The 71,633-nt window shown below is 42.6% G+C and overlaps 2 protein-coding genes across 2 annotated transcripts; one reads left to right on the top strand and one right to left on the bottom strand.

Annotated features, from left to right (window-relative positions):
- The first annotated feature begins 12,680 nt into the window (after nucleotides 1–12,680).
- Zdhhc9 (zinc finger DHHC-type palmitoyltransferase 9) lies at nucleotides 12,681–40,002 on the top strand. Its single transcript, XM_027940054.2, has 9 exons — nucleotides 12,681–12,916; nucleotides 24,783–24,943; nucleotides 28,933–29,091; nucleotides 31,212–31,349; nucleotides 32,385–32,433; nucleotides 33,140–33,242; nucleotides 34,142–34,245; nucleotides 34,630–34,726; nucleotides 38,415–40,002. Exons 1-9 carry the CDS (start codon nucleotides 12,750–12,752, stop codon nucleotides 38,529–38,531), a joined length of 1,095 nt encoding a protein of 364 aa, XP_027795855.1. The 5' UTR covers nucleotides 12,681–12,749; the 3' UTR covers nucleotides 38,532–40,002.
- Nucleotides 40,003–48,661: 8,659 nt separating this feature from the next.
- On the bottom strand, nucleotides 48,662–63,295 carry Sash3 (SAM and SH3 domain containing 3). The gene is made up of 8 exons (XM_027940042.2): nucleotides 63,066–63,295; nucleotides 56,083–56,178; nucleotides 55,436–55,582; nucleotides 53,235–53,376; nucleotides 52,119–52,267; nucleotides 51,749–51,958; nucleotides 51,452–51,602; nucleotides 48,662–50,916 (listed from the first exon to the last, which is right to left on the bottom strand). The coding sequence occupies exons 1-8, from the start codon at nucleotides 63,120–63,122 to the stop codon at nucleotides 50,726–50,728; spliced, it is 1,143 nt and encodes a 380-aa protein (XP_027795843.1). The 5' UTR covers nucleotides 63,123–63,295; the 3' UTR covers nucleotides 48,662–50,725.
- Nucleotides 63,296–71,633: the final 8,338 nt, after the last annotated feature.

Raw genomic sequence — 71,633 nt, 5'->3', positions numbered from 1 at the left:
TTTTACCAAGTTTTAAATTTCAAAACAGTGAAGCAGCTAAAAGAGGCTGTAACAACCTAAGGTCCTCAAGCACCCTTCACTGTAAGCATGGTCGAATCCATTAACAACTTGAACATGATGCCAGCAGATTGGGCTAATATGTGTAAAGCTGTGCTAAATGGAGGACAATACCTGTTATGGAAGGTTGCCAATGAGGAATTTTGCAAGGAGACGGCCTAGCGAAATGCAGCAGCTGGTTATCCTCAGAGAAATCTAGATATGTTGTTAGGAAAGGGACCTTATGAGGATCAGCAGCAACAAATTGCATATGATCCTGGCGTATACGCACAAATTGCTGCAGATGCAATTAAGGCATGGAAGACTTTACAAGGACATGGAGGTTTACAAGGTCAATTATCTAAGGTAATACAAGGAGCTAATGAACCTTATGCTGAATTTGTAGATAGGCTTATTCAAACAGCTACCAGAGTTTTTGGGAATACAGAACAAGCAATGCCATTACTAAAACACCTGGCTTATGAGCAAGCGAATCGTTGGTGCAGAGATATCATTAGACCATGGAAACATGAAGATTTAAACACATATATTAAATTATGTAGAGACATTAATGAACAAGAGCAAGTTGTGGCAGCTGCAGTAAAACAGGCTTTAGATGCCAGAGACATTAATGAACAAGGGCAAATTGTGGCAGCTGCAGTAAAACAGGCTTTAGATGGCAGGCCAAGAACATGCTACAATTGTGAACAAACAGGACATTTTAAAAGGAATTGCCCCATTGGAGGAGGGTTTAACAAAACTAGGTATCAAAGGAGTAGAATACCAGGTATTTGCCCACGATACCGTAGAGGGAGACATTGGGCTAATGAATGCCGTTCTCAAACCACCATAGAGGGTACTCCATTATCAAAAAACGAACAAGGACCAGGTGTTTATCCACGATATCGTGGAGAAAGGCATCGGGCTCCATTGCCAAAAAATGGACAGGGGGGCCCAATGCTCCGGGGCCCAAAACCACAAATATACGGAGCACTGGAGGAACCCAGCAACCCCATCAGGGTAGTGCCCAGGACACATTGTCCATCAGATCCCTCATCAGACAAACCAGAGGGAGCGCAGGGTTGGACATCTGCGCCTCCGCCAGAGCAGTACTAACTCCAGAGATGGGAGTTCAAATCATTCCCACAGGGGTGAAAGGACCTCTTCCCAAAGGAACAGTAGGCTTATTATTGGGACGCAGCTCTTCTACTCTAAAAGGACTTATGATAAGTCCTGGGGTAATTGATCCCGATTATGAAGGTGAAATAAAAATTATAGCCAATTCTCCAAAGGGTATATCAGTAATTTCACCAGGAGATAGAATAGCACAGTTACTAATAATACCCAGCCTACATGATAAATTTTCCAGTCGTACTGTAGAAAGAGGTTCCAAGGGATTAGGCTCCACAGGTGTAGATTGGGCTATGCTTTCTTTAAATTTAGATTCTCGCCCCATGCTAAAACTAAATATTCAAGGACATGAATTTAATGGGCTACTGGATACAGGTGCAGACCTTAGCATCATCTCTCGTCAAGAATGGCCAAAACATTGGCCATTACAACAAGCCACTCAAACGCTTCAAGGCCTAGGAGTGGCGACTAATCCCCATAGAAGTGCAATGGTATTAGATTGGAAGGATCCTGAAGGATGTGAAGGAACTATACAGCCATATGTATTGGATCATCTTCCCGTAAATTTATGGGGACGAGATGTCCTAGATCAATTAGGTTTGACATTAACAAATAACATCAACCAAAATGCACCCACTATTATGACTAGACAAGGTTTTAGGAAAGGAAAAAGATTAGAAAAACAAGAACAAGGTATAGCAGCACCAATACAAATAGATCAAGGAACAGAAAGACATGGGTTGGATTTTCAGAAAGGGCCACTGAGACAATAAAAATTACTTGGAAATCAGAAAGACCAGTATGGGTTCCTCAGTGGCCCCTGACTAAAGAAAAGATACAAGCAGCCCATGACCTGGTCAAACAACAATTAGCGGAAGGACATATACAACCTTCTGTATCTCCCCATAATACTCCCATTTTTGTCATCAAAAAGAAATCTGGTAAATGGAGATTATTGCAAGATTTAAGAGCCATTAATAATGAGATGGTTATTATGGGACCTGCTCAATCAGGGATTCCTCAGTTGTCTGCTTTGCCAAAAACCTGGTATGTTTTAGTTATAGATATTAAAGATTGTTTTTTTTCAATTCCAATTCATCCTGAGGATAGTCCACGTTTTGCATTTACTATCCCTGCACTGAATCATGAAGGTCCTGATCAGAGATATGAATGGAAAGTACTCCCTCAAGGGATGGCTAACAGCCCAACTATGTGTCAAATTTATGTTAACAAAGTAATCCAGCCACTTAGAAATCAAAATCCTGAACTACAAATATTTCACTATATGGATGATGTATTATTAGCACACAAAGATAAAAACACATTGCTAGAATGTTATGCCACACTTACAAACTTATTAAAAAATTATAATCTAGAGATAGCAATAGATAAAGTACAATTAAATTTTCCAATTAATTATTTAGGAGTTCTATTATCCTCAACCATGGTCCGTCCACCAAAAATTCAAATACGAGTAGATCAACTCAAATCACTTAATGACTTTCAAAAGTTATTAGGAGACATAAATTGGATAAGGCCTTATTTAGGTATACCAACAGGAGAGTTGGGACCTTTATTTGATATCCTAAAAGGTCCATCAGATCCAAATTCACCCCGAATGTTAACGCCTGAAGCAAGAAAGGCATTAAAAATCATTGAAACATATATGGAAAATATGCATTTGGATAGAATTGATATAAGTTTGCCTTTATTATTTATTGTACTACCAACAAAAAATATTCCTACAGGAGTATTTTGGCAAGAAGGTCCATTATTATGGATACATTTATCTTATTCTCCTAACACTATTCTTACTAGGTATCCTGAGGCTGTAGGACAATTAATACTCAAAGGAATAAAAGCAGCAAAGGGAGTGTTTGGAATTTCTCCCAATAAAATTATTACTCCATATACTATGAATCAAATTGATGAGTTAGCTAATGAATTAAATACTTGGGCAATAATCATGTGCAAATCTAATGTTTCATTTGATAACCACTTACCATCTAATCCTTTATTGTCTTTTTGGTCATTGCATCCTGTAATTTTTCCAAAAATGACAAGAAAAACACCTATCATGAATGCTCCAAATATATTCACTGATGGGTCAAATAATGGTACAGCAGCAGTAGTTACCCCTGATCAAACTTTTACATTTTTAGTACCCAAACAATCAGCTCAAAAGGTAGAGCTTAATGCAGTTTTACAAGCTTTTGTGATGTTTAAAGATTCTGTATTTAATTTATTTTCTGATAGTCAGTATGTAGTTAATGCTATAGTATCTCTTGAAGATGCTGGTAGGATTTCCCCTTCTTCTACTGTTTTCTCTTTGCTTTCCACTATACAAAGTCTAATCTGGGACAGAAAAGATCCATTCTTTATAGGACATATCAGGGCACATACAAGATTGCCTGGAGCCCTTAGTTTGGGCAATGATTTAGCAGATAAAACTACACATGACATACATATTTTCTCTACACTAGAAGAAGCTATAAATTTTCATAAAAAGTTCCATGTCAATGCTAATACTTTACAAAAGCGTTTTAAAATAACTAAGGAACAAGCTAGACAAATAATAAAACAATGTCAAAATTGTGTGACCTTTTTACCACAAGTTAATCTTGGAGTCAATCCTAGAGGATTGATACCTAACCATATTTGGCAGATGGACGTCACACACTTGCCAGAATTTGGAAAATTAAAATATTTGCATGTTACAGTTGATACTTCTTCTGGATTTTTGATGGGCTCCCTTCATGCCGGAGAAAAAACTAAAGATGTTATAGCTCATTGCTTACAAAATTTTGCCACTGTGGGTGTTCCAAAACAGTTAAAAACAGATAATGCCCCTGGTTATACTTCTACCTCTTTTAAACAATTTTGCTCAACATTTGGCATTACTCATATAACAGGAATCCCATACAATCCACAGGGACAAGGCATACTTGAAAGAGCTCATCAAACTATTAAAATGTACTTATTAAAGCAAAAAGAAGGAATTGGGAAGGGGTATATATTCCCCAAAGATAAACTTAAAATAACCCTTTTTACTCTAAACTTTTAAAATTTGGATTCATCAGGACTTAGTGCTGCGGAAAGGCATATGTGTCCAAAAAATGTGCATAAGCCCAAGGTACTTTGGAAGGATATTCTAACAGGACAATGGAAAGGTCCTGACCCAGTAATTGTCTGGAGTCGAGGATCTGTTTGTGTGTTTCCACAGGGAGAACAGCAGCCGATTTGGATTCCAGAGAGATTAACCAAGGTCCTGACCCAGTGATTGTCTGGAGTCGGGGGTCTGTTTATGTGTTTCCACAGGGAGAACAGCAGCCGATTTGGATTCCAGAAAGATTAACTAAAGCGATTTCTACAGACCAAAAAAGAAGATGATTTGGCTCAAATCCATAACAACTGATATCCAAAACTCCAGTTTGGCTATTCTTATATCTGCAACAGAACCAGGATGCTTTTTTCAATATCTATTTTATTATTGCCCTTTGCCATATCATGAAGTTCTATTTTGTTTTTTGAGCTCATACAGACCTAGGTTAATGTTTTGCTGATCAGTTCTATTTTTTGACTATAGAGTTTTTAAACATTGCAATGGAGATTTCACCTGTAAAAAGTTATAAGGCCTTTACTATAATGTTATGTGTTGTATGTATTATATTATGTGTGCACACTTGTGTTTTATGTTATATGTTTGAATGTATGTATGTCCATATATCATATATGATGAGCGCTCATGATAAAATGGATCCAAATATTTTTTTTTCACGTGATTTATATGGTTTAATTTAAATTGGGTAAACAACTGTTGAGGATTGTTTTAATATGTAAACAAAAAAGAAGGTTAACAGATCTGTTTGTTTACTTTCACCTTTCCTTTTCATTATATTTAATAATTCTCTTAAAGATAATGTAAATTGTTAAGAAAATTGTTTGCTTTTAGTGCCCTCTGTAATGTTACATAATTTTTTCTTTAGCCATTATTGCCAGAATTCCTATCTTCATCCCAGTGCCGGTGAAGACAATGTAAATTGTTAAGAAAATTGTTTTCTTTTAGTGCCTTCTGTAATGTTACATAATTTTTTCTTTAGCCATTATTGCCAGAATTCCTATCTTCATCCCAGTGCTGGTGAAGTCAAAGATAAAACCAATCTACAGCTTCTACAATAGCCATCACTGAACTGCTTGCAGAACTTGCCTGGACACATTGTGAGCTCACCTGTATGCATTGTGAACTATCTGTTGGTGCAGTGACTTGTGGTAGTGTTGGGGTATTTTTGCTGATGATGTCACCGGTGGTACAATTTTTCAAAGGAGCCCTCAATTGGCTTAATGTCATGGCATTTTGCATCCTCCTCTACTAGTGATGGTCTAAAATTTGGGGGCCAACAGAGGTGAGGCAAAGAACCTCACCCCCCCACTGGTGCAAAGTCCTATCCACAAGTATAGCTGTATGCTGGACAGGTAGTCAGTGACGGGTATGATCCAATTGCAGTGGTACCAACCTAAGACAGGAGGCTGACGCCTAGAGGTCAGTTCATCCGATGACGGGTAAGGACCATATGTTGAATTGGACTGCCTAACAGACACGGTCCCTAAACCACATGCTTGTTGTTTAAACAGAGAGGGGGAGATGTTGAGAGCCACAGCCGAAGGGGCCCCAGCAAACTTCCAGCTGCCAGCAAACTTCCAGCTGCCGGCTGATGATTGGCTCACAGCGGCCCCAGCAACATCTAGCTGATTGGCTCCTCGGCCCCAGCAACATCTAGCTGATTGGCTCCTCTGCGGTGATGCTCATTGGACTGTTTCCCTGCCCTTTCAGACCACGGAGCTGCTCATTGGGGGACTTTTTTGGCTCCACCCACGTGACCCAGCCAATCGGCCTCAAGAGCAGGAGGATTGTGGGAGGTGGGGAGAAGCTTGTGTGGGAGAGAGAGGCTTGTGGAAAGCCTGTGGTGGCAGTTGAGGCTCTGAGGATTTTTCCTGAGAGGCTGTTTTGTTTGGCGTGTGTGGTTCTAAAAATAAAGTTAGTTTCTTTTGACAAGTGGCTCCTGATTGTGCCCAGCCAGACTGCGGCACTTAGGTCAACAGTTATATGATGTAAAAACATTAAGAGGTACTGCCAAATAGCCTTACTGAAAGATTTTTTTTTATTAATTTACTCTTCTACCAACAATATTTGAGAGAGTACAACCACTTTAAAAAAATTGCAGTTCTAGAGACTGAACCCAAGGCCTTGCACATGCAAGGTAAGTACTCTATCATTGAACTACACTCCCAGCCCAAAAGGGTACAATCTTTTGAGGCAAGCTCTCCTTAAGAAGATAGACTCTCTATGCTATGCATAGTTGAGAATTTTACTCCAAACTGTTTTGTATTTATCTTTAATGATAGCACACGTTCTTTTTTCCCTTAGAGTATTTTAATTTCCTTGGAGGCTAGGATCATGTCATATACTCCTTTGGTATTTCCCACAGTGCCTAGTACAGGCTGGGCAACTGTGGGTGCTCAATACGTACTTGATGATTGACTGATAAACCGGTTTATATTTTTGGACTACACAATGTTTTGAGGTCAGCTTCTGGAATGAGAGGGCTAGGCGGAGTCAGACGAGGGATGTGCCAAGAAAGTATCAAATGCTCTCACTTGGCCATCATGTTTACACCATAATCTGGGAACCTTATCTGTACCAACAAAGCACTTAGCACAATCCCTGGTTCAGAGAAGGTCCTGAATAGATGGCCTCTATTGCTGTTATGATTTTTGTTTAGTGGGAGGATTGTCTTAGGGCTAGTATTGAGGGTTTAAGCATAACACCTAAAACTCTTCTGAGTGGAGTTAGAAATCCACAGATAAATCCAAATTGGGCACAAGCAGGAGAAACCAGGAGTCAGAGAGAGAGAGAGAAATAGGGGCTTGGTTTCTGACACCTGAAACAGAGTCTCAGTTGGACTGTGATGGACACTTTCCCTGCCACCCCAGATAGTTTTTATTGGCTTTTTTTCTACATTTGGCTTTCATGTCCTGGCATCTTAAAGATACTACTTAGTCTCAGAGAAGAGCCAACAATCCCAGAATAGTGCTATGAACACAGGAAGTGCTTAATGAGAGCTGTTCTATTTATCTCCCCCCTGTTGATACAGATAGTGTGGCAGCAGTGTGGAGGGTTCACTTGAGAAGATGGTGCTAAAGAACAGCCATTGCCTAGAAGTAGTTTACTGCCCAAGCTTTCTCCAATCACAGGGTGAGGTGAGGGACTGGGAAACCAAGCAGCCAGTCAGAGCATTTGATACTTTCTTGGCACATCCCTCGTCCGACTCTGCCCTCTAAATTCAACGATGAATTTAAAGGCTTTGAAAACATGGTGGAATATGGACAGCACAGGCTCTATGAAATAAGTAATGGCTCTCATTCTTCTTACATCTTTATCTCCATTTGGCAGTGTGGCTGAAGGAGGGAAATGAGAGATGGCCATTGCATAGATGCCATTATAATATTCATTGATTGTGTTTCTCCTACATGCCAGACATTTATCCCCTTTATAACTCTAACTCTATGTGGTAGGTACAACTGTCTCTTGGTATCTGCATGGGGTTGGTTCCAGGACCCCTATGAATTCAAAAATCCACCAATGCTCAAGTCTCTCATATAAAATGGTGTAGTATTTTTATATAACCTACATACTTCTTCCCATATACTTTAAATAATCTCCAGATTATGTATAATACCAAATACAATGGAAATGCTGTGTAAATAGGTGCTATGATGCATCATTTAGGGAATAATGATAAGAAAAGAAAGTCTGTACATGTCTAGTACAGGTGTAATTTTCTTCAAAATATTTTTGATCTGCAGTTGATTGATACAAAGGGCCATCTGTATTAGCTTTGTTTGACAGATGGGGAAATAGGCTCAGAATGGATAAATTGTTTGCTGAAGGTTACACAAGGTATTAAGTTGCAAATCTAGGATTTGAAGCTAGGTCTGTATGGCCATAAGACTTGTGCTCTTCCTATGCTACATACCATCCTGCCTCTTCTATGCCATCAATAGTAGCTCAGGTCTCACAGAAAGAGATGTCGCTTAAGAATACTGGGCTGGTCATATATGGGCAGGGCATATTGTGGGTCTTTCTTTTGCTCATCAATTCATTCTACAAACGCATACTTTTTGTCTAGTTAGAAAGTAGGAAGAAGAGTATAAGGCAGGTAGGTGGGATGGGAAGGGGCACGGGTGTGGAGAGGAAGGCAAGGAGACATAGGAAATTTTGGGCTAAAGAAAATAGAGGAAAAGTCGCCATCAAGAACTCAAAATCAGGGTGGAGAATGATTTTGTGTGTCTCTCCAGGGCTGTAGCACTGAATGGTCTCTGGAGCAACACTTACAGGCAAGCTTCAGCCCACTGGTGGCACTCAGGATCTGAGGCCTTCAACAGCATTTTATACCTACACACACACACACACACACACACACACACACACACACAAATGAACCATAAATATGGAGCCAGATTTTTAAACAAGCACTTCAGAATATATGCTGCCATACCATGAAGAATCTTATAAAATGGAGGGTTATACCTTGATTTTAGTGGTGTTGCTAGTGCTCATTGTATGATTATAACTCCCCTTCAAAAGAACCAACACTGATTTGGATGCATATAATGGGAAGTTTGTTAAAAAGAGAAAAGAAACGAAAAAAAGAAATAAAAATCTCAGTTTATAGTCACAATTTAGTTATGTATATCTATTAAGACTTTAAGGATTACATAAATGATGTAATTATATAGAAGGAAGTGCTATGGAATGTTTTCCACATAAAATTTCCTTAATTTTCTTTTAGTCGTGAGCATGATTAAAAAGATTGTAATAAACCAAGCCTGATTTACATAGCCATTTAATCCCAGAGGGAATGTGACCTAGAGCAGGGAGGGGCAGAGCTCAGGAATGTGTTGCTGTGACACATAGATTCCAAGACTTCCCAGGCTTCGCTTGTACCTGAGCTATGGGCAAAGTATGTTTGAGTAGCTGCAGAGGCTTAGTTTTGACTGTTCCACAGTCAGAAGGATGGCAGCTGGGATGACCATGTTATTTCTAAGGGCATCTGATATACAGAGGCTTGGGAATCCAGAGAGCTGATGGGGCTGAGGGAAGTTCCTCTCCCTCCCATACCAAGTGTGTACAATCCCAGAACCCTCCAGAATTCAAAGGGGTGGAATGGGAAGCAATAATACTGATCATATGCTTCATAAGGAATAAACCAATGATTATAATCAGCATGAGTGCTCAGGAATAATAGAAGCTTTATAACGAAATAATTTCCTCTATAAATTAATTATAGCACATCTCTCATAAGAGAATTACCTAGTGATTTTTTGCTCCTTTAAATTTTTTTATTGAAAGGTGTCACAAAAGTGTCAAATATAATTATTGTCATGTAGCTTTTTGCTTCATACTGTATGGGATCCAAATACTGTAAAGGAGAAATAGTTCTTGACCATGTATGTGGTCTTTCATTAAAATCAACAACAAAAAAAAAACTTTGGCAGTATTTTCTGTACTAATTCCAAGTACTATAACTCTACAGAAACTTTTGTAAAGCTCAGGAAAACCTAGGCTGGTGATATAGGCACTCTCAACAGTGTGGCAGATAAGGAGAGGCCACCTTGACTCTTTTCTTATATTGCCTCTTACATTTGGAAGGCAAGAACCATCCTTGTGGAAAGAGACCTGATGCTTTGTAAAGTCTACACTATAAATATTGTGGTTCTCAACTCTTTTCCCCACTCCAATCTCAAACTTCTTAAGGATGTGACTCACTAGGATTGGTAGCAGTCACTCATGGTGGCAGTAACTGCAGATGGGGGTGGCAGAAGGAAAGGATCAATCTGGTTGGTTGGGTAGAAATTCTGCCTTGGATTCCACCTTAATTATCATAAGCTCTTCAAATCTAATAGAAATTTACAACATTTTTGGCAACCTTCATTATTCACCTGGAAGAATTTGTCATCTTAGTGGAATTTCTCTTAAGTCCCTTAATGTCAGTGAATTGTTTTTTGGTACTGTCAAAATGATTCTGTGGTCTTGAAGACAGTTATCCCTTTCAACTTCATTTTTATATTTATTTGTTTTGTTCTGAAAGCCTTAGAAATGCAGGCCACGGTGCCTGAGACAGAGGTGGGGTCACTGACTACTGAATGGGACTTGGGAGGAAGAAGACTCATCTTTATGCTGACGAAGAGTAAAACCCGGAGTTATGGTTGATTTTAATGTGAATAGGACTGGAGAGGCCCAGGGCGGACCTAGTTTGGGGTGAGCATCCGGATCTGTGAGCTAGTGTTGGCTTCAGTATCTCACCATGCGTATAAGTAGGGGGAGATTGGTATCCGCCTCTCTGTCTCATCAGCACTATCCTTCCCCTACGTCTTTGCGTAACTATATTAATAGAAGTCAACACTTCACATACTGGCGCTGGGACCCCAAAGAAGCAGGCAGCGACTTGGCAGGTGGGCAAGTAGCAGGGAGATGGGTGGGGGAGTGGGCGGAGACATTGTCGAGTGGCGTCAGGAGTGGCCAATGGCAGTTCTGAGAAGGGGCGCCAGGGGCGGAGGCGCTGAGGCTGTTTAGCCAATGGAGAGCGAGCAACTACTGGAGCGACCTGGTGACGTGAGGAGCGTTCCATTCGGCCAGCGGTGGGCGGTTGCCACAGCTGGTTTAGGGCCCCGACTATTGGGGCCCCTTGTCAGGAGGAGGTAGCCTCCCGTCCGGGGAGAAAAACTCCCTGCCACCTTTGGCGGCCGACGCGGTCCCTTGGGACAGTGCACTTCCTGCCCTCAGTAGCTGGCCGAGTTCGGTCTCTCTCGTTCAGGTAACAAGGGGTGGGGGTGGGGGTCTCCTGGACTCGGCTTGCGTGGTGGGCTGCCTCCCCTTCAGATGCACCCGGGCGCGGGGACATTGGCACCGCCCTTCTCAACTCGACAGCCACCAAGCCCCTGGCCCGGGTGACTACACGTGGCGGGGCGTGTGTGAGTGTGTACGAGTGTGTGGACGCGTGTGCGTGTGGATGTGGCGCGCGTCCCAACCTGCCTGGGGCGGTGGTCCGCTGCGTGGCAGAGGCAGGGCGGGCCTCCCGAGGCCGCGCCCGCGGCCCGGCCCAGGACTCGGGCCTCAGACGCTCGACTAGTGGGTTGGTCGCTGCTTCCCGACGGATTTTGATCTTTGTTCTCACAGGCCGGGTTCCCCTTCCTGGTCTCTCTCCTCCTGCTGGGCCAGTTTATCAGGAGGAGATTGTTTTCCAGGTTAGTTTTACACAAAGGAAGTGTTCTGTGCACCTCTGGTGCCTCCTCCCCTTTCTCAAGCCTTCACCTTCTCATTTCCTGGCTCAGCTCCTGGTCCCTCTTGGACCTTTGCCCTCTCCTGTCCGGGAATGATCTCGAGTTGGTTGTTTCTTTCAGTCAGTCGGACTGCAGGCTTCCACCTCATTCTTGCGTGTTGTGTCAGTAAATAGAGGCCACAGCCCCACACCTGAGAGGGGGAGGATGGCAGTGGCTGAGAAAGGGTAGGCCTGGGAATTCAGGATGCTGAGCAGAGATTGTACTTAAGAAATGTCCCAGAAAGCGTCCTTATGACTTGTCTCAGCTGCCTGCCCCCACAACCACCCATCTCAGTTACCAACCATTCTAGAATCTCTTCTGCTTAAGTCAGGCTTTCACCTATAGGTCTGTAATGTGGTTTCATTAAGATTCCCACAAATGTTAGGCTAGACCAGCAAGATTATTTCATTTCCCGGACTCAGGAAGTTGTAGAGGGTTTGATGAGGGGAAATCTGTTTTGTGTAAATACAATATGTTGTATGTGTACAGAGTGTCCAGAACCTCCTACCCCTGCCAGAGGGCGAGTTATTCCCTGGTGTGATTCATATTTGAGTGGCTAACTGAAGAAGGTGAAGAAGTGGAGGAGGGAAGGGAACAGCTCCTTAAGGACAGTAACTCTACTATCATTTTTAGAGTCCTCTTAATGAATATTAAAGAACACTGTGGTATGGTAGAAAGTGTCCTGGACTGGAAGTCATCGCCTTTTTTCTTTTTTGAGCTTTGCTTCTGTGATCCTGGATAAGTTGTTCCCTCTTTATGGTCTTCAGTTTACTCATTTACAAATAATGAGGATTATCACCTGTAAAATCCTTTTTGTTCCAAAGTTCTGTGATTGTCAATTCATCAATATTAGTTTGGAAGCATACAGTTTAAGAAATGGTGGCCCACTTCTTTTTTGGAGAACTTTTAGTTGTTTCTCCTTTTAGATGACAGACTGGAAATTAACTTCCCCCATTTCCCCATTCCCATTCCTTTGGGCAGTGATCTTTTCTGCCTCTGGGAAAGGAAAGTTGATCTGCATTTTCTTATTATTACCTCATTTTTTTCCTTTTTGTGCTTTTCCTTAGGGCTAGAAATTGGACTTTTGATGATGTTTGACCCAGCAGCATCAATAGCAGGCAACGTGATTTTGAAGCTGGTCTCAGCCTCTGTTTCTTCTCTCGTGTAATCACAAAGCCCACTTTGGACCTGGAATTCCAATCATGTCTGTGATGGTGGTGAGAAAGAAGGTGACACGGAAATGGGAGAAACTCCCGGGCAGGAACACCTTTTGCTGTGATGGCCGTGTCATGATGGCCCGGCAAAAGGGGATCTTCTACTTGACTCTCTTCCTCATCCTGGGGACCTGCACACTCTTCTTTGCCTTCGAGTAAGTTTCCATTGAGTTGCCTAATTATGATTGCTCTGGATCCAGGGGGAAGAGCCTTCTTTCTGGGGAGTTTGCTGCTAGTCCTCGGATGACTTAAACAGTGTCTGTAGTTGACACTAACTGAATTCATTGCTTTGTGATTATAGTATGTGCTTCCTACAAAGACTAAGACCTTTGATACCAATTTTATAGCACTGATTTGGGGCTACCCCTGACAAATTTGGGAATAAGGGAGATACCTCCCCCTTTCAGTGGCAAGAGATTAGGGACAAATGGCCTCCTTTCCATCCTTCCCAAGTCTAGGGGTACTCCTTGTTATTATAATACCACCCAACAATACTTAATCTGTTATTCTAGTCCCATTTCCTAGTCTCTAGCTCTCAGATAGCTGGTAAATTGAAAAGCCAATGGAATTGGGATCTCCAATTCACTGCATATTGGTTTCAGGCTCAGTAGTACCACAAACAAGCTGAGGGCATGGCACATAGGTGCTTCCTAAAAGTGAGTTACTCTTTCTTTCCCTCAAAATCACTCAATGTGCACTCTCTATTCTTTGTATGCCTGACACCAGCCTTGGAGTTATTTTTTTTTCTGTGTTGTAACAGCTAGTACTAGAGCTACTGTTTGAAGTCTGTGTAGGTCACTTCTCTAGGGAGGTGGCCAGTTGGATTCTAGGGCACTGTGGCATGACTAGTGGGTGTGCTGAGAATGCTCTACACTCTAGGGATGAGAGCAGTGTTAATTGTTTTGGGATTACTGTAAGGAAGGCCTTGAGGAACTGGAGGTGTATGTATAGGCTGAGAGCCATACCTGATGGAAGCCTGCTCTGGTTCATTGTACATGGGTGACCTGGAAATGGAGCTCCCATGTTGGGGTGTGGTCAGGGTATATAGGAAGGGGGCTCCTTGGCCAGGCTTTGTGAGTAATTAAAATGAGTTCTGGTCCCTTGGGGCTCATTTTGTCCCTCTCTATGGGCTATAGGCTTTCCTAGTGCATGCAGAGTATTTGGGGACTGTTTTGCCAGACTTTTTAATGATTACATCTGGCTTGAGTAATAGCAGGGGGGAGAGAGGCCCCAGTTTACACAGGGCTAGCAAAGTAAGGTCACAGGAACTCTTTGTTAAAGGTCCTTTTGGTGTTGCTGCTGCTGCTATTGCTGCCGACTTTGTAGAGTATTTGGTGAGATCAGGCAGGTTGCTGAGGGCTTTTAGCTGCTTTCCAGTCTGAGTTTCATGGCTGAGTGTGTGTGTGCCCATGTGCATGCACCACGTGCTTGTGTATGGTGTAAGTGAGCATGTGCAGCTGGGCAGGCATATGCATGACACAAAACAATTTGTTTTCATTCTTCTCGTCATTCTCTCAAGTTTCTTTTGCTTATTCCTGCCTTGCTTCTTGTTGGAAGGGCAAAACTGAACTCTGTGGTCATTCTCTCTCTTTTTGTCCACCCTACCTCTGTAGCTAAATTCTTTTTTTTTTTTAAGAGAATTTTTTTTTTAATATTTATTTTTTAGTTTTCGGTGGACACAACATCTTTGTTTGTATGTGGTGCTGAGGATCGAACCCGGGCCGCACGCACGCCAGGCGAGCGCGCTACCGCTTGAGCCACATCCCCAGCCCCTGTAGCTAAATTCTTATGAGTGAAATCATTCATGAAATTGATGAGACCTGCTTCCAGGCTCTGAATGAATTGGTAGCCCTGGGTTTAGGAAACCTCTGGTTTGACTGTCCAGGGGAACTTGGAATTTGAAGCTATTGCTCTTTGGCCCGTTTTGTATCTGGGAACCAGTGAGAGACTCTGACTTGCATCTCTTCCACTTAGGCCCCTGCAGGCCTCTGAAGAAAACTGCTATGGGATGAAGCTTATAATTAGCCAAGTTACTGTTTGACAGAGGCTGGTTGAATTTTCTTCCAAAACAACTTTCATCTGCAAATTATTTCTTTCATTTTTTTGGGTACTGGGGATTGAACTCAAAAGTGCTTTACCACTGGGGCTGGGGCTGTTGCTCAGTGACAGAGTGCTTGCCTAGTATGTGAGAGTCACTGGGTTTGATCCTTAGCATCACAAAAAAATAAAAATAAACAAAAATAAAGGCATGCTGTCCACCTGCAACTATAATTTTTTTTAAAAAGTGCTTTACCACTGAATTAGATCCCCAGTCCTTTTTATTTTTTATTTTCAGTCAGGGTCTCACTAAGTTGCTGAGGATGGTTTTGAACTTATGATCCTCCTGTCAGCTACTTGAGTTGCTGGGATTATAGGCATGCGCCGCTGCGCCTGACTGCTTGCAAGTTATTTCTTGTGTTTTTCCTATACATGTGAAGGGTGTGGTTTTTTGTAAGACTGTCCTGAGTTCCAGCTGTCTACATGAAAGAGTAAATATTTTGAAGGTAGGGCTGGGAGAGGGAGGAGAGAAGGAAGTTAATATATTAGCTGAGAAGGGGAATGGGGAAGTATAAATCTGACCAAATTTGAGAGGATCCTGATGATAAATTCTTTTAACTGAGAATGTAGAATCTGTGTTTGAATATGTGTGTGTGTGTGTGTGTGTGTGTGTGTCGTATCCTGACAAACAGATGTTTTAGATGGTGGCTGACTTTTGCTTAGCCAGTGACAGGCTGTACAGGCACACTAGCATGCTTCTGAGAAATGAAGTGTCTCTTTCTGGTTGACCTTTTCCTTTGAGTTTATAATTTACTATTAGCCACTTAGTAGAGGGTAGGGTTTTGGGGATAGAATATGGATTTCATTGTCAGTATTAGAACTCAGTGAGATCCCAGGAAATCAGCTGAATTAGTCTCCTGCTTTCAGGCAGGTGAGGGTATTTGAATAGATGAATGGCTGTCTGTTTTCATTCTTAAATTGTCCAGGAGCATAGACTCCATATCCTCTAGCTGCTGCATTCTTGGCTTCTGGGAAGATAGTCCAAGTCTTGAAACATATCTGAATGTGCATTTTAGTTACAAGGTCCTGCTTATAAGCAGGTGCTTAGGAAAAAGTGTGAGTTGATTTATGGCTGCCTGAGGTACAACTCTGGATCAGCCAGGTGGCTTGAGAAGTCTGGTTATGCACCTGGGTGCCCTTCAATGAAAAAAGTTCAGTATTGGTTAGTAATTCCAGTAAATAGCCTCAAAGTTTTAGTTTAAAAAAATTTAGTTGTAAATGGACACATACTTTTATTTAATTTATTTATTTTTATGTGGTGCTGAGGATTGAACCCAGTGCCTCACATGTGGGAGCAAGTGCTCTACCATTGAACTACAACCCCAGTCCTATATTTTTAGGTTTTGCTTGTATGAATGTTGACTTTTCAAAGGAGAGAGCTGTAATTTTCAATGGAAAGACAGAAGGTTGAATACATAAAACAAAACAGAAAAAAAGGCTGGTCACCTGGGAGCCAGTGAGCTCTGTATTGTTAGAAGTATTTCTGAAGAAACTAGATGGCCATTCCTCAGGGAAATTGGGCTGCATAATCACTAACCCTCTTGCAACTCCGAGAACCTGAAATTGTGTATAACTTGGAGACTAGAAGATTCAAATACACACAAAGTAGAGTGTAGATTACCAGTAGGTAGCTGTATTAAAATGTAGTTGTATTCCTGGTAAATGTATTTAAATTTAAAAGCAGAGTGAAAATTGTACAATGCTTGAAGAAGATGGATTTGCTAATTAATTCTCAAGGGATGAGGTATTGAGGAATTGTGAGTGTGTGTGCCAGTTTCAGCTTTAAGCATAGGAACCATTTTTAGTCCTTTCTCTTCAAACTTTGTCTAGCTTGTGTGGTGAACACATAGCCATTAATTTGGCCTAGAGTATCAGGACACTGTAGTGGAATGATACCAACAACTTGTGAGCTGTTCAGCTACTGAAAAATTATTGTAGTATTTGGTCATACTTTACTTTCTGATAAAGTATGATCCTTGGGCCAGGCATGGTGGTGCATGCCTGTAATCCTAGACTCCGGAGGCTGAGGTAGGAGGATCACAAGTTCAAGGCCAGCCTCAGCAACTTAGTGAGGCCCTAAGCAACTTAGCAAGACTCTGTCTCAAAAAAAAAAAATAAATAAATAAATAAACAAGGACTGGAGATATAGCTCAGAGGTTAAGTGCCCCTGGGTTCAATCCCTGGTATTTAATAAAAAAGAAGAAGTGTAATCCTAGGGAAAGGACCAAGCACAGTCTTCCAGAATTAGCTGCCTGGCTTTCTCTTTGAACTTTGTAACCAGACATCTAATATAGCCAGGGTCCCCAGAATTTTTTTTTGTGGCAAGAATGACTATATGATTCTTGACCCCAGAACTAGAAGCAGTTGGCTGCTATGATCAGTGTTGATGCTCTCATATATGGAGGAAATCATAATAAGGTGCCATCAGACCAGTTTCTGTTGGACTGGTCCCCATTAATGCTTATGATGTGTACTTATTGGCAGAGGAGTCAGTCACTGAGTTGGATGAACCGAAAAAAGCTTTGTAACACTGCTTAGTAATCATCCCACTTCTTCTAGCCCATTCAAATTCTACTCCTTTTTCAAGCTCTTTTAATTATAACAAATGATCACATGGCATTTCTTATATTTCTGAATTCTGTGGTGATTATACTTTTTCCTTGTCCCCCAAAGCTGGAGGGGATTTTTTTCAGGGTCAGGAACTATCTCCTATGTCTGTGTATCCCCCACAGTGTCCTCCACTAGGCTTTCCATAGAGTAGATGGTCAGTAAATGTTGTTGAATGTATACATTCTGGATGCACTTAGAATTTAACAAAATTAACAGAATTTAACAGAATTACAGGGTGGTAGAGTTGGAAAGGGCTTTGGAGAGACTCTGCATTCTTTTGTGAGGAAACCAGGCCCACAAAAGTGAGGTTGCTTCATTAGGATCAGTTGACCAACCAGTGTCTCTGTAGGGTACCATCTTTCAACTCATGGCCCCCCTTTGGCTATGGGATGCTAAAGGTATTCACATTACTAAAGCTGTGCATGGTGCCAAATGTTAGATCAGCATATTCTGGGTTCTTGCTAGCTAGTGTGTGTGTTACCTAGGTTATTTGGGCCACCCAAGTTTATGCTCCTAGAAAATGGAAGCATCTTTGTGGAAAACTGACAGCATTCCAGCATGGCCTTCTGGTAGTCTTGCAGGAGCCAGTGGCCCATCTCTAAATGGGAACTTAGAATATAAGGAGCTTTGTGAGTTAATGAGGGATCATCACCTCTGTGGCTGTTTCTAGGTCCTGCTGCTCCCTGAGGAAGGGTTGGTTTAGATCTCCTGAGCAGTTTGCTTTCCTTTAAAATTCTTTATGGTTCCTTCATTCAAGAGTTCCTGTGTTAAAAAAAAAAAAAAAGAGTTCCTGTGTATATTTTCAGCCTCTTCTACCTTTGTGGTAATAAGTTTCATACTGTCAATCTCCATTGAATGCCTCTCTCATCTTTTGAGAATGAGTCTTAATTGAGTATAGTGAATCTCTATTTTGGGAAAAGGAAGCACAAAGAACAGGGATGTCCCCGAGCATGCTAACATCAGTTGAGCTGTTTATTGAAGGAAGGAAGAGACATTCTAAATCTTCCTCCTCAGATATGCCAGAGCCAGCATTCTATTTAAGAACAAATGAGGCACCTCATGTCTCTTGCAATAGCAAGAAGCTAGCTGATTCAGGGTAATTAGTGGGATGTTTTTGGAATGGAGCAATGAGAAGTAGAGGTCTTATGATAATGATTAGAGAAGGCCAGTTAATGGATGACCTTAGAATACTGGCCTGTGGAGTTTGGGGCTTAATATTGTTGGCAGCAAGGAAGAAATTGTTCTTAGTTCTTAAGCAGGGGTATAATATAATTAAAAATTGAAATGTGTTATTATAACTGAAATTTGGCAACTACTGAGTAGATTTGTTTGGATACAGATTTAAAACCTCCTCTGTGAAGAACATAGCTTGTCACCTCAAAAGTAAAAATGCCTGTTTGGTTAATTTTCTCCATTGCTACCAGAGCAAAAGAGGGTTATGCCTTTTCCTCTGGCCTTCACATAGCATTACATAATAAGGCTGATTTCAAGTTTTGTTTTTAGTGCTAAAGTAAACTTTTTTCTTCTCAGTAGACTCTGTCATAAGAAGAACTTTGAAACTGTCTTCTAGGGGTTCTACATGTTTATTATGCTCTCGAGGTAGAGTCTTAATCTGTGTTGGGCCATTGTCACAAACTACCATAGACTGAATGGTTTGTAAGCAACAGAAAATTATGTCTCATAGTTCTGGAGGTTGCAGAGTTCTAAATCAAAATGCTGGTAGATTTGGTGTCTGGTAAGGGTCCGATTCCTGGTTCATAGATGGCTGTCCTCTTGTTGTGTCCTCACATTGCAGAAAGGGTAGAAGGGTCCTCCAGGGTCTCTTTATTTTTTATAAAGGACACTGATCCCAATTGTAAGGGTGGAGCCTTAGGTGACTGAATCATCTACCAAAGGCCCACCCCACCTCTAAATACCATTACATTGGGAGTTAAGGTTTCAACAGGAAATTTGTGGGGATATGAACATTCAGTCTAGAGCAGGTACATTGTAAGTAAGAAAACAGCCCTCTATTCATATCAGGGAGGACTTAAGCAAAGGCTTATCCCTATCATGTTGGACCAAAGGGCATCATGGGGCTCTGATCTTGGGTCTTTCCTGATGTTCCAAACACAGCTCTTCTTTAAAGCTATCCTTAATAACAGCTATTGAAGCAGTTGTAGGCAGCCCTCAGCTCTCCAAGACAGCTCTTTTCTGACCACTTATAGTCCTTTGAGTTTGAATCACTATTCTATCATTTGATTATTGGTCTTATTTTTTAGCTGTTTCATGTGTTTATGATTTCCCCCCAAAAATTAACTCCTATTTCACTTGTTCTTCATTTGTTGGACCAATAGATACTTGCTGGCTGATTGATTGCACTGATAAAAAAACAAACAAAACATAAAAATCATAGCAAGAAAGCTATTAGGGAGACTTAGAAACAGAATATTTTATAGAACACCAATTTAGACTGCCAGTCTGTGAGGCATAGCCCTGCCATGGAATCTGTTTGGTCTCTTTACCAGCTCCACTCATGAATCTCTTTTGAGTTTTTTTTCATGTGAATTGAAGTCTGTGTCATTATCATCATCGCTTCAATGAATTAGCATGCTAGGAGTGGGGGATGGGACATGACGTACCAGCCCAGCCTGGCACTGCTGGTTACTGCTGATCATTACCACCATGTAGCCCATAGGGACATATGGGAATCCAGTTGTCTAGCCCAGCTATGGAAGCTTGAGGCTGGTCACGAAGTTGGTAGACGATGACTTAAAAATGATGTTTTCTCTTTAGATGGCAGAAATGAAGACTTAGTGGGGACGTGATTGCATTAATAAAATTCACAAGGGATAACTGGAACTTCTAATCCCCTGGAGGAAGAAAGGCCTCTTGGTATTTGGAAAACAAAGAAAATTTTGTTCCCAGAAGTGTATGGATATCATTATTCCAAGAAGTGATATAGAAAGAAAGTACTAGGGGGTTTCAAAACCAGTTAACTTAAATTCATTGGTGACAAATCTGGTCATTCTCTAAGACAAATTAGTGATGTTTGAAGATACACAAACATCACTTATTTTTGGGAATTACCACCAAATCTTCACATAGTTTATTCCTGCTGGAGGCTAACCTCCAGTTTACTGCAATCATGGGATTAACCTAGGGGGGCATTGATTGACAAATACAAATTATATATGTTCTTGGTGGATAACACAATGTTTTGATGTGCATGACTAACTCAAGCTATTTAACATATGCATTATTTCACATACTTGTCTTTTTGTGATGAGAACATTTCAAATCTCTCTTAGCAATTTTAAAATATATAATAATTTTATTAACTGTAGTTACTATGATGTGCATTGGATCTCTTAAACTTATTCTCCCTTACTGAAATTCTGTGTTTTTTGACCAACATGTCCCCTCAATCCTTCCACCATAGGTTTTTTTTTTTTTTTTTTTTTTTGTACCAGGAATCACTAAGCCACATCCCCAGCCCTTTTTATTTTTTATTTTGAGACAAGAGCTCTCCAAGTATAGGATCTCGCTAAGTTGTTGAGGTTGACTTTGAACTTGCGATTCTTCTGCCTCAGCCTCCTGAGTCATTGGGATTATAGTATGCACCACTACCCCTGGCCAGGCTGGTCTTGAACCCGTGAGCTCAAGTGATCCTCCCACCTCAGCTTCCCAAATACCTGGGACTTCAGGTGCATGCTACCATGCCTGGCTTAGGGACTTAGGGAGGTTTTTTTTTTTAATTTTTATTTTTTACCAGGGATTGAATTTGGGCACTCGACCACTGAGCCACATCCCTAGCCCTATTTTGAATTTTTTATTTAGAGTCACAGTTTTACTGAGTTGCTTAGTCCTTGCGCTTGCTGAAGCTGGCTGTGAACTTGCAATCCTCCTGCCTCAGCCTCCTGAGCCACTGATTACAGTTGTGACCACTGCATCCGGCTAGGGAAGAGTTTTTAAAAAATAAATTTTTGAAAGCCAACACTATCAGTTGTAATTCACAATCACTGCTGATTTTCGAAGTTTCCTCTTACTTGGAGTAGAAAGGCCTACTGGTCCCACATCTGCCTTCCCAGTCACACCCACTCACTAGAGACAACTGTCTGCCAGTAGCCTCATCTCTGGAGGAGAACAATACAATGAGCCTGTTGTATACTTGTTGACATACAGAGTGGATTGTTTTAGCAGGTGCAGAAGATAGTCTGTGTGGAGATTACAGAGACCTTTATCCTTGATAGCATAGCATAATTCAAAATCTAAGTTGTCCTTTGTCTGGTTTACAAGCAGGTGTTGGAACTGTACTTGGTTAAGCTTGGATCCTTCTGTGCAAGGGAGCAGCATTAATTTTGAAATTTTTTTGGTGGCTGTTCCACTTGTTCTATACCATTTTCCTTTAATAAAAAGAAATAAACTCCCTTTGGTAGCTGATCAGATAGCTCTGCTGTGTGTGTGTGTGTGTGTGTGTGTGTGTGTGTGTGTGTGTGAGATACTGGGGATTGAACCCAGGGGTGCTCTACCTCTGAGCTACATCCCTAGTACTTTTTATTTTTTATTTTGAGACAGGATCTCATTAAGTTGCTGAGTCTGGCCTCCATCGTAAAATCCTCCTCCCTTAGCCTCCTAAATTGCTGGAATTACAGCACCATGCCTGGCTTATAACAATACTTTTTGTTTTTTGTACTGGATGTTAAACCCAGGGGTGTTGTATCACTCAGCTAGATACCCAGCACTTTTTAGTTTTGATTTTGAGATAGGGTCTCACTAAGTTGTTGAGGCTGGTCTTGAACTTGCGATCCTCCTGCCTCAGTCTTTCAAGTTACTGGAATTACAGGTATGCACTAATGCTCCCAGCTTCTGCTTTTTTTTTTTTTAAGATTTTGATTGGAGACTATATACTCAGGGTAGTTTGAGTCCTGGAAATATTACTTCTTTGCTTTTTTGAAGTTTTCTTAGGGATGGGCAGTGACTAGGAAGATGGCTATTTTCTGTTAATGTAGTGATTTCACTTTTCTTGTTCATGAAACAAAGCCTTATGCTTCTCCTGTATCCTTTGGTCTTGAATAGGTGGCAGTGATCTTCATTTCTGAATTCACTTTTTGACTATGTGTTTCTGTGAAGGGGAGCAATGGAAAAGAGAGTAACCCACAAGCTAGTGATATGTATGAATTTAGTTACCCTGAATTCAGCTGCTAGATCCTTTAGTTCTCAATTTCCCCCCTACTCTTGGCTTTTAGGAGAAGGATGTAAATGATTAAAAAGCAAGCTAAGGCTGGGCATGGTGGCACATGCCTGTAATCCCGTGACTCAGGAGGCTGAGGCAGGAGGATCACAAGTTCAAGGCCAGCCTCAGCAACTAATCAAGGCCCTAAGCAACTTATCGAGACACTGTCTCAAAATAAAAAAGGTCTGAGGATGTAGCTCAATGGTAAAGTGCCCCTGGGTTCAATCCCTGGTACCAAGAAAAAAAAAAAAAGCAAGATAAGAGCAAGGATTGTGTTAAAAACAAACAAAGAAGCAAACAAACAAAAAAGCCACTAAAATAATCTTCCAGGTTCAATTTTCATTCACCTTCATCACAAACTGCCTCGCCTAATATAATAGTTGGTTTGCTCCCCCCATGTAGTTGTGTGTGACAGGGAGGCAGGAGAAGGATCTCACGGGAGTTGTTCAGCAACTGCAGCAAATGTACAACCTGGGGTTAAATGTTTGCCTTGAATGGACTGCAGCTTGCTTACTCCCCATGCTGATGAGCTAAGCTTTTTCCTTAGCTTACTTTCTCTGCTCTCCTTCTGCTCCTTGCTCATCCACTTATAGTCTGCCTCTAGTCAAGATCTCTTCTTTTCAAGGAGAAATGTGCCTCAGGAGGAGGATAAAAATAGGCCAGTGATAACTCTCATTGGATATTCCCATTCATTTGGTTTGAAATTCTGTTCAGATCAACAAGTATTTATTGATAGCTTCTTTTTCCCTTACATTTATTGTAGTGTGAGAAATATAGAATCATGATGATAATGTTAATGGCTGACATTTATTTAGCATTTACTATATGTCAAGTGCAGCTCTAAGCACTTTATGTGAGTACATTTTATCCACATGGTGACCCAGTAAAGTACTGTTATTATCCTCCTTTTATTGAAAAGGAGACTGAAGTTAATTAACTCACCCAAGTAGGAGCCGGTAGAGCCAGGATTCAAACCCAAGAGTTTCTGGTCCAGTAAGACCAGTTTCTTGCTCTTATGAAGTCTAGTTGGGAGATATGTAATCAACATGCTGAGAAACAGCTAGGAAATAATACAGTGCTCTGGCAGTGAGGGTATAGGGAGTAGAGAAAGGAGAGATGAGCTTAGCATAGGCCTTTTGGAGGAGGCAAGACTTCTCTAAGTTCCAAATTCTTCATTTATCACATAGGTTGTAAGGGAATCTACCTCATAGATTTAGGGTGAGAATTGGATGAGATATGTATTTAAAGAGCTTAATACAGTGCCTGGCATATGGTGAATACTCCATAAGTTGTGATTGTGATGATGACAGGAATGTCTCTAGGACCTGAAAGGTTGAGATAGCCAGAGAGGAAGAGGTGTATTATGAGGAAAGAGAGGAGTGAATATGCCTTTGTGAAGTGTTTCTAAGGACATATAGTTTTCTTTTTCACTTGCTGATGGTCATTAACCACCTACTAGTTGAGCTAATTGAGGAATGAATATTTTCAGCTCATCAGCAGCCTTGAGTCTTTTTTTAAAAATGTGGTGCTGGGGATTGAACCCTTCACCCATGCTAGGCAAGCGCTCTACCACTGAGCCACAACCCCGGCTCCACCCTGAATCTTTTCACTGGTCTTGAAGCATGCTAAGATACCCTCTGACACTGTGAACTTACTTCCTGATTGATCCTTTTCTCTCCCTCCTCATCAAGCTTAACCCTAATGCCAGATGAGTGGGCATTAAAAGCCCTGGACATTCCCAGAGTGGGATCAACTTTGGTGCTTGCAAATCCAGGCTCAGTTATTTGCCTGTCCTTAGTGGTTGTGATCCTTTGCTGAGGCAGAGGAATTGTGGCTCTCAGTAGGTTGATAGAAGGCAGAAGTTAGCTTGGGGATAAGGGAGGTCCTTTGAGACCATAGGTAGCATCAATCAATTGAGTATTTGTTGAACTCATACTATGTGTTAGGTGCTTAGAGTAATCCAAGAGAAGTAAATAGCATGGTCCCTGCCCATGAGGTACTGCTGATTTTGTTGTGGATACCAGATTGACATACTTGTTACAATTGGAAATAACCTTAAGATAGGTATAATTAAATGTTGAATTGCTTGCTTTCTTCAGGTGTCGCTACCTGGCTGTCCAGCTGTCTCCTGCCATCCCTGTGTTTGCTGCTATGCTCTTCCTTTTCTCCATGGCCACACTGTTGAGGACCAGTTTCAGTGACCCTGGAGTGATTCCTCGGGCCCTACCAGATGAAGCAGCTTTCATAGAAATGGAGATAGGTGAGTCTCCCAACCAGCTGGCAAACTGCTGTGCAGTGGGTGGCCCTATTCAGTAAGGGGTGGAATCATAATAGTGGTTGCAGATTCAGTCTGCTATTCTAGCCTTTTCTTTCTGAGATCCTGACCACCCTGTGAATTTGGTAAGGCAGGTATAGCAAGATTCTAAAGTCACATGCTTTGTCTTCCCTATGTTGGATTGCATTGCAGGAAGGATTTATTAACAAAGTCTGGCTGCATTGTGCTGACGAGGATCATTTTTTACTTTTCTTTTTTTAATATTTATTTTTTAGTTGTACACAATACCTTTATTTTGTTTATTTATTTTTATGGGATGCTGAGGATCAAACCCAGGGCCTCGCACGTGCTAGGTGAGCGTTCTACCACTGAGCCACAACCCCAGCCCTCATTTTTTACTTTTCTTGGGGAGGTCACCAGTATTATTATTTTGACAAATGCTGTAAACCTTCCTCCATTAACTATTCTTTTTTTATGTTACTGAGTATTGTACCCAGGGGTGCTTTACCACTGAGCCACATTCCCAGTCCTTTTTACTTTTTTATTTTGAGACAGGGTCTTGCTAAGTTGCTTAAGACCTCACTGAGTTGCTGAAGCTGGCTTTGAACTCTTGATTCTCCTGCCTCAGCCTCCTGAGTTGCTGGGATTACATGCATGTGCCACTGTGCCCGGCTAAACTATTTTTATATGCGTGCACATACATATAATTTTGGATGTAATTTCGGGGATTTGTAGATCTTCCAAAGCATCCCGGATCAAGAATTCCTGTTTTAGGAATTCTTACAGAGACTTTAGGAATTCTTGCAGAGGTGAAAAGGGGCAGCTGTACTGCCAGGAACCACTGAGAATTCCAGGAGGGGTAAGGGAAGCGATTGCAGGCTCAGTAGTGTGCAGTCTGCTGCTTAGATGAAGAATCTTTGGGAAAGAGATTAAAATGCTACACCATGAGGAGCCAGAATGGTTTTGTGAATTGAAGCAGAACATCCCAGGATTAGAGAGGGGATATCCTGGGAGCTCACAGTGGGAAAGGAGTCTGCAATACAAGTACTGGGAAGGTAATGGGAGTCCACGCAACCAGCAGCGATGACTATCTAAATGGTTCTCAAGTTTGGGACCTCAGTAGCTTGAGTCAGCATCTCAGCCAGATAGAGTAGAAGAAAGGAACCCATGATTTTAAGCCTAAGAAGCTATGCCATGCCAGTAGAGTGCCTACCTGTGGCTAGTCTTTAGTTCTTTGAGGCTGCTTTCCAAGCTTCCATTCTTTTGTGTAATACAAAAGAATTTTATTTGTTTTATCTGTGTTTCCCCCCCAGCTTCTTAGTGGATTCCTTTTTGAAAAATCAAGTCTGCATTTGTTGAGCTAAGGAGAAATTGATTTGTGTGCATGTGAGCTAGAACTACCTTGGGTTGGGATGATGGTGGGAATAGTGGAAAGAAAGCAGAGATGAGGTGTGTTGGCATAGCTGCAGTTCTGGGGAGACCAGAGGGTAGAACTGGGATTAGTTAAGAGCAAGACAGTGAGGAGGAGTTATTAGTGCTGTCCCCACCCCCGTCTTGTCATTCTTCTATATTTCCCCTTTCCATTTACATATGGAGAAACTGAGGGTCAAGGCAGTACCTTAACTTGTCTCTTAACATCTCACAGCAGGTCAGCAACAAAGATAGCTCTTTTCTGCCCCATCACTGGGCCTAGGGCCCAGATTCAAGCTGTCATGTTGTGACCTCTGCATTTAGCATGTTTCTCCAGATAGAAGAGTACATTCTTTAGTTAATGTGTATGTTTATATTAGCAAGTATTTGTCAGTTTACATTCAGCCCTGTACTGGGTATGGTGTGTGTGTGTGTGTGTGTGTGTGTGTGTGTGTGTGTGTGTGGCGGGGGAGAATTCATGTGACTCCTTTTCTTCATAGCGCCTCTTGGGGAGAGTGAACCATGAACTCTGTTTCCCAGGTGCCCTCATGTAAAGCATATGCAAGGGAATATTAAGGTGGCATGCTGGCACTTGTATCATCCCCTAATGAATAGCTGTCCCCATCCTTTTAAGACTTGTGACACACTGTTATTGTTTGATTTCACAGCACCTACCCCACTCTGCAGAAAAAGGAAAAATGTTCCATATGGTAGATATTTTTAAAATCAAAGTGAATTGAAAAATATTCTGTTTTTAGAATTATACTGCATGGCAAGGGCACAACGAGACAGGGACTCTCATATGCTGCGGAAGGGCAGCATGAAAATTCATAAATCTGTCTGGGAAGCAGTTTGGCAATAAGTAACACAGGCTTTAAGAGTTTATACCCTTTGACCTGGTAATTAAGGGTTTGCTAAAGGTTTAGCTAGAAGACATAATCAAATATTTTAAACAAATCACCTTAGAAGTACTTTTAGTGTATCGTTTTTCTTTTTAATATGAATATAGTTATTTTAATGCTAGAAACTTCATATGTTACTGCTCAGATATCTATATGCCTTTATGCTTTAGAAATTAATTTTAACACATGAATATATTCTTGGGGAAGGAAGAAGGGGACTAGGATTGAGTGATCAAAGAAAATTGAAGCTTTTGTCTACAATGTTCTATGTTTTTGCCTGCAGTATCATTTAAATAGTAAAAACTCAGAGACAAATGCCTAACAATATGAAATTGTAAATAAATCATAGTATATGCATATCATGGAATATTGTTAATAATGCTGTTTTAGAAAAAATTAACAACCCTGGGTAAGTGCTCCCAGTTTAATGTTAAGTAAGTAATTCATAGTACAAGATTGCATTTGTATGATCTCAAATTGTTAAAAGTCATGAATATTTATTTATCTGTTAAGAGAAGAAGATATGCCAAAAGGTGTGACTATTTCTGAGTTGAGAGACTGTCAGTAATTTTTATTTTTCCTTATATATATTTTTTCAAAAACATATATTATTCTTATTTTACTAATTATTTTTTCTATTACCTTTTTATGCATGTATTTTATTTTTGTAAGACAGTGTCTTTTTTGTAAGATAGTGTCTTAATCCTATAGATTTTTAGAATTTTGCAATATACTATATTTTCTTGTGCTACCATTCATCTACATTGTTTTAAATGGCTGCATAACGTACCATTCTGTGCATTTATTTATTTAACCAACTTTCTGTTGGGACACTGATGTTACTTAGTTTCTCACTATCAAAAAGGACTCAGAAAAATCTTTTTTTTTTGGTATCAGGGATTGAACCCAGGGGCACTTTACCACTGAACCACATACCCAGTCCTTTTTATTTTAAATTTTGAGATAGGGTCTTGCTAAGCTGCTTAGAGCCTTGCTGAGTTGCTGAGGCAAGCCTCAAACTTGTGAGCCTCCTGTCTCAACCTCCTGAGTTGCCAGAATTACAGGTGTGTGCCATCATGCCTGGCAAATCTTGTATGAACATCTTTTGCATTTGTCTTTGTAATTTTGACAAGCTGCTAGTAGTGGAATTGCTAGGTCAAAGATTATACATATTTAAAATTTGGTAGCTGCTTCTATGTTGCTCAATGGTAAGGTATGAAAATGACTTTTTCCCACTTTTGCCTATGTTAGGTATTTTTATTCTTTTTGATATGTTAATATTACAGGTGGAAATGTTGTCTTTGTGTTTTGATTTTATTTATCTGATTATTAGTGAAGTTGGATGTTTTTGTATATTTTGCATTTCCTTCCATGAATGTTTTTCTTTGTAATCAAACACACAAACAACAACAACAACAACAACAATAAAACTTGAGGAAACTCTTTTTTCACAAGTACATAACAAAAATTCATGGTGCTTAGTGAAGTTTGGTGGAGGGGGACACTGTGTGATGTTGAAATTCTGTCTAGAAATGGTCACCTGGAGAAGGTAGTAGACCTAGGGAACTTTTGATGATCCTCACTGCTTTTAGAGAGATGGTGAGATTTTGGTGCTTACATAATGGCTAGTAGTGAGGTTAAACTGTCTTTACTGATTTACAGAAGCTACCAATGGTGCAGTGCCCCAGGGCCAGCGACCACCCCCTCGTATCAAGAATTTTCAGATAAACAACCAGATTGTAAAACTGAAATACTGTTATACATGTAAGATCTTCCGGCCTCCTCGGGCCTCCCATTGCAGCATTTGTGACAACTGTGTGGGTGAGTAAAACCAACAGGATATTGCCTGGGGGGAAAAATGAATTGAATCAGGGGGTCAGGGTGATCACCAGTTCTTGGGAAAAGGCAGTGGAGGGCTGGGATAGTGGCTCAGTGTTAGAGCGCTTGCCTAGCATGTGTGAGGCCCTGAGATTGATTCTCAGAACCACATACCAATAAATAAATAAAATTTAAAAATTCATCAACAACTAATAAAAATATTTTTTTAAAAAAGTCAATGGAGGTGAGAAGATAGATTTAGCTGGGAAACAAGGTAGATTTAGATAGGAAAGAAGCTACTGCACAATGGTAAATCAATTATACCTATGTAGACCAAATCATAATTTAAAATCCTCTAGTCTAAAATGGAAACAAACAAACAAAGAAAACCCCAAAATCTTTGCTAAATAGGAAAATAAACTTTACCTGTTTCTGAAATCTAGATTTCCTCACTGGATCCAGGTCATGTGGGGCCCTCCTTACATAGAGGGAGGAGCATCCTTGTCCACTGGAGGGCAGTATTGAGGAAGGGAGGCCTATGTCACAGTAGTATTCCCAAGAAGAAAGGTGGTAGCATTTATTTAGTTCCTACTATGCACTAGGTACTGTACTTATAATACCCCCACCCCAAAGTTGGTATTATCCCCATTTAACAGATGAGGAAATAGTGAAATACCTTTGTATAAGCTCATGTGATTAGCATGAGATGAAGCTGGAATAGATATAAAAAAAGCCCTCATTTTTCTCTCTGTTTCTGCTGTAGTGCGGCCAGTGTAGGTGTACATGATTCACCTATGCTTCCATCCATATGTATGTGGCTTCCTTGTAAACACTGCCTACTATGTGGTAAACCCTGGGAAGGATCAGAAACAAGCAATGTGCTAATTGATAGGCACATGTGTAACATTGCTTATATTATTATTATTGGGCATAATTCCAACATTTCTACATGCCATGCAGCATGTCCATGGTCCTTGCTTTCTTCTGACTAGCCAATTCATTAGAGACATTAAACCACTGAGCCACATACCCAGCCCATTTTATTTATTTATTTTTTAATTTTTGAGGCAGGGTCTCACGGAATTGCTTTAGGACCTCGCTAAGTTGATGAGGCTGGCTTTGAGCTCATAATATTCTTGCTTTATTCTCCCGAGATGCTGGGATTACAAGCATGCACCACCACGTCTGGCTTTAATACATATTTTATTTTATTTATTTTTTAAAAATATTTATTTTTAAGTTTTAGGTGGATACAATATCTTTATTTTACATTTATGTGGTGCTGAGGATCGAACCCAGCGCCCCGCGCATGCTAGGCGAGCGCGTTACCGCTTGAGCCACCTCCCCAGCCCAGTAATGCAGTATTTATTACATAGTAAATCCTTTTAAAAATAATTTATTAATTTTAATTAGGTATATATGACAGAAGAATGCATTTTGATTCACTGTACACAATTGCAGCACAACTTTTCATTTCAGTATGATGTAGCATCCCATCATACGTGCAGTCATACATGTACCTAGGGTAATGATGTCCTTCTCATTCCACAGTCTTTCCTGCCCCCATGCACCCTCCCCACCCTCCCTCCCCTTAGCCCAATCATAGTTTCTCCATTTTTCCCATGCCTCCCCCACATGGTAAATTCTTACAGGTTCTAGAATCTGTTTCTGGGCTTTCCCATTCCACTGAGCTATGCCACACTTTTTAAGTATACTATAATTTTATATGTTTAAGATCAAGAAAAAACTACACTACTAATTTTTCAAAATTTCCTTTCCTATTTTCAACTATTTATTCTTCCTGAACTTAGGAGGCCCACCTGTTAAAGTTTTTAATTGGAAAAGCAATGTCTCAGCTCTTAACTGGCAGAGTGAGAGAGATCACTTAACCACTTAGAGCCTTAGTTTCTTCATCTGTAAAATGGGGACAAGGGTGTTCTTTTAACTTCCCATGTGATTATGGGGATCAAATGAAATGACTGTGAAAATATTTTGAAAAAGTAAAGGCTGAAAATACATGTTTTTCACAATTGAAGGCAATGACTGGAGTCTTTGAATTAGGTGAACGGTGGGGTTGCTTTGTTCTGGAGGCTTTGGCATTGGACTCTGTCTTTCTCCCACAGAGCGATTTGACCATCACTGCCCCTGGGTGGGGAACTGTGTTGGAAAGAGGAACTACCGTTACTTCTACCTCTTCATCCTTTCTCTCTCCCTCCTCACAATTTATGTCTTCGCCTTCAACATCGTCTATGTGGCCCTCAGTGAGTATGCAGGGCAGTTACTGGAGTGGGGGTGGGGAGGGAGAAGAGGTGAAGACAGCTTTGGGGGGTGGTTGGGTTTCTGGTGGGACTTTTGCCATTATGAAGCACCTCAGGTCTGATTAGAAATGAGCACTACTGTTTGCCCTGGAGCCAGGCTGCTGAATTCAGCGCACATCAATAATTATTTACCAAGTGTTTCAGCCTTCTCTCTGACCCTGTGTTGAAGACCAGGGCCATAATTACTGGTCTATATCCAGAGTACTGGGCATTTCGGGAGTGATCTCAAAGTTTGGGGATGTATTTTGGCTCACTGCATCCTTTTTTCCCCCTTGTGCTGGGCAGCAGAATGGATTCTACCCAAGAAATGTCTTTTAGTAACTTGGGTTTCACTTTGGAGATGGAAAATACACACCCACATCATATACACATACCAACAATCTAAGGGCAAGTGGGATGTGGAGTTAAGGGGAGTAAACTTGATCAAAACAATTTTTTGGAAAGATAGGACCTCTGAGATGGATTTTGCACAAGGGAGGGACCCTGATAGGTGAGGAGAGAGGATTTTTCTCTTTTTTTTAAAATTTTTTTTAGTTGCTAATAGACCTTTATTTTATTTATTGATACGTGGTGTTGAGGATCGAACCTGGTGCCTCACACATGCTGGGCAAGTGCTCTGTCACTGAGCCACCACCCCAGCCCGAGAGAGGATTTTTCTTGACTGTTTCTGGTTTCTTTCATCTGTTAATATCTCCATACATGTCCATATTTGGGGGCTGGGAAAAGAGATGGAAGCCTGATGGTTGGCTTCTGCTCAACTTTAGTCTTTGCCTGGCCCTGCATTGGAAATGTGAACTCCTCAGTCAAAAGAGTGCCAGCTTGGAAAGGAGACTCTTCACCCTTGCTTGAGTGTGAGCCACTCTTTTGCCAATGTGGAACATGGGATATGGAGGGAAAGAAATGAGTGGGCACTAGGATACTTTGTCAGACTACTAAAGTCTCTAATTTTTCTGTCTACTCCTCCTCCCAATTTCACAGAATCCCTGAAAATTGGCTTCTTGGAGACGTTGAAAGAAACTCCTGGAACATATCCTCCCCTGGCAGTATGTCCCTGCGAAACCTTCTTAAACTACTTTCCAGCATGTCATCTCCTGTCAGTTCTCCCACCATCTAGTTTTCAGACATTAGAGAGTGCCAAAGCCTAATTTTTTTTTAAATAGTGTAGTCTTAGTGGTAGCAACCAGAATGGAATATGGCCAGGGCTCAAAGGGAGGTCTTTCCCTCATCCCCTTGCCATCTGCCTCTTTCCCAACTCCTTTTCCCAGACGTGACCTCTTTCCTTTAGTGGGTTGTACTTGCCTCAATATCTTACTGGAAGTCCCATCTTCCTGTTATAATCAAAACTTCTTTTGTACAGTAACTATGTTTCTGAAAAGGAGATGTAGATTTCTATAAATCACATGTTGTTTCTTTCCCATTAATGTTTCACTTAAAAAGCTTATTTTTTGATGAGATTTATACTACCAGCGATGGCCAATATTGTTTAGCCTTGGCCCCCTCCAAAGAGTGAAAGACAAAAAAACAGGCAAACACTTAAATACACTAGTGATGGTAGAGATTTGTTCAGTAGGGAATGAAGGGAAATCTTTTACCTTAAGGAATTCATCTGGATATTTGGCTTTTTGTGACATTTGTTCTAAGAGGTAAAGATGGTGTGACTGGTATCATAAATATGATCTGAGGTTTCAGCTTCCCTGGTGTGACTTCTTCAACATTCCTTAACCTAACATCACTGTTCTAGAAGTCCTCATTTGCTTCTTCACACTCTGGTCCGTCGTGGGACTGACTGGATTTCACACTTTCCTCGTGGCTCTCAATCAGACAACCAATGAAGACGTGAGTCAACTTTCTTTTTCTCCTCATCAGATATTCTCATTCTCCCAAAAGCCTATTCTCATTTTACTTGCTAGAGAACCAGTCTCCAGGGCCTGGAAGATTGAGGTGAGCAGAAATCTGGTGTAGAAGATCCTTAAATCAGATGTGTGGAAGGCAGACTGCTTTGGCGCTAAATGCCTGTAGGGCATTAGGAAGAAGAGGTCAAAGAGTTGGGTGGGTGTAAGGTCTTTAACTATTCATAGGTCCTTAAAAGTTAGCCAGATGCCTCTGGATTTGGAGTGGAAAGGGGCAATACCACTGAATAAATTCTTGCTTTAAAAAAGGTGCCAGTTAATCCACATTCATTGTAGAAAAATCAGAAAATACAGATGAGCAGAAAGGAGAAAATGAATCCCTGTAATTTTACCTTCTGTCACTTTCTTAATGTCATGATTTATAGTCTTCCAAACTTGTCTGGACTTATTCTCATGTTTGTTTATGCATACATTATGTATTTTTCAATAAAATAATTTATCTGCTTTTTTCCTCTTTTATGAACATTTTCATGTCTCTATACAGTGTATTTCTTTTTTATTGTGATAAAATATACTCAAGATATGCCATCTTCACCATTTAAAAAAATTTTTAGTTGTAGATGGACATAATACCTTTATTTATTTTTATGTGGCACTGAGGATCAAACCCAGTGCCTTCCAAATTTGAGGTGAGTGCTCAACCAGTGAACTACAACCCCAGCCCCATCTTCACCATTTTTAAATGTACAGTTCAGGGGCATTGAGTATATTCACATCCTTGTACAACCGCTGCCGCCATCCACCTCCTGAACTTTCTCATCATACCATGCCACATGTATTTCTTCAGCATAGTTTTTAATGAAAGCCTTGGCTTTTATTTTGTAGATCAAAGGATCATGGACAGGGAAGAATCGTGTCCAGAATCCCTACAGCCATGGCAACATTGTGAAGAACTGCTGTGAAGTCCTGTGTGGCCCCTTGCCTCCCAGGTACTCAAGAGACTAAAATGTCCTGAGATCCTTGGGATGAGCAATGTAACCTTATTCTGTTACCTGGTCCAGTGCATTCTTCTGCATGTGAACTCTCAGTGTCAAATAGGTCTGGTGCCATATCTACATGGAACATAGACCATGGGCTGGCTATTTTGAAGAGATCATATTTTATTGTCATTTCATTTGTTTGTTCCTTATTTATTATGGCATTCACTGGTTTGTGGAAGAAAAAAAATGAATGGGAAATATCAGGTGTGTTCTTGGATCAGGCTAAATTGCCAAAGGACAGATTTATATTTCCTATATACACAACGGGGTTCAGTGGCCTGGGTGGGTGGAGGAGAGAATGCCAAGTCCTTGATTAACTCTCGTCTCCTTCAGTGTGCTGGATCGAAGGGGTATTTTGCCACTGGAGGAAAGTGGAAGTCGACCTCCTAGTACTCAAGAGACCAATAGCAGCCTCTTGCCACAGAGCCCAGTAAGTGTTCCTGATTTATGGTTGAGTCTGTGATAGAAAGCATGTATATTAACTTTATAGCTTAGAGTTACAATTAGGCAATTTCATATCCTTATCTCTCTAGCAACCCTGTCTCTGCTTCTGCTTGACATTGCCTCTAGCTCTTTGTGCCCTTGAGGTAGATTAAGGTTTATTCATTTCTTTGACATATATTGAGCAACTAATGTGTGCCAGCTACTGTGCTAGGTACTGGGGACACACCAGTAAACAAGGCAAATTATGTACCTGCTTTCAAGGAGCTCATTGTCTGGTGGGGTCAAGGGATAACAAAAAAGGTCATTGCTCAATGTTGTGAAACATACCTTAATGAAGGAAGCATAAAATGTTACAGAAGCAAAGGTGGGGTCAGGGGGCCATGTTAGAGTTGGTGATGTGCTTACCTTGGTTGGAGGGCACTTCATTGCTGGAACATGTAGATGTGGAAAGTGTCCCAGCAGTCCTGCTCAGTATATATTTCATAAAATATCCAAAAAGTTATTATTTGAACTTTGTTTTTAATGTTTTATTAGTGTGTTATAGTTATACACAGTGGTAGGGCTCATTGTAACATATTCATATATGCACATAACATAATTTGCTCCAATACATTCCCAGGTACTTCACTTTTCCCTCCCCTCTTCCTTCCTCCTGTTCCCTTTTTTCCACTCTTCTGGTCTTCCTTCCATTTATTTATGTATTGTTTATATATATTTAAGAGCTTTATTGAGATATGATTGACCTACCATATAATCTCTATTTAAAATGTACAGTTCCCTGGTATTATATATTCAGAGTTGTATGATCCTTGAAAAAATTAATTTAAAAGCATTTTATTAAACTACCTTGTCAAAAAACTTTGTACTATTAGCTGCCACTCTCTCTTTCCTCCCGACTCCTTTAGCCCCCTCCCAAGACAGCCACTGAAATTTACTTTCTTTTGCTTTAGATTTACCTAATCTGTACATTTTGCATAATTGGAATTCCACAATATATGGTACTTTGTGACTGGATTCTTTTACTTAATACAGTATTTTTAAGATTCATCCATATTGCAGCAGGAAGCAGTACTTCATTCCTTTATATAGCTTAATAATATTCCATTATTTAGCTGTATCATATTTTATTTGTCCATTCATTAGTTGATGTACTTTTGGGCTGTTTCTTCCATTTGTTTATTGTAAGTAATGCTGTTATGAACATTTGTACAATTTTATACAATATTTTTGCATGAATACAAGCTTTCATTTCTTTTGATGGGGAGTGAAATTACTGGTGAATATAGTAATTCTGTGTTTAACCTTTTGAGAAATTGCTGCATTGTTTTCCAAAGTGGGTATGCCATTTTACATCCCCACTAGCAGTGTATAAGTATTTCAGTTTTTCTACATCCTTAGTAACCTTTATTATCTGACGTTTGGATTTAGTCATCTTAGTGGGTGTGGAGAGGTATCTCATTGTGGTTTTCATTTGTGTTTCCATAATGACTAATGATGTTGTGTGTCTTTCCATTGTAGGTATTGGCTGTTTGTATATCTTTGGAGAAGAGTCTATTTATAAGCTTTGTCCATTTTTAAAATTGAATTATTTGTGTTTTTTATTATTGAGTTATAAGAGTTCTTTATATGATCTGTATACAAGTCCCTTCGAGATATATGATTTGCAAATATCTCCCATTCTGTGGGTTGTCTTTTCACTTGCTTGATGATGTGTCACCTTTAAAGCACAAAAGTTTTAACTTTTGATATAGTCCAGTTTATCTTTTCTGTTGTTGTTGCTTGTGTTTTTGGTGACATATCTAAGAAAACTTCGCCTAATCCAAGGTCATGAAGATTTATGCCTGATTTCCTGAAAGAGTTTTATAGTTTTTGGCTCTTAACATTTTAGCTCTTTGATCCATTTTGAGTTAATTTTTATATATGGTGTGAGGTAGGGGGTCTGCATTCTTTCTTTTGCCTATGGATATCCAGTTGTCTTTGTATCAGTTGTTGGAAAGACTATTCTTTTTTCTATAGAATTATCGTTACCCTTGTTGAAAAGCATTTATCTGTAAATGTTAGAGTTTGTTTCTGAACTTTCAATTCTATTCTTCAATATGTCTTTTCTTATGCCTAAACCACACTGTCTTGGTTACTCTAGCATTGTAGTATGTTTTGAGATTAGGAAATATGAGTCCTTCAACTATATTCTTCTTTTTCATGATGGCTTTGACTATTCTAGGTCCTTTGAATTTCCATATGAGTCATAGGATCAGCTTATCCATTTCTGCAAAGAAGTCAGTTGACATTTTAATAGGGATTGCAGTGAATCTATAGGTCAATTTGGGGAATATTGCCATCTTAACAAGATTAAGTTTTCTGAGTTACTAACATGAGTTATCTTTTTGTTTGTTTAGGTCTTTGATTTCTTTCAATAATATTTCATAGTTTTCAGAGTTGAAAACTTATTCTTTTTTATATATATTTTTAGTTGTCAATAGACCTTTATTTTATGTACTTATATGTGGCTGAGAATCAAACCCAGGGCCTCACACGTGCTAGGCAAGCACTGTACCACTGAGTCACAACTGCAGCCCTGAACACTTATTTTTAAAGATTTTTATTTTATTCTATATTTTAACAATACTGGGGATTAAATACAGGGGAACTATACTACTGAGCTACATCCCCAGTCCTTTTAATTATTTCTTTAAAATTTTCAGATAGGGCCTCCCTAAGTTGTTGAGGCTAGCCTTGAAGTTATGATCCTCTTGCCTCAGCCTCCCTAGTTGCTGAGATTACAGACTTGTGCCACCATATTTGGCTAAATTTTACACTTCTTTTGCTACATTTGTTTATAAGTATTTTATTCCTTTTGATGTTACTATAAATTAAATTGTTTTCCTAATTTTCTTCTTGGAATTTTTCATTGGGAGTATATTGGGAGTACACAAATTGATCTTTGTATATTATTATTGTATCCTGAAATCTTGCTGAAATTATTTATTCTAATAGATTTCTAGTCAATTTAGACTTTATTTTAAAATAGAGTCCTATTTTAATTTGAATAGTTTTTGTAAAGTAAGTCATTGTTCTCTACTTTGTCTTTCATTTTAATGTACAGCATACTGATATTTATGTATTAGTGTCATCATTTTGAATATCATTTTTCTGATGAGTGTGGTCCCAAACCATAGCAATTTAAGTTAGTGACTTTCAGTTGAATGTGGGTGAAATGTGGTATTTTAGAATAATTACGGGACATTTTTAAACCATATATGATCATCTGAAACCCCACCTTCTTTGATTTGGAGTCAGTATTCTAGTGAGTTCTGTGTAAGGGCAGAAACAGGGTTGAGAACCATTGGGTCAGCACTTTTTGGTCAAGTACATTATAACATTCTGTTGTGAAAGGGGCCATCTAATTATTTGTGGTCCTTATCATTATTATTATCACAAATATTAATGGAAGCATCTGTCCACAACAGCCAGTTGAGGAGAGAACTCAAGTAAGCTTCAGTTGAATCTGCTGAGAATGTGTAGCCTGGTCTTGGGCTGAGTTTAGTGATAGTGGCTGCATATCTATAGCATCAGTGTGGTGGAGAGCTTTTGAGGAAGAGATCAGGGTCTGGATTATCTGCTTTTGGATTTTGAGAGAGAGCCTTGTGTTGAATCTGATATCTTTTCCCTTTCAGGCCCCAACAGAACACCTGAACTCCAATGAGATGCCGGAGGACAACAGCACTCCGGAAGAGATGCCACCTCCAGAGCCCCCAGAGCCACCACAGGATGCAGCTGAAGCTGAGAAGTAGCCTATCTATGGAAGAGACTTTTGTTTGTGTTTAATTAGGGCTATGAGAGATTTCAGGGGAGAAGATATACCCGAGACAGAGAGCAAGTAAGCTGTCCCTTTTACTGTTTTCCTTTGGTCTTTACATACCCAATTGCACACTGGCATTTTCTTGCTGCAAGCTTTTTTTTTTTTTTTTTTTTAATTTCTGGACTCAAGGCAGTGGCAGAAGATGTCAGTCACCTCTGGCAACTGGACAAATGGGTCTTTTGGACCCTGGCACTTATTTCCCATGGCCTTAGCCATGGGGTCTCCTTGGACTCCTCTCCCCACCAGATCCCAGCTCTCCTGCTTGGGGTCATTGGTCTCATTATGGGGCTAACAATTCTTGAGACTGGCTCAAGTCCTCAAGATGCTGCATGTCCTGAGTCCAGAAGCAGACACAGAAACCTCTGGCCAGGGAATCCTAACTGGGTTCTTCTCCTTCAGAATTGATAAGGATGGAGAGTGAGGTTGGAGGATTCTCCTGGCTACAAAGTGCCAGCATTGCCAGCCAATCCTTTTAGGAATGGGGCAGGTACCTTCCTCTTGTATTTATTCATGTAGCTTTTCTCCTTTGTCCCCCATCCACTCTCTAACACCCATGTCCCACTCTTTCCCCATTAGATATATGTAAGTAGTTTTAGTAGAGCTAAAAATTTACATTTCTCGTAGATTCTCCAGGAACTTTTAATACCTGTGCTATTCTCAATAAGAATTGACAAGATGCCAATGGCATAGCCCCTCACACTCTCTGCCTCATCTCTCCTCCTTTCTCATTAGCCCATTTAAATTTTTTTTTCTTTTTACTCTTGCTCCCAATAGGAGCGGGAACAGCAGTAATAAAAGTCTACACTTTGGTGATTCCTTTTCCTCAGAGGAAACCCAAGTGCTCACTTAAACACTACCCCCTCAGATTCCCTGTGTAAGGCCTACAGAGGCCCTGAATGCACAAATGGGGAAATCAAGGCACAGAGAGGCTCTTCTCTCCTCTCCTCTCCCTCTATGTCCCCTCAAAAAAAAAAAAAAGGAAAAAGAAAAAAAAAAGAGAAAAAAAAAGGCTAACCAGTACTTCCATTAAGCCTTGGCTGAGTGAGGGAAAGCCCAGCACTGCTGCCCTCCCGGGTAACCCACTCCAAGGCCTCAGCCCACCTTGGGCAATGGTAACCACACCAGGGGCTTCCTCCAAGTCCCACTCTTCCAGCACTTCCACCGGCAGAGTCCCAGAGCCACTTCACCCTGGGGGTGGGCTGTGGCCCCCAGTAAGCTCTGCTCAGGACCTGCACTATTTCAGGGAAGAAGATTTATGTATTATATGTGGCTATATTTCCTAAAGCACCTGTGTTTTTCTCTTTCTAAGCCAGGGTCCTGTCTGGATGATTTATGGGGATGGGGGGAGTGTAAACCAGAACTTTTAATCTATTTGAAGGCAATTAAACTGTGTCTAATGCAAACTGCCTGCCTCTTCCTTCCCCTTCCATTTCAAGAACCACCATGGGGATGTGAATGTGTTTGTGTGTTGGGTGGGGGGTGGGGGTTGGAAGGGTTGCTTGTTACTACCCATACTTCCATTTTCCAGGGTACCCTTGGGTTGGAGAGATAGCTCCCAAACTCAAACTCTCCATTGATCTCTACTACCTTCTGGGCCGAAGTTTATCTCACTCTGGACTATGACAAAAGGACTTCTAAGCAATATACAGTGTGAACAAGATTAGGATGGTTGAGAAATTATCCTTAAGAGAACAAGTTCTTCATTAGGATATTGTTTGCAAGCAGATGGGCACTGTTTATTGCAAATGAGTCTTGGTTATTAAAGCAGGCTCACCAGGGCCTTCCCTTGGAAATATTTCATTTTAGTGGTCTTTTACAAGTGATGGTATATATTTTTTTTTCAAATAATCTGTAATCAAGACTCCTTACTGATTCCTAGCTCACTCTTCCCAGTTAATCGGAATTAGTGAAATTTGGCTGCTCCCAGATTTTTCTCTGTGTCTCCCTATTTTCCTTGTAGCAAGATTTGAATTTAGCATGAGAGAGAGAGATGGGAGAGAGATTGATTCATATCCCTCTCCTATTTGCTTCTATTTTCCCATTCCTTTTCTGGCTCTCTCAATTTTATTTTTTTCAGTTAGGTTTTAGTTATTTCAAAATAAGGCCAAGCCTGGAGAGTTTGGAAATTATTATTTTTTTCCAGTCAAACTGTCATTCGTGTGAACTCTTTCTAGTCAGTACTCAGCCCATCCTGTCTCAGCCTATCTCTTCTCTTGGGCCAGGATGGATCTCTCTCCTCCCTCAACTTACCTCAGCCACTTTCCTGCTGACCCTAGGTCACTCAGAGAAGTTTTTCTTTCTGAAGGGTCAAGTGGAATTATCTTATCTGTAGAGTGAAGGGTCAAGTGGAAATATCTTATCTGTAGTGTGAAATGATTTTTAAAAATGTTTGTTTTTTCATATGCCCAGCCCACTTTCTTTTCCTTTATAAATCTGTATTTAAGACCTTGGCCTCAAGATCTTTCCCATTTATACCATGCACCAGCCAAGACTGTCCCTAGTCTGAGCTCTGATCAGAGGAGAGATTGAAGGATTGATCTTACCCTGGGGAAAGGGGCCTTATATTGTTTGATCTTTTCGATGGTTGACACTCTCTCCAACTCCCCCTTTCCTTCCCATTCCTCATGCTTCCTATGCACCCTACTTCCCCAGGCCAGGAGGGTTGGCACTGATCCAAAAACCTCTGGGGGTGGGGTGGAACTTATGTCCATTTGACTCTGGAGCCCTCCTGGCCCTGGCTGAGATCATCATCTCCCCGTTCACATTTTCCCCCAGGAGTGGGGTTGGGTTAGAGGTGGGTTCTAATTCTATAGCAGCTAGATTCCATTCTTCCCATGCTGACCATCCTGCCTTTACTCCTAATACCCCTTTTCCTACTAACCAAATCTCTTTACTTTGTTGGGGAAAAGAAGTATTTTGTTTTTAAATCTATTTTCTAACTTAAATGCAATTTAATATGTAAATCTCTGCACTTTTGTGTGAGTCTACAAATGTGTATGTGTTGGGGGTTTTTCACTCTCTGGTATTTCTTAATAAAGAAATCTTTCTTTTGGGGGGAAGCCAATTAATGAAGGAGACTTGAATGGTCTTAGAAATACAGGGCTGTCTGTTTCTTTGTGCTTTTGCCTCATTTCTTTACTTGTGTCTAGTGTGAGTGATCGGGACCCCCTCCCCCACTTTTTGACCCCCTTACTTTGAGAGGGCCCTCAACTTAGTGGGCCAGAGAGAAGGACCTGTCCTGTATCTGATACCCCTCTGGGACCACTTGGATTGGTTCAAGTGGTAACCTAGCAACTGAGATCCCCCACTCCCCATGGTCTGGCCCTGTTAGTCCTTTTCTTCCAGCTCAGTTCATTTTATACTCCTGAGGCTGAGGCCAGCCTAGGGAAAATCACTCAGGGATCACAGTAAGTGGTTTTTTAAAAATGATAATTTGTTCTCATGACTTGGTACTACTAAAGGAAAGTCATGTTCTCAATAATTCAAAAGACATTTGTGTCACTTTTGAGAATACATTCTAGGAACTTCTTGCTGTTGTTAGGTGACAGGTTTTGGAAATAGTCTCAAAGGCTCAAACTTTGAATATCATTAGTTTTAAAGGATGCAAGCCCAACTGAGAGAGAGAGAGAGAGAGAGAGAGAGAGAGAGAGAGAGAGAGAACGCAAGTGACTCTTTGTGGGTTTCTTGTTTTGGATAAATATGGAAGGGGAATAGGAGATATAAATCTGCATCTGTAAAACTTTCAAATGTCCTACAAAGCATGTAGGTGGAAAAAACTGGAATGACTACCTGAGCTTAATTATTTCACAAATAAACACAAAATTCATATATATATATAAGAATTTCCAGGAATGAAAACTTATAAATTGGGGGAAGATGGTATTTTATTTTGTTCAAAACTTTACTATGAGTTATTCATGACTTTCAAAAACCATGCCACTATAAGTAGTGCCATTCATGGGTATTTAAGTTGCCAGCACAGCCTATCTGAATGATCCTACATTTCTAGCACCTGCGTTCAACAGGGATTCTACAGATAGGTGGGAGAATTTCATACTTTATTATATGTTTTAGTGTAGTCTTGCCTAGGTATTTGTATATTAAAATACATATAATCTTACTATAAATTACTTTCTTAGTACAGTCAACCCTGTATATCTGTGGGTTCTACATTCATAGATTAAATTAACTAACCTTGGGTGGAAAATATTCAAACATTTTTTTCATGTCATTAGTCCCTAAACAATATAACAATGATTTGTGTAGCATTTACATTGTATTAGGTAACAGAAGTAATCTAGCTATGATTTAAAGAATACAGGAGTATGTGGATAATTAATTCCTATACAAATACTATTCCATATGCCAGCATCTATAGATTTTGGTATTCTTGGGATGTGGAAGGGACAATGGGGCCAATTGTCCTAACTATACATTACATTGGTATTTTTGAAATTATAAGTATAATCAGGTTATATTAACAATGAAGTTCATTTTGGGCTGGGGTAAAAGGTGCTTTAAAATACTATTAACTAGCAAAGAAGCATTGGACTGCTAGGATTGAGAACCATTGGACCAGATTATCTTTTTTTTTTTTTTTTTTTAAAGTGGTGTGGGGATCAAACCCAGGGCATGGTGCATACTAGGCAAGCACTCTACCAGTGACTTATGCTGCCAGCCCTCAGAGATTCCTTTGTCACTCAAAATATTTATAAAGACTAGGCAGAAAATAAATGAACATGTCTCTCACCTCACATCTTTAATATGCTTTAAAAAAATTTTAAAGTAATGTATGCTCATTGTTGAACATTGGAAAAGTACAGGAAAAGTAAGAATATATTTTTTAAAAATCATCTATAAACTCATCTCCAAGATATAGTAATTACTGTTATGCTTTGGTTGTTTCTTTCTAGTCTTTTTGGCATGTAAACATTTAAACATAACTGGAATTCAACTATAAAATATAGTTTTATAAATCTGCTTTTTTGCTTAGTATTTTCCATATCATTAGAAATTATTTGAAAATATTTCTTAATGACTCCACAAAACAGTCATAACCTTCCCCCTGGAATCTGATATTAAGGAGTTTCTAGTTTTTCATTATTATAAGTAATGTTGTGAGAACTTCCTTAGATGTGGACATATCTGTGATTATTTCCTTAGGATAGATTACTAGAAGTGGAATTATTGTGTCAAAGAGAATGCTATTTTAAATAAATAAAAAATGCTATTTTAATGCTCTTGGTAAATATGGTCAAATTGCTTTACAGAAAGGCTGTCACAGTTTGTTCTGCCTGCAGTGTATCAGAGAACCTGCTTCAGTCCATCTCATGCAAACATTTGGTACAGTAATTTGATAGCTGTAAACATATCTTAGTGCCATGTAGTTTATATATCTTTGATTAATCATGAAATTACACATTTTCTGCCCCTCTTCTCTGCCCTATATTGCAATTTTTATTTCTCCTATGAATTGTCTGTCCAAGATCTTTGAATATTTTTCTTCTGATATTAGGTGGTTTTTAATCCATTAGTAAATTAGAACTTAGAGCTCACATTCCACCATGGGCCAGGGAATGAGGGGACCCTTAATTTAGAAGTGGTTTTACAACTCTATAACATGGAGTGGAATCATCTTCTTCACATTCCATGCCCCTTTGCTTTCTTTAAACCCTCATTTTCCACTGTCTTTTTAGCCAGTTACTGCCTATCTCTTTGGTTATATATCAACAGCTATTTGGCTGTTGTAACTTGGCTGAAAGAATTAGAGTTTTGTGTCCAAATAAGAGACATGATGGTTGTTTGTCATAAAATATAGGTTATGTTGAACAACAAAGCTGAAAGGAATGTATCAATCATATAATCCATATAGCTCATTTGTGCTCTCATGTGTGTGCTCTTTCCAAATTAAGTACAGTGACTTATCCAAGGTCACATAAAGAATTACTGGTACAGCCAAGACCAAAATGAAGATGCACTTACTTCCAGTTTAGAGAGCTCTCCAGTATTACCCATTGCCCCTCTGCCAAGCAGGTATAGACGAAGGAGTTTGAATAACTGCAAATGTCATTTTTCATCTTAATGGAAGGATCTTTTTCTTTATTTAATATTCAATAAATACTTGTTGAATGTTGACCATGTGCTAGTATTAACTTTAGGAGAAATTGCATTGCTGACCATGTTATCTTGTAAGTAAGTTGAGGAACGACAATGATTTTAGGATTGTTTGCCATTTTAGATTAATATATCTGTTGATGTCCATTTTAGGCATGCAGAAGGCTGACTATATATAGTAGGGCTGACATAGGGGTGGTTGTTGGGTTTTTGTTTTAAATGTAAATCTCTTTCCAGAACCCTGCACTTGTATTGAACTGATGGTGGGATTTCTTTAGCACAGAAAGTCAGGAAGTTGCTTTGCTAGGTTCCCACAGTCAAGTTGGCTGTCCCTTTGTGAGGGCCATTGCCCTGGGCTCTTTTTGACTTTCTGACGCTATCCCAGGCAGGTCCCAGAGGCAATGGTATACAAATGCTATATTGGTCACTGTGAAGTTATAGGAAAAGGTGAAGCCTACATATCAAGTACTATAGAATTCCATTTATTTAGGTCCTTCCTGGAGGAGGAGTCTTGGCTGGGACTAGAGGGGAGGCAGTTCCTTCCCACTTGATTGTGTTGTTGGCTGAATAATATGTAATGTGGCCACTGTTGTGTGAGAAGCAAAGGGAGCTTCTATTGTGAAGGAAAGAGGGCTGGGAGAGCCCTTCTTTTCCCAGCTGGGAAACCTCATACTTCATCCTGAATTTCCTGACTTGGAAGGGGGAAGGTGTTGGGCCCTTTTGGGACTATGGTGGTCAGTGTGGTTTTTTTCCCCCCTGACAAACAACAGTCGTTAGCTTTTGTTTTAATGCCTTTGGTCACCGATAGCCCAACTGTAGCCTCCACTTCTGTGAGAAGCCTGAGTAGGAAGCTCCATGAGTGAGAAGTTGGATGGCCACAGGCAGGGGCTGGAGCCTCAGTGCCATGTATCAGATCACATAGCCATGGCAGTGGGGGTATAAGGAGAGGGAAGGGGTGGAAGGAGAGGGAATGCGTGGAGGGAACCTGCCTGGGATGGTCTATGGTAGTGTTATGGGAGGGGAGCGAGTTTGGCTGGGATATGCCATTACCCCAAGCTGCTTTCCCTGATGGGAAGGAGGGGGTGAAAGTGGCTCTCATTCTGAACTGGGGATGAGCTGGTTGAATCCTAATTCTTCTTGAATCTGGCCTGTTTCCTCTTCCTTCTAGCAGAAAGAAGTCCAAGGGGAGATGCCTAATGGGAGTCTAATGTCCAGGGTTGACCATCCTACTAGGAACTGGGTAGAGCTAGGGCTATCCCAGGTCTTTAGGTCAGCTTTCTCTCCATCACTAGCCTCTCTGAGCACCAGAGGTGGCACTCTCTATCAGCTCTTCAACAATTCCCACACCATCTAGGGGCTTGGATATTGGTTTGTCTTTGGGCTATGGCAGGTCCTAATGTCAGTCAGTCTGCAGACAAGCACATATTGAGATCACCTGTGTGCCCAGCATTGAGCACAGTAGCCTGGAGGTTACAGAAAGGTCAAATAGCAGCTGCTTATTGCACTGTATGCCAGAAACTTAATATACACTATCTCATTTATTTCTCTAACAACCCCAAGATGTAGGTATTGTTAGATCACAATATTTTACAGAAAAGAAATGTGTATGCATGTAACCTATCCTGATGTCATGTGATTAGTAAGTGGTGGAGCCAGAATTTGAAAACATTTCAACTCCAAAGCCTTTGTTGCTGGTCACTGTACTAACTAGTGATCAGAAGTGAGATGCCTTGAAGGGAGTGAAATGGAGGGTGGTGCAAATTGAAGTATAAGACATTGCCATTCATTGGGAATTTGTGCTGGACACTGTGCTAAGTATAGGCATTAGTAATTCTTCATAATAGCTCCGGGGACCAGTACTATTATCCCCTTTTTATTGATGTGGAAATTGAGATTTAAGGAGTTCAGTGACTTGTCTAAGGTGACTCAGCTAGAGATGTGACAGTGAGGACTTGAACTCAGATTGGCCTGAGCTCCTGAATGCTATGCCTTACTTGCCCTAGAGGAGATTCTACTCACTAGAAGAAGAGTTTCAGGCTGATCTGTAGCCCTGCTCAGCAGTGCCTTTCTTGCCCCTGAGGTTCTGGCCTGGTGTCTGCATTTCCTTGAAGCCCCTCCTCACCTGCCCCTCTCAAACTCCTGTGAGCACTGGAGCCCTTGTATTGCTACCTCCCTGAAGGGCAAGTACTTTACTACCGAGTATACCCCTAGCCCTACTCAGGAGTTTTAAAAGGTCAAAGAATCTTTTCTAATAGGTGTCCTTTGAGGTGTATGGATTTTAAAGCACTTGGGCATTATTAAACCCTACTTCCCCATCTTTCCAGAGTCCCTTGCTACAACCCTAGATTAGAGACCAGAGGTTTTGGCCCTATTTGTTTGTTAGCTTTAGTTTTTCAAAGATTGTTCCTTTTTTTTTCTGAACTGGGGATAGATAACAAAAGTAAAAGATATTTTTGAATCAGATATTGTTTCATCCTAATGAAACATGAATGTAGAAAGTGAACACTTTCTAGCTCTCACTGCCCCAGTCCTACCTACTCCCCTCAAAACACCACCACCTGGGGCTGGGGATGTGGCTCAAGTGGTAGCGCGCTTGCCTGGCATGCATGCGGCCCGGGTTCGATCCTCAGCACCACATACAAACAAAGATGTTGTGTCCGCCAAAAACTAAAATATTAAAAAAAAATTCTCTCTTAAAAAAAAACAAACCCACCACCTATAACCATTTGGTGTGCATCTTTCCACTGTATTCTCCATGTACATTTTCCTTTTCTTGGATAGAAACAGAATCACCCTATAAAAATGCCTAAGTACTTGCTTTTCCTCTTGATATTATATGAACTTCTTTTATAATAAAATGTTTGTACATTATTTATATAATTTTAAAATTTAAGAGTAAAAAAATCATGAAGACTTGTCCCCATCATTAGTTTTCCACAATATTGTGTTTAATGGTTGCCTCGTATCCCCATGCACCATAAAAATAAATGAACAAAATAAAGGTATTTGTCCATCTACAACTAAAAAATAAATAAATAAAATAATATGGGCTGGGAAGTCAGGCAGACTCCTTGCTCTTATCACTTCCTAGTCTACCTCTTCAACTTCGCAGAGCCTCAGTTTCCTCCTATGTAAATTGGAATGAGGATGATATCTACCTCAGAGGGACACTGAGGATTATATGAGATAATATATGTAAAGTGCTCAGTGCCAGCACTCACAAAAGTCAGCAATTATTCAGTCCCCTTGGGACTTTTAAGCAATTATCCAGTCCCCTTAGGGCTCTTGTTTCTTGAGTGAAAATAATGCTTGCAGTTTCCTGATGCTCACAGTCACTATCCACAGTGGGATGAGTGCTGCTGAGAACAGTCTGGAAGCAGCGTGATCTTGTTCTAACTCTGATGATGGTTTTCATTCTAGTGTATTCTTCCTAATGCAGTTAATGCTGCAGAAGCAGAGAGGAAGCCAGAGGTCTCTGATTCCATCCCACCTCCCAGGAGATGGTGTAACGTAGTGGGCCCAAGTTAGGGCCCAGGAAGAGTGCTTCAAGAGGAAAGGTCCTGCTGATGTTACTCTCCCTAACTTGTACCCTGGACAGCCCCCCAATGTAGGCCCTTCTTCGCAAGGGGTGAAGATCTTTGAGGGCTTTGTTTAAATGAGCTGTTATAGGAAGAAGGAAATAACTTCCTTTCTGTCTGCTCTCAGACCCCAGTAAGGCCTGTGGCCATGGGATCCTGAGCCCTGTTCTGAGAAGGGAAGTACAGAGCCAGCTAGGCTTTGGATGGAGCTTTAGGTTAGCAGAGTCAAGGGCACTGGGCATCCTTATGGAGGGGAAAGATGACCCTGAAAGGACCACAGAGGTACACTTTGTTGAGACTAGCTTTGAAAGAGACTGGTCTACCCTCCCAACAATCCTCTCTCCATAAGAAAGACAAGAGGAGACAGTAATTTAGTTTGACCGACATTTATTGCTACCAAATTGCTTCTGTCTATCCCCTCAAATCTATACATAACCCCTTCCCCAAAGCTAACTTTTGCCAAAGTTCCTGGAAGTAGGTCAAGAAATGTGTCCACTAAGCAGGCAGTCCTAGATGTAGTGGGCACCGTTTGACTTGCACCAGGAATGGGCTATTCTGTGAGACTCAAGGCATAGATTTGCTACTGGGGACAAGGGAGGCCCCCAACAACATACTTTTATCACTTTCTGGGGCTCAGAGCACACCAAAATCATTAGTGAAGCAATGTAGGGACAGTGGACTTCCCAGTGTCACGCTTAGTGCTTTCTTTGCTTGGAAGGACCCATACAAGTGGCCAAGTCTGGACCCAGACCTGCACTGGCTGCTGCTGCTTTTTCTTTATCTTTCTTTTTTTCTTGGTGCTGGAAAGTGAGCCCATGGGCTCTCTACCACTGAGCTACATTCTCAGCCCTTTTTATTTTTTATTTTGAGACAGGGTCTAGCTAAGTTTCCTAGGCTGACCTCAAATTTGTGATCCTCCTGCCTCAGCCTCTTGAGTTGCTGGGACTACAGGTGTGTACACCCAGTTTTGCATCTGGCTTCTGAGGGGGCAGTTTTGCCCTTGGAAGTCAGATATGACCACCTGCCATCAGCCTTGTGGGAAATCTATTTGAGGAGGTCAAGAACAGAAGGGGGACACATACTGTATGAGGTATGGACTAAGCTGGATGAAGTTGAAGCTCAGCCTGAGTCCCATGGGAAGGTATAAAGTGGATGAGTAGGAGATTTCATTTGAAAGCCCCAGGACCCCTCCAACCCCCTTGGTAAGCTCCACTGTGTCCTGGGCCACAGGTAGCAGGAGAGCAGATATTTAAAGTCACTGAATGTCAGAGTTTTTAAGGTCCTCAGTGACTACTCATTCTAACCCTGATCAATCCTAAGCTTGGAGAGAGGAGGCACTTGGTTCAAGACTCATAGTGATTTGGGTCTGCTTTTTCTTCTATTAGGCTCAGGGTCTCTGTTCTAATGTCTAAGTCCTTGATCCACTTTTAGTTGAGTTTTGTGCAGGGTGAGAGATAGGGATTTAATTTCATTTTGCTACATGTGGATTTCTAGTTTTCCCAGAACCATTGTTGAAGAGGCTATCTTTCCTCCAGTGTATGTTTGTGGTGCCTTTGTCTAGTAAGTGAAATAAGCCAATCCCCCCAAAAAAACAAAGGCCAAGTGTTTTCTCTGATATGTGATGCTAATTCACAATGAGGGGGTGGGGTGGGGAGGGGACGAATAGAAGTTCATTGGATTAGACAAAGGGGAAAGAAGGGAAGGGAGGGGATGAGAATAGGAAAGACAGTGGAATGAACTGGACATTACTATCCTATGTGAATATATGATTACACAATCAATGTAATTCTACATCATGTACAACCAGAAGAATGAGAAGTTATACTCCATATATGTATAATATGTCCAAATGCATTCTACTATCATGTAGATAGTAGAACAAATAAAAAAGACTCATACTGATTTAGCCACCAAACCGCTATGAAGGTTAGGGAGAAGGGAAGTAGAAATGATACTTGCAGCTTTCTTCAAAACTTATTTAGGAACCTCTGGATTCATCTGTGATCAACTAGGGTCCTTTGAAACAGTCGACTTCTCTAGGAGTTTGAGACTTCTGAAACTCTGACTTGGTGCCCTTTTTAGGAGCAGCGTAACAAAGATGGATGGTGTGCGGATGAGGTGGGTTTAGGGGCCTTGGTGGTTAGGGACATTGGCAGGTCCCTTAGTGCCCTGTTTGCTGTTGATGGGGGTGTGGTACCAGGAGGGGCTGTGCTGTCAGTCGCTGGTGGAGGGAGGGAGGCTGGCAGAAGGGATTTGCCTCTAGGCAGCTCCATATCCACTCCAGTTGATCCTGTAGCGTCCTGGCCAGGCCTTTGACTGGGGAAGCAGGGCCAGGCTGGGCACCAGTCCTCTGGGCCCAGGTCATATAGGAGGCTGGGTCCATCTCTGTGGCCTTTGCAGCTCAGGCCCAGCCTTGGCCTGTGCCACCTCCACCTCAAGGTGCCCCGGTGAGGGAGAGGCTGTGCAGCTGTTCCTCAGTGCCTGCCAGCTCTGCCTCATCACGCCCACTCTCTGAGCCCTCAAAGCAGCCAGAGTCCCGAGGGATATCCACCTTGGGTTCTGACACTGTATGCACCACTGGTTCCTGGCTGCTCTCGGCGCCCTCTTCTGCCTCCTCACTGCCAGCTGCCAAGGATAAGGGAGGAAAATAGAATATGGGGGGGGGGGTTAGTCCTAAGATAGGGGATCAGAGGCTGCAAGGAGGCCCCTCATGGGGGTAGGGACCATGGGAAGTCTCCTGTAGGCACTTAGTTCCTCTGCTCCCTCAACTACTCCTGCCCTTCTTCTCACCATTTCCAGTTTTTTTCCAGGTCTGCTCTGCCCAGGAGATCAAGATCAAATGAGTCTTTGGCACTGAACTAGAGCCAGGCAACTTGGGCTTCAATCCTGGCTGTATTATTCAGCTTTAAGTCTTTGTATAAGTGCCCTACCTTCTCTGGCCTTAAGTCTTTCCTTTGATCCAAAAGGGAGCTGGGTCCAGTCACTCCTAAAACCCCTTTCCCCACAAACTTTCCCTGAAACTCAAATTCAAGTGGGGAAAGTTTCTAGTGCAGGGGGCACCAGGGCAGAGTATAGTCAAGGGCAGAACTAAGGCAAACCTTTGCTCTCCGGAATGCCAACTGGCAACTGTGCCTATCACCCCATTCCTAAAGCCACTCACTGTCATAGTCCAACAGCAGCTCTGCAGCTGTGAGCAGCTTGGCCCGGTGCTGTGGGTCCATGATGTTCAGCTCATTGAGGTGTGTCTCCCGCAGCTCCTTGAAGTCCTCCAGTGTCTGGTAGCCATTGAGCAGCAGGGTGGATGTGTGCTCCTGGGGGCAGAGGTAGGCCAGTGACATTGCTGCTTATAAGCTACCCCAGCCTAGAACCTCCCCTTTACACATGGCTGTTGATCTCCATCCCAGGGGCAACTGTGCCTCTCTTGCTCCTAGATACTAATGCAGGTCCAAGCTCAAACCTCCAGGCCAATGCGCTCCAGCAGCTCGTGCAGAGTCTTAGGTTTGGGCCTCTTGCCCTTGCTCTGTCGGCGGCTGGGGCGGGCAGGCCCCACAGCCTCCTCTGGCAGTACATCCACGTAGATGAATTTGAAAGAGCCCAGCTTGCCATTGAGCAGGCCCAGCCATGTGCCCACAGGTGGTTTTTCAATGATCTGGATCACATCTCCTTTCTGTGGGGGGAGAGGAGAAAGGAGGACAGGAGAGAGGAGTGCAGGAAAGAGGAGAGGGGGTCTTTTGGCCTCTGCTGATACTGTCCTGCCATGACTCAGTCCAGCCTCCTTTATGGCTGCAGTCTGTTAGGCTCTGAAGGGGCCCGGATGACAACCTTACCTGCAGTTTCAGTGAGTCGTGGTCATAGGGGCTGGGAGTGAAGTCGGTGTGGACTCGTGCCCGACCACAGAAGGGCCCTGTGTACTGGGAGGCAGATGGTTCCTCCCCGAAGCTGCCAGAGCCAGGGCTGGGGCTGCAGAGCTCGCTGCCTGCAGGAGATGGGGCAGGGAGGAGGCTCATCTTTGTCCCAGGAGAGCTGGGGCAGCGCCCAGCAGGTACCTCCCAGAGATCCTGCCTAGAAATCTCAAGGGTACATGCTGAGCAATCCTCACACTATAGGAGTAATTTGGAACTCATCACCTTGGCCACCCTGGAAAAGCACAGCTTTACCTCTGGGGCCTCAGATAATGAAGAGTTGACAATAGGAAGAGAAATGACTCACAGACCAAAGAATGGGTAAATTGGGAGGGCCTCTGGAGCCCAATTGGGCCAACACCTCAAGGAATAGATGAAGAAACCAGAGGCCAGATGGGCTAAGCGACCTGCCCAATGCCTCTCACCTTATACTTGACAGCACTGGGTCTGTTATACACCAGATCTCACTCCATTCCATCGCTTCTTACACCCAAGAAGCCACACCTTATGTTAATAATTTACTTTCTTTACTTAATAAGATTAAATATTTAGTTACAACGTCCCATGGAAACTCAGATGGGCACTTTCTTCCTGGAAGAGCAAAATGATGGGCATTTTAGATGGCTTTCAATTGGAGGGGGTGACAGGGAGGTGTCTGTGGAGGCACAGAAAGAATAGAAAACTTGGAATGGGACTAAGGGGCAAGAAAAGCAGTCTCTTGAGAGCTGCAGTCCAGAACCCACAGCCCTCCTCCAGGCAGGGCATCTTCTCTGGGTCAGATCCAAATTCTGTACTGGGTTACCTTGAGTGAGTCACTTAACCTCCCTGAGCCTCAGTTTCCACATCAATAAAGTGGCAAATAATAGTAGTGGTCCCATGAGGTTGTGAAGATTTAATGTGATGAGAGCTGAGGAAGTTCCCAACAGGCAGACAGTAAACATTTATCTCTCTTACCTCCCCTTCCCAGAGACCCATCTGCCTGGCCCTAACCCAGCTCTTTCTTGCAAGTTGGGCAGGTGTCCTCCCACCTCCCCTACTCACTCGTTGATGTCTGGCGGCTGAGCACTGGGAGTTCACGTTCTTCCTGCTCAGAAAAGGCCAAAGCCATCTTCTCAGGGCCAGGACTGTCCAGGATGCAGTCTGGAGATGTAGGGGAGGCTGAGCCCTCTTCCAGCGTGTCTCCCTGCAAGGACGTTAGGCAGAAAGCCCTCAGTGACCTGGCTGTGGTGCACACAGGCCCGACCTAAGTGCAGAGGAACTGGACCTGGGCTTGGCTCAAACTCCAGCTATGTTACCTATAGGGTCAGTGACACTCTCCAGCCCTAGTTTCCTCTTTGGTAAAAATGGGAATGGCAATCTTTATCCTGCCTACCTCACAGAATGAGGCTCACCAGTGTGCCCAGTGAACATGCTTTATCAGCTTCAAGTGCTCATGTAATGCTGAAAAGGCCAAGGGTGAACAAGCTTGGACTCAGGACTATTATAGCCCAGTCAAGCAAACAGTGGTGCTGGAGAGCAAACCTTTTGCCTGTGCTTCTATGAGCCAGGCCTGCCTGCCATTTCATTTTATCCTCACAGTGCCTCTAGAAGATAAGTGATATAGTTGGCTTGAGTTCACAGATGAAGAGTGACCTTGCCAAGATCCATGGGAACCCACAAGTATGTTGGCCTGACTCCAGAGCTCCTCCCATTTCACCACATCTCTGTGGTGCTGTTTAACAGCTGGCTCTCTGGGAATAAAAGCCCCAAGATTTGTCTATTCCCATACTGTAAATTCTCCCTACCATGGCCAACATCAAGCCACCATTGTGATGCCACTGGATGTGTTGCTTGAAGAAATAGTTATGTTACTTCTACTACACAGATACCATAGACACAAATATGAACAACACTGAGAGAGTAACAGGTAGTACTATGATTAGGAAGCGCTGAATTTTGAAGATTTATGGTATTGTTCTTGCTTTTTAAAATTTTTTTTTTAGTTGTTGATGGACCTTTATTTTATTTATTTCTATGTGGTGCTGAGAATCGAACCCAGTGCCTCACACATGTGAGGCAAGCACTCTACCACTGAGCCACGACCCCAGCCCTTGTTCTTGCCTTTAATAGAATTTATTTAATTGTAAATTTATATAATATTATTTTTCATAATGATCTAATTTAACAACTGGCTCACAAAATTCCTCACAATTTGAACAACTGCTCTCACAAGCCAATCTGAGCCAACTCTAGCACACCACTGCTTGGTACCTTTGGTAATAGCCACAAGCTTTTACAAGTTCCTTGGACTATGCTGCCCCACCATTATGTCACCTTCCTCCCTGGGCTGAATCCAACCTTCTCAATTTTCTCTATGAATGGTCTCAAACTTCATGATTGTTCGATTTACAATCTTTTGACTTTACAATGGCACCAATGCACTATGCATTCAGTGGAAACTGCACTTTGAATCTTGAATTTGGATCTTTTCTCAGGCTGGCACTATGCAGTCTGAACCTCTCTGGTGATGCTAAGCAGTGGCAGTGAGCCGCAGTTCCCAGTCAGCCATGAGATCATGAAGGGAAACAACTGACACTCGACTGTGTACTGTGTCGCTAAGCTCTGATTTTTTTTTAATTCTAGGGATTGAACTCAGGGGTATTCGACCACTGATCCACATCCCCAGCCCTTTTTAATATATTCTATTTAGAGACACGGCCTCATTGAGTTGCTTAGCACCTTGCCATTGTGAGGCTGGCTTTGAACTCGTGATCCTCCTGCCTCATTCTCCCGAGCCACTGAGATTACAGATGTGCACCACCCGGTTTTCAATGCATTTTTGACTTAATGATATTTTCAACTCACAGTTTATTAGGATGTAACCCCATCAAAAATTAAGTAGATCTATATTTTTCTCTATATCCTCCTATAATCAGGTCTTTCCAATCCCAGGGACTAATTCCAAGCAAAGCTTTGAGGTAGATGGATTTGCCTCAGGTCATCTCATGCCCCTTTCAGCTGCCCCTCCCCACAGGCCTACCTTTGCAGGAAGCTTCTATGCCTAGCCTAGCCTTTCATCCCTCCACAAACCTCAGCCCTTTCCTAGCCAGCCTCTTAGCCCCGAGGACTGCACTGCTACACTGTTCATGGCTGATTGTGAGATCTCCCTCCCATGTGCCCTTCCTCCAGGCCTGAATAGTTGCTGTCACCCCCTGCCAGAGCCAGCCTCTTTGGCTCCCCTCTCTTGGATCCCCAGGGCTCACCATCTCCTCTGATAAGGCCTTCACCATCATCTTGCCCATCTTCCTGTTCATGGTTCGGGAAATCACTGCCCTCCACTTCTTCCCCAGCTTTTTGCCACTCTTCCCAGCATCCTCTGGGATGGGGACACCGGAGTCATCTTCTGGAATCTGTAACAATAAAAGAGGAGGTGACCCTCTTTGGGCCCTGGTCTTGGAGTACAAAGAGATACTTTGGGTCACTGTAAAGGTGGGAAGGAGATAGGGTTTCTCCCATCTTTTTCCCCCTTAGCCCCAGCCCTGTCCTCAGTCCTATTAATTTGCTACTTCATTTCTTGTACAAAAGAATGCTGGCAGGTACTTGGGGCTTATAAGTTTGATGTTGGGCAGGTAGGTCTTCTGTGTCAAAGGATGCTTTGCAGGGCTGGGGTTGTAGCTCAGTGGTAGAGCACTTGCCTAGCATGTGTGAGGCACTGGGTTTGATCCTCAGCACCACATAAAAAGATAAATAAAATAAAGGCATTGTGTCCATCTTCAACTAAACTTTTTTTTTTTTAAAGGAGGCTTTGCCTGGACAATCCTATTATCTCCTTTTCCCTCTCCTCCCTCTCACCCCTATTTCTCCACCCACGGGTTTTAGACAGATCCCTCAAGGAAGTTCTGAAACTCACATTATCTTCCAGATTAAATTCCTTCTCGCTCACCACAGGGGAGCTGGGTTTGGATTTGGCAAAATCCTTGAAGCTGCTGGAGCGCTGAAGGGAAAGCTGGAAGAAACAGACATTTTGCAATCATTGGCACTAAAATGGCTGCCCCAGGACTGATATCTTCTCTCTCTCTCTCTCTCTCTCCCTCTCTCTCTCTCTCTCTCTCTCCTGACTGGTCAGAGCCACCTGTGCCCTAAAAGCCCAGGGCTAATGAGGTGAAGGGCCATGCTTCCTTTGAGCTATGTGACTTCATCCTATTCTTCACCTTGTCCCTGGCCACTGATCAAGTTCCTGACTCAGGAGCCTCAGATCTCAGTAAAGCCCCAGACTAAGCTCAACTTTCCACCAATAACTGAGTGAAAGAATGAATGGGTTTGAGTAAATGTGTACCTCAGCACATATGAGAACCTTACCACAAGTTAACTGAGTGCAAATTCCTCCCACACTCATTGGCTCTGGCCTTCATGCCCTGGGCCCACTCTGAGCCAGCTCTGCAACCCTAGTGATTGGGGTAAACATATTGGCCTCCTGCTCGATGAACTTGTCTCAGGAAGAGCAAGACCATCCCACCAGAAGCCAGAAAGACCTATTATTAGACTTTCTGGAAAAACCACAGTAGAAGCTCACTAATAGAAGGTGCCTATAAATTTAGAACATAAATGATTGGGGCTAATTTAGTTAAAGCAAGCTGCCATTTTTCTCTTTATTCATTTCAGTTTTTAAACTTAGCCACTCATGTGATGAGCTAGCAACTCTTGACTTTTGCCAAACACTTTTGTATTTGGACTTTAAGGCATGCCCTATTGTGTTGATGAGACTATTTTCAGGAAATGAGCTTTCTTAACTGTATGTACATGAATATGCTAAGATAGCAGCCAGAAACCAGGGCAAGACAGGTAAGGGGGGCAGGCCATAGACACAAGAAGTTGAGGCTGAGCCTGTATCAAGATAAACAGTCAAGACCAGAAGATATACACAGGAACCGGGGTTCACAGATGGCCAGACAGATAGCGCGGGATAGACTGCAGACACCCAAGATAAGGACTTGAGGAACCAAAGCCCCAAACCCACACAAAACTAAAGGTTTCACATCCTCTTTCCTACTAAATGAGGGTATATGTGTCCAGTGGTAAGCCCCTAGGGCAGAGCAATATCACCTGCCCCCCAACACATGCATAATTTGTCCCAACTCCTGGGGACAAGAATATAGCTGTCTAGTATTTTGCTAGTCTTGACCAAAGCTGCCAACAATCCAGCATCAGGAACCACACATTCCTAGAGGTAACTGACCAGAAACTAGGTCAGTGGTCAGGTCAAGCAGACTCTAGAAGGATCAGGACCTCATGGGTGGGGCGTCTGCAGCCTCAGTCAGAAAGCCTCCTCTGTACTACCTTGGGGACCCAGAAAAGGGGACTATGAGTGGATATAGAGAGGGGGAAACATGACCATGGGGTGACTGCTGTGGTTCTCATACATTAGCTCCATTCTCCTTCCCAGGTTTTCCCCTGCCATTATTCATTCCTCCTTTTCTCCCTTTCTTTCCCCTCTCTCCTCCACCTTCCATTTATTTCCTCCTCTTGTATGGTAGGATGCAGCTGCCTGGATAACTTCCTCCTCTTAGTGCATGGAAAAGAGGGAACAGAGAGAGGGGTGGGCCCAAGGAGGGCAGGCTGGCCAGCTATTTATAGGCAGATGGGACCTATTGTGACCTTCCCTTCACCACCCTTTAGCCTGATCTGCAGATCAGGAGGCTAAGAGTAGCCCCTTAAGCCCCAGGGACTGGTGAGGCTGGAAAGCAAGCAGGAGGGCAGGCCTGGGGCCGGAAGTAGGCTTTGTTAGGGAAGAGTAAACTCATGGCTCGGCTGCCCTCTAATCGCAGCTCTTTCCCCAGGCCTTTTCCTGTCATTAATCTGCGGTCTGGGGGCTGGGAGAAGGTAACTTTGGCTCATGGGCCCCTCTGTCCCAGATTTAGCCCAAAGCAGGAGGAGATAATCCAAAAGGGCCATGAAGTTGTTGCTGGTGCTTGGGCCCAGCTGGCCACTTTTCAGTCTGGTGAGATGGAAAGGACTAGCACAAGTTCTTTGGGTGATCAAAAGTGAGGACCAATCAGGATAGCCTTTTTCTAGGACTACTTCTAACCTCAAGGGTAGCTCCAATATCCCGACTACCTTTCAGTGACCCCAGGGTGTATCCCACCCCACCCTGGGATGACTTGAAATTCCTAAGCCCATTTGAGTTTTCTGCCTGGCCTTCCTTTGGGGCAAGACTTGCTGGGAGTCATGGATATAGGAGAGGTGGTACCCCCTTTTCAAGTCCAAGGGGAGCATGTTGGGACTCTTGGAAAAAGCTACATTTCTGGCATCAGATATTGATGAGTTCAATTTTGGGATGTGTGACCTTAGGCAACTTCTTTAACCTTTCAGAACCGCAGTTTCTTCATTTGGTGTCAGATGGCAAGGCTTCACATCTGACCAGCTGTGTAAAGCTGGATAAGTTACTTAACTTCTCTAGGCTGCTGTTTCCTCATCAGTTATATGAAGCCCAAAGCATCTACCTTAGCTTAGTCTTTTGTGTGAGCCACCTCTAGACTCTTATCCTGGGCATTTCTTCACCTAGAATACTCAGCCTTTCTTTCTGCCAACCATAGTTTCTCTCCTCCTTCAAATTCCAGTTTAACTGGAAACAATCCAGATGCCCATCAAATGCTGATAAGATAGATTGATTGCAGCAGACTCACTGAAGAGAATAGTACCCAGCAATGAGACAGTACAACTATCCCCAACACATGGATGAGTCTCACCAATACACTCTTGAACAAAAGAGGCCACCCCCCAAAGAGTATATATGCAAATATTTCAGTGGCTACACAAAGTTCAAAACCCAGGAGAACATACTTATGCTGTTGGAAGTCAGGGAAATAGTTACCCTTGGGGAAAGGGGTCATTTAGCAACAGGCAGGGCATGGGAGAAGTTTCTGGACTTTTGGAAATGTTTTGTTTCTTGATCTGGGTGCTGACTACATGGGGATGGTCACTTTATGGATACTCATTGAGTGATGCATTTATGATTTATGCACTTCTCTGTATGGCAGAGAAGTATTTAAAAAAAGGATTTTCCACTCCACTTTATTTTTATTTATTTGTTTTGCAGCGATGGGGATGAAATCCAGGGCCTTGAATATGCTAGGCAAGAGTTCTACCACTGAGTTACATCCCCATCACACAATCACTGTCTTGGGATCACTCCAACCCAAAGACAGAAGCGACTGATGCAATGCTGACAGTAGGTGGTATTTGAACGGAGTCACCAGGGAAGCCAATGGGAGCATGGCAGTGGAAGGGCTCAGGATGGCTTCATGGAGGAGTTGTATTTGAGCTGGGCCAGTGGGGGTAGGGTGTCTCTAGATGAAGCTAGGAAGGGTTTGAACAAGAGTCAGAGACAGAGGGACATTCCAAGCATGGTGATGGAAAGGTGGGTATGCCAGTGTCTGTGGTGGGAGGTGGAGCAGAAAAGTTTACAGAAGGCCTTTGCAGCCATGCCCAGGAACTTGGGTGTTATCCTGTGGGCAATGAGAAGCTATTGCTTGAATATCCTTTATTGAAAATGTTTGGGATCAGAAGTATTTCAATTTTTTTTTCAGATCTTGTAATATTCGCATGTACATAATATATCTTGGGGATGGGACATAATACAAATACAAAGTTCATTTATGTTTCACATACAACTTATACATTTAGCCTGAAGGTAATTTTAGACAATCCTTTTAGTGTGCTTGCGTTTTGACTGTAACCTATCACATGAGGTCGGGTGTGGAATTTTCCATTTGTGGTATCGTGTAAGCATTCAAAAAAAAAAAGTTTCAGATTTTGGAGCATTTCAGATTTCCAGATTAGGGATGCTCAACTTGTACTGAAAATATGAAGCACATGCTGGTGCGGATGTCATGTTAAGGGTGTGCTGTGGCAAGGGAGCCACTGTGGAATAGTATGCTGAGATTGGAGGATATGGGGGCAGAAAGAGACTGGAAGGAAGAACCAACTAAATACTCAAACAGGAGTCTAAATCCCTCTCCATTTTCCTGGTGGTAGTTCTGGGAGTTGGTGAAAATTGAAGGTATGTTGGGGAAGGGCCATTCTTAGGGGAAGCTAGTCCAGGATAAATCCCTTTCTGCTTCCTATACCCTAATACTGGCCTTTGAATGAAGTTAGATCAAAGAACTAGAAAGAGGTGAAAGTCTCCTAAGGGCAGCTAAATGATATGTCCTTTGACCCTGGGGCCTCCCCAGTCCTTCATAATTTATAGTGGATGCCATGTCCTTGCCCTCCCATCCAGGAGGGCCTATTCCCGCCTCTGCTCTGTAGGTTGGAAAGCCACTCCTATTGGTGTGCTGAAACTTTTATGTCCCTCAGACTCCCTTAGTGCTTTTGAGATCAGTAGGGGGGAAAAAGCATGGAGAGAGAAAAGGGCTCAGACTCTGAAGTCAGACAAATTTTGGCTTAAATCCTGATCTGCCATTTACTGGGAGTGTGGCCTTCAGCAAGTTCTTCCATCTCTTTGAGTTTTGGGTATGAAATAAGGATAATGACAATATCTGCCCCTCCTCACAAAGTTGTAGTGAGGAGTCAGCACAGTTCTTGACATCTATGGAACCTTCCCTCAGTGGTGGCTCTTTGTGTTATTAAGTCTTGTTTCTACCACTTCAGGGCTGGGACCATGGCCTGTTCTTTGCAGTGTGCTTCCTACCTCTGCCCATGCCAAAACACGCACCCTCTCCTGGGCATTGAACACATGTGACAGAGTACTCTCACAGCTATTTTTCTAGCTGACTTATTCTACCTCGTGAGGTAGGCAGACCAGAAGTTATCCTCCTTTTCAAAGATGAGAAACTGAAGCCCCAAAGAAGTCAATGAACTGTCCAAGGTCCTCCAGCTAAAGAGTGGCAAGATTCTAACTCTACTTTCTTGTCCCCTGCTGGGCACATTCTCCATTTTGTAGGCCCAAGACAGGAGAGGGGTAGGGAGAAAGGGGGGATGGAGGTGGGGAGGGAGGAAGGGAGGGAGGTGGGGAGGGAGGGAGAGAGAGACCTTCCTTGCCTTTAAGTCTTCCCTCTACCATATCACCTCAGTCTCCAGAGGGAAGAGGCTTGACTATAGTCATCATGCATGCATGATGGAGCCAATTCACTGCCTCCAGGCCTGTGGAAGATGCTGTATCTTCATTCTGGAAGTTTGGCTTTTCTAAGGCCATTTTCACAGTATGGGCCTGGAGCATGTGCAGGCAAGCTCATCTTGTCTCTGGAAGCTGGCACAGGATATGGTAGGGTTAGGGTAGGGTTTGCCTACACTCCCCTAAAGGACATCAACCACAGAGTGCCACATGGGCCTTGCTTCCCCTGGAAGTGGCCTGTGAGCAATTTCAGAGGCCCACCTGTCAAACACAGAAAATTGATAATTAAAGCTGAAAAAAAAAAGGGGGGATTTCTGGTTTCCATGTGTCACTAGGTACCTTTGCCTGATGTGGCACAGGGTCCCAGTGTCAAAGTGTCAGCTCTTTCTCAGACTCTTTCCTCCAGTTCACTGTGGTTTGGGGCCTAGCAGTGTCTATAGTGCAGTCTTTGCTTCCCATCCCCATCAGCCAGAGAACAAGGGGAAGTGGCCCCGCTTGCTAAGGAGTGGCAGCCAATGGCAGGCCTGCTGGGACTAGCACTGTGTGAGGTTGGGGGGGGTGACAGGTCCCGTGTGAAAATTCAAGAATCTCCCCTCCCCCCTACCACCACTGCAACCTTAGAGAAGCAGCTGGGGTGGGGAGAATACAGCCGGAAGTGGCAGCCACCCAGGACCTGAGAGATGGAACAGGATGCACACCCCAGTGCCCTGAGGCTCAGTCTCAGCTGTCTCAGCCTCTGACTGGGAACTGTTTCCCTGAAAAAGGGGGCTCCCCCATAGTGCACCTGGGCTGAGCTCCAGGGAAAACTGGCAGGGTACAATGAGGACATGCAGGACGCAGACGTAGGCCTGGAAGCCTCTTGGACCTGATTCAGGCCTACTTTGGAAGGGTCCGACAGTCCCATTGGAATGTACAGTATGTACTTTCTGATTGCCTGGGAGAATCCTACAATCAAATCCATTCTCAGATCCAACCAGAGAAACCTAGATCTGGCAGAGCCTTCAAGGAATCTTCCAGTTGGGCATCTGCCCCAGAAGACCATGAACACTTCAGTCATCCATGAAACTGCTTTCCTTCCTAGCCTTTGAAACCCTCCCCCCACCTAATTTTTCTTCTTCAACTATCACCATCTCACCAGCTCCATTTCTCATTCCTCACATTTTTCCCCATGTGGGAAGAACCTGTACAGTGCCCCATATCCCATTTGCAGTTTGGGAGGCCCTTTTCCTGAGTCCGGGTCATCTCAGGCCCCTCTCCAGTGGCCTGGGGAGCTGCAACAAAGCTGAGTCCAGTGGTCAGGTTCTGGGCCTTGGTCAAACGGAGGGATCCTGGGGGCATTTTGGCTGTGTGGCCCAGTGGGGTCCATCTTGGCTTTGAGATGGCTCCTGAAAGGCCACACTTGGGCGGAAGAGGTAGCAGGACCAGTACAGGGGATCGACAATTAAGTACAATCTTAGGAATCAACTTGAGCATTGTACTTTGTAATTCTTGAATTCTAGTCTAGGATTCTGGTCTCCAATATTAATTCTTTATCCATCTTGCTAGGGTTGAATTCTATCTCTATTCTAAGAGTCTATCCTGTGGCTTTGTCTCTCTAGGATTTTGAAAATCTCTCTTGTACTTCTGTTACTCCAGTAACTTTTGGGCCCCTAGGAGAATGGGCCTCACCTATGAGCTCAACATATGGCCTTTTTGGCTCTTCTCACTTCTACAAGTCTTGAAAGGGACAGGAGAGAGCAAAGGAGGGAAGGAAAAAGTGAGTTTCCAAAGATGCTCCTTACCTTTTTCTTCTGAGTGGGTTCCTTCTCGCTGGCATTAGAGGGCTTGCGGCGCAACATGGTCCTCCCCCAGGTGAGACTCCTTCCCTGATCTCCTAGGTGTCAAGATGCAGAGGTCTCTTGCTCTGCCTCACCAACACTGTCCAGAAGGCACTGCATGGACCGAGCCTCTGGCTGCCACTCCGACTGCAGCAGTGGCAGCTTGGGGGTGCGGGCCATGGACACCCAGCAGCACAGCATACAGGAAGCCCTGCCACGTGACCTGCTCTTACAGCAATCGCAGCCCCTGCTGGCCCCTAGGGAGGAAGGAAGTCCCAACTTCAGTCTCCAGAGATTCTGATGCAGACAGCTCTTGGGTTGAACAATTGGAAAAAAGCCCCTACTCTGTTGTCTCATGTCAATCATTACCAGTCCTTCTGCTCTATCTCCCAAGAAGTGACAATCAACATTGAGATATGCGGCCTACTCAAGCCCTATACTCACTGATTAGAATCCAGCAAGTGGAAGGTGGACTCACTCTCTGCTTGTTGGGTCAATGATCCTGGTCAATTGCATCTCCTAAGCCATCACCATTACTACCACCACAGTCACCCCAATGTCTATGATCACTGCCATCTACTCCTATCAACATTCATCACCAGAGTCATCAACCTGACAACCATCACCCTCACAACCATGATCCCTGCAGTTATCCCCACTGCCATCAGCACACCTACGGCCATCATCACTACAGCAATCATCTCCACAAGTCAACATCCCTCAGCTTTCATCTCTACAGTCATCGCTGTTGCCTCTATCACATTTACAGCTGTCACCCTTACAGATATTATAGTCAGTCAACCCCATGATGCTCTCACCCCTACAACCATCATCACCTCCCTCAGCCATCACCCCCACAGTCATCATCTCAGCAGTTATCTGCAATGTCCTCGGCATACTTCTGGTCATCATCACTAGAGCAGTTGTGCCTACAGTCAACACCCCTCACATTACATGCATGTTTATCACTACCACAGCTAAAAGGCATTTGTAAATACCACCACACCACCAGCAAATGTCCCATTTAACAGATATTTATTGGATGCCTATGCATGATGCTTATGTTTTGGATTATCTGTGGCACATATTTTAATAATCTCAATGACATTATTAATATTATTGGTACTGGGGATTAAACTCAGGAGTTTCTACCACTATAGAAACTATAGATGTAACTATACATCCCTAGTTCTTTTATTTTTTATTTTGAGACAGGGTTATATTTGAGATAACAACACTAAATTGCTGAGGATGTCTTTGAACTTGCAATCCTCTTGCCTTAGCCTCCCAAGTTGCTGGAATTACACACATACACCACTGTGCCCTGTGACTTATTCTTACTACAAAAGCAATCGGTATTCATCACATACAATGTAGCAAACAGAAAAAAAAAGTAATTTCAAAAAATTCTTCATAATTGTTTTCTACACTATTTAGGTGAATATCCTTTTCTGTTTTAAGCATCTACTTCTTTGCTGATTAATCTTTTTTTTTTCTTCTTACAAAAATCATACTGCACAGAAAAGAAGATCATTGCTTTCATTACATGGGGAGGGGAGGGAAAGGAGAGAGTACAAGGGACACTGGGAATCTTTTGGGGGTGATGGATATGTTCACCATCTTGATCATGATAATGGTTTTATGGATGTGTATATATGTCAAAACTTATCAAATTATACACTTTAAGAATATACAGCTTAGCCTGGCATGGTGTGATTACAGCACATGCCTGTAATCCCAGCGACTCAGGAGGCTGAGGCAGGAGGATTATAAGTTCAAGGCTATTTTCAGCTACTTAGTGAGACCCAAAGCAACTAAGCAAGACCCTGCTTCAAATTTAAAAATAAAAAGAGCTGGGGATGTGGCTCAGTTGTAAAGCACCTCTGGGTTCAACCATACCAAAAAAAAAAAAAAAAGTGCAGTTTATTGAAAGTCAATTATACCTCTATAAAGCTGTTTTTAAATAAAAAAGACTACATAAACTGTGTTGATAATTGCTTTTCATGTGGAACATAATATTTTCTCATGCTATGAAATGTTCTTCAACTATGTGATTTATAATAGCTGCTGAGCATCATATTGTGTGGATATACCATGATTATTTTACCAGGCTCCTACTGATGAACTTGGGTTGGTTTAACTTTTTTAAAACTTTTCGTTGATCATCCTTAAGGTAAATATTCATTCACATCCACAATTTTATTTATAGGATAAATGTCCAAAAGGAGAATTGCTGGAGCACAGGTATCACTTTTTAAGATTAAAAAAAAATTGTAGTTGTAGATGGACAGAATGCCTTTATTTTTATGTGGTGCTAAGAATTGAATCCATCTCTTCACATGTGCTAAGGCAAGTACTCTACCACTGAGCTACAACCCCAGCTCTTTTAATTTTTTTTTTTTTTAACATTCAAAGAAAACAATTCAACTTAGAAGATAACAAAAGGCAAATAAACTCATGGAGTAACATGAAGTTGAATATTCATCTTCAATGAGGAGTATAGTAATACAGGGACATCTTCCTCCCTGGTTCAAGACCTGTTTCCAAGTGACATGCATCATCTTTGATCCCTAACCTCTTGGAACATCATAAAGAATTCAAAGGATGAACCTTTTTAAGGCTTTCGATTCTGTGGCACATGTGAATTCCTGGCTGGCCTGCCTCTGTTCTTTCCCAAGATGTTCTTCTAACTTCCTCCCCCAACCCTGCCCCGCGCCCCTGGATCTTCCCTCCTTTGGGGGTGAGCTCAGGGAAACCGAGGTCCTTCTTCACCAGGCTGGAACCCTGTTTCCTTTAGCTCTGGCCTATTCGGCTTGCTAAACAGATTCATAAAAAAGGTTTTGCGCCCCAGGTCGCTTCTGAAAGACCCACCCAGGTCGCCCAGGAAGCGCCTGGAAGCCACATAGGAACCGACTCATAGGGACCGGCTCACAGGGCCTTTGGGGGCTCTGCATGATCAGGAACGGGAGAGTAGCCCCATCACGGTCTAGGATACGGGACAGGGCTACATGGGTTCAGGGCACCTGGTGCTCCGGAGGCCGGGAAACGCAAGGGAGGAAGCAGCTCACAGAACCTTCCCGGCCTGCGCAGCGGTGGCGCGTCCTTGGCTGGCGCGCAGGATGTGCCCGCTTCCTGTTTGCTCAGCCCCGGTAGCGAGCCTAGCTCGCACACTAACCGCAGAGCCTTCAAAGGCAGCAAGCAAACCAGGGAGCTGGGCTGCCCACCGAGGCCTAGGGGGAAGAGAGGGTACCTGGGAGAGATACAGAAAGGTGACAGGCTCTAGGACAGAGGGAGCAAACCTTTTCAGTCCCACCCTTCTTTCCCCTCAGATCTGCACCCTCTGGTCAACTCTAGGGTTCTAGAGTCTGCCCCATGTAGACTTGCCTTCATCTGGGCAATCTCTTCCAACAGAAGACCATGGCTGGAATCCCAGGGGGTCAAGTCCCAGTAGGCTAATGGGCCCTAAGCACTTATTTAATAGACATTCCCTCTTCTGGGAAATATATTTGCATTTAATAGGCTCCATTTCAACTATACAGAGCCTTCAGTTAAAGAAGTGATCTGGGTCAGTAGTTCAGCGAACAAGGCCACATTCAACTTGATCATGGGTTGGTAAGCAAGATCTAGGAGTCTGTGCTAGGCACAGCCTTGTGCTAGGCACCTTGAGGGACAAAATAAATAGCTGCCAAGGTTGCATGCATCAGCAGCTGACATCCTAGGTAGGAGGCAAACTTACTTTGCCTAACACTTGTTCTTTGCCATTAGATTTCAGAAACATTCTTTAATCTTGCTACAACCCTCTGTGGTAGGTAGTTTAAGCTGGGATAAAGATGGTAAAGATGTGCCCAGAAGTATATGTGTTGGGCAGGAGAACCTTGATTTAGCAGTAGCATTGCAGGATGTGTGTGTGTGTGTGTGTGTGTGTGTGTGTGTGTGTGTTTGGAGGGGGGTTTCCCACTGATAGCCAGATCACTGTGAACCCTCAGAGGGCAGAGGTGGGCTGCCATAGTCATGAGTGAGATATCTGGGGCAGGTGGGATCCAGACTTGTACAAGCATCCCTCACACCTGGAATGAGTACATCCCTGCTTTGAAATAGTGAGTTTCAATACTGAGGTCTACCTATATTTGGAAAGACTTCCTAAAAAATTCTTACTCTCACTTCCTCTCCACAAACTCTCCATATATTCCAGCTGAAAATTCTAATAGTGCATGGCAGGCCATGGGCTTTACAACAACTTGCTAAGGCAGGTACTATTGTTATCCCCATTTCCCAGGGAAGAAACAGAGACACAAAAGAGTTAATTGAATCGCCCAAGACTGCACAGCTAGTAAGTTCTGGGAGCTGAGTTTTAAATACAGGTCAGGTCTTGGTCCAGGGCCCATGCTATTAACCACTAGGCTAAAGTGGGTCTGATGCAGAGTTCCTGAATAAGGAGATAAGAGAATTGTAACAAGATCCCCTGTCACAGCCCTAAGAATCGTGCCCTGTTTTGGATTGGGTGTTGCACTAGGTGCCACAGGACCACTTTAAAGCAGGCCCAGAGGGGAGAGAACAGGATGGCAGGCTTCTGGAAGTCGCATCATGTGCACAACAGTTGCAGTAGGTAGGGCTGATTAAGTGGAGATGAGGTATAGGGAGGTCCTTGTCAACATGTGAAGTACTAAACACTTGTCATATTTAGCCTAGAGAGTTGGGTGGGGAATTTGAAGCAAGCTGATTTCCAACAGCTGTCATGTAAAGAAAGGAGACTTATCTATGGAGCTAGGAATGAAGAGGAACAGATAACTGGAAGGCCTGGGTTCATTCCAAGGAAGAAATTTTGGCTATTCAGATGGTCTTATTCAGCCCTGGTAAGTGATAGTCTTTCTGTCTCTAGAAATATCCAAGCAGAGACCACATAGTTCCTTGAAACTACTTCCAAGGCAAAGCCCACCTTGACAGCCTAGTTCATTAGCAAATTTCATGGTAGTCATCTTAGGCAAAGAGGGTGGAAAGGGAAAATTACAGGGGGAGGAGGGCAGAGGCCGGCAATAAGACAAGGGATAGGAGACTCATTCATTCTTCAGGCACCGGCACAATGCACACAGAGCTTTCAGCTTGGAAACGCTGGAGAGCCCCTGGGAAGGAAAGAGTCATCTCTGGAGCTCTGAACTCTGGTTTTGTTTAAAAACAAAAAACACCTGCAGGCAGCTGTGGTAATTACCCTCAGAAGAGGGGGCTGGACTTTGTTGCTCAGAGCAAAACACGCTCATGACTCACTGGAGGGCCTTTCTATGGGGAAGCAGGCAGGGCTGGGTTGGGTGGCTTGCCTAGGACTCTGTCTTAAGGTTATGAGGAGAAAAGTCTCTGAGCAGTGGGCCCATGACCCCATGTGGACAGTTGCGGACAGTGGAGCTTTAGAGAAGAGCAGAAACAGAAGAATACCTCCCAGAAATGGAGGCTGGTAGACATAGATTCAACTGTCCTATGATCTCCTATTGGCTACATGACCTGGAGTAAGTGACATCACCTATGATGAGCCTTAATGAAAACAGTAACAGTGATAATGTTTCCCTCACTTATGTGTGTGTGTGTGTGTGTGTGTGTGTGTGTGTGACCAAGGTTACTACTCAGATGATATATGCATAGTCCAGAGCCCAGCTCATGTAAACTGCTGGATGCTGATGGGTGACTCTACATCAGTTTGCTCCAGGCTCCCACCATGAGTTTCCTGTCTTTCCAGAGCCAGGAAGCCCTTGGTGACCGTTTGTAGCTGCCTTCTCTCTGCAGCATCCCCTTGATGACTTCCATGTCTTCTGGGTCCCATCTGAATCTCTGTCACATGACCCTGGCCCATGTCCTGTGTGTCTCTACCTTGTCAAGGGCAAGGTCCCTTAGCCCAAACTAGAACACAGGAGGCGTGGCAAGCAGGAGGGTCTAAAGCTGCCTGAGACCTGCTAGGAGGGAAAGTAGATTTTCAGCTTCAAGGCCTTGCCATGGCCCACTGGGGCTTTCTCAACCCCCCCGCCCCCCATCCTACCTCACTTGAGCTGCTTGCCAAGTTCCTGTTTCACAAAGAAACAAGGAAGTAAAGAGATGGGCCGGCCTCAGTCAAGGGCTTGCGGGGTGGGAGTTTGGGGAGCACCTCCCACTCCCAGCTGTGATGAGCCTTGAGAGGGGGCAGGAATGGACAGGGAAGAAACAGTTGCTACTGAATCTTTCACATTTCTATTTTTCTGGCACCAAGAGTGCCCAATTATTGATTTGAGGAAGTCGGTGAGTTGGTAAAATTCACTGATGACGTGGGTTCTGGGTTCTCTGGGTGAAGAGGAGCCAGCCCAGCCCCTTCTGAGGCTCCATCTTATGAACAGTTGGAGCCAGCTGGGTGGCAAAGAAGTGAAATCCAATTTAGTTATCATTTAAAAAATGAACTATTTGTGGGCTGGGGCTGTGGCTCAGTGGTAGAGCACTTGCCTAGCATGTGTGAGGCACTGGGTTTGATTCTCAGCACTGCATATAAACAAATAAAGGTCCATCAGTAACTAATAAAAATATTTTTAAAAATGAACTATTTAAACTATTTTTTTTTGTGTGTGTATGCATGAATCATCTTACTCATGCCCTTTTCTTTCCAAAAAGGACTCGAAGCATCAAGAAATGTTGCTCTATACCACCATCACCATTGTCACAGATACATAACTTCAAATGGATCTTCTTGAGCCTCAGTTTGTTCATTAGAGGCTATATGGGGCTGACAGAGTTGCACACTGAAATCGAGAGAGGAGCCATCACAGAGCTGAATCAGTATGTTTGGGATTTAACCCTTGCCTTAGCCCAACAGGCTGTGTGACCCTAGGCAAGTCCCTTCCTCTTTCTGGGTTGCTGTAGAAGATTTCTCATCTGTACACTGAAGGGGTTGAACCAGATGTTTGTTTGGTCATGTAGCTCCTATTCAGGACTGGATATGGACTTTGAGGGCCCTGGTGCAAAATGAAATCATCGGGTTCTTTAAGAAAAAAGTATTAAGAATTACAAGACAGGTGACAGGAGAGACAGCATTAAATCCAGTTTAGAAGCTCCGTAACTACAAGTCCCTGAGTGACTGCATAGGTTACATGCCCATGAAATTGGCCCTGCAACCACCTCCAGCACAATTTTGTTGGAAGCCTAATTCTTTTTAAAAATATTTTTATTTGTCAATGGACCTTTATTTTATTTTATTTATATTCAGTGCTGAGGATCGAACCCAGTGCCTCACACATGCTAGGCAAGTGCTCTCCCACTGAGCCACAACCCTAGCCCCACCTAATTCTTTTTTTCTGGAGCTCTGCTTTCTTTGACAACCCTTGTGAAGTTTCTCGGGAACCGGTAGACTCCAGGGAACATAGTTGAAAAAACAGAAATTAGATGCTTGCTTCCAGGCTTTTTCAGTTCAGTTTTGGCTATGTATTTTTAATTTGGAGTTCCAAACCTTTTCTTATCTACTTTCAAAGGTGAAGCAAAAGTTGACCTCATGCTTGGAAAATAACAGCATTATCATCTCTTGTCTGTGTAGTTTCCTGGTTTACAGAATGCTGCCACATCCGGGTTTTATGGGTCTCTATAACCTCATCAGGAAGGCAGTATGGGTAGTTTATGGAAGGAATAACTGAAGACCAGAGAGGTGAAGGGTCTTGCCCAAGGTCACACAGTTGATAGAACTGGTACTAGAATCTCAGAGTTCTATCTCCTAGGAAAGGGGGCTTTTTACATGGCCTGCTTCATAGATGCAGGCAGCAGGTGAGGAGAGGTTTTTGGTAAGCTCCATCCCCCAACATAAATACAAAAGACCAGAGCCCAAGAGGCAGTTACTTATCTTCAATTCCTTATGATGTCACAAGAGGCCCCATGTATGTCAGACCTGCTGTGTGTGCCCTGAATCTCTCCCTGCCTAACCCAGAAGGAAGCTTTTAAAGCATGAACGCTCAGTGCTGGTCATCTGGGTCCCAGGGAAGGGAGGAGGTAAACTGGCTGTGGGCCCTTCCACTGCTATGCTTCTGGGGCCAGGGTTCTCAAGTTTCAAGACAGTGGGCTGGAGGGGCCATAAGAGTGAGAAGGAGATGAGCTAAAATCCTGGCTGAAGAGAGTCTCAGGCTGAAGAGAGGGAACCAGAGCACAGGGCTGCCTTGAGTTTGAAAGGCCCACAAGTGGATCTTGGCCAGTAACCATGACCTGAAAGAACCCTAGGAGCAAATGGCAGGGCACAGGTGCAGGTCCGGGCAGGCAGGCCCTGAGGCTGTACGGTATGGACTCTGCTTCTCAGCTGTGTGATCCTGGTCGAGCCCATTTTCTCTTCTGGAAAATGGTAAGCAGGAGCCATACCTCTTGACAATTTCTGAGATAGTAGATACTGGAGACAGTTGACTAGTTTGAATCCTGCCTTACCAAACCACCCACCATTTACTTAGCAAAAAAAAAAAAAAAAAAAAAAAAGTAAACTTGAGAAAGTGGGTTAATCTCTAAGGGCCTCACTCAGTTCCCTTACTTATAAAATGCAAATAATCCAAGCAC

This window comes from Marmota flaviventris, chromosome X (assembly GCF_047511675.1).
Source record: "Marmota flaviventris isolate mMarFla1 chromosome X, mMarFla1.hap1, whole genome shotgun sequence".
NCBI lineage: Eukaryota > Metazoa > Chordata > Mammalia > Rodentia > Sciuridae > Marmota > Marmota flaviventris.
Note: the sequence above shows the minus strand (reverse complement) of the source record. Positions and strands in the feature narration are given on the sequence as shown.

Coding starts and splice junctions, on each gene's coding strand:
- Sash3 (XM_027940042.2), bottom strand. CDS start 63,122: ATGTTGCGCCGCAAGCCCTCTAATGCCAGCGAGAAGGAACCCACTCAG. Junction 56,179..63,065: donor AACCCACTCAGAAGAAAAAG/GTAAGGAGCATC, acceptor TGTTTCTTCCAG/CTTTCCCTTCAGCGCTCCAG. Junction 51,959..52,118: donor ACGACTCACTGAAACTGCAG/GTAAGGTTGTCA, acceptor CTCCCCCCACAG/AAAGGAGATGTGATCCAGAT.
- Zdhhc9 (XM_027940054.2), top strand. CDS start 12,750: ATGTCTGTGATGGTGGTGAGAAAGAAGGTGACACGGAAATGGGAGAAA. Junction 24,944..28,932: donor TTTCATAGAAATGGAGATAG/GTGAGTCTCCCA, acceptor ACTGATTTACAG/AAGCTACCAATGGTGCAGTG. Junction 33,243..34,141: donor ATCAGACAACCAATGAAGAC/GTGAGTCAACTT, acceptor TTTATTTTGTAG/ATCAAAGGATCATGGACAGG.